Raw genomic sequence first — 71,028 nt, 5'->3', positions numbered from 1 at the left:
TACCGTCTTCCTGGGAGCTGGCAAGAAAATACAGCCCCTTGCCTAGGTCCGCAGAAGAGCCAAGCTGGGTGGAAGGCAAGCACCAGATTCAGCAAAAGTCTGAGCAAGAGATCAGGTGGCCCATTTGTACACATTGTGGCTCCTTGAAGTTTTATGAATCCAGGTATACACTCATCTTGGGAGGACTAGGTCTGTTTTGTGGGCCAGAAGTAGAGGTTACACCCAGATCTTGCTTGAACTTGTCTGGCGTGCTGATAACAGCTGACCTGGCATCTGGGGCCACCTCCTCTTCAGCTTTTGGTGATGGTTTGAGCTAATTCCTGCCACTTCCACCAAGGGAAGTCTTGAGGTGTGCACAGTGTTTCTTACCTACATGGCAAGGGTGGGAGTAGCAAGCCCTGCTCCTGAAGCTCTCCCCTTACTCTCCAGCCCTTCCCTCTCCCATCTGCCTGCCTGGCCTGGTTCTCCCAGCCCTGGCCCTTCACCCAGGGCTGCTCATGCTCCTCTTCAGCACTGCAGAGGAGCCTTGAGCTGATCCTGGCCAGTGGAACGATTCTGGTGCTGCAGAATGTGGAGGGGGTATGGGGTGTCAGGGGCTGCAGGAGTTGCTGATCGTTTCCTAGCTCTGCCACAGCAGAGGAGAAATCCTTTCTATCTCCCTGTGCATTGTTTCCATCTGCATAAACCAGAGACAGTGATCCTTTTCTCACCTCGTTGAATTGATGCCAAAGGGGAGAGACTGGCTCCTCCTTGCTGTTTTTCCCCCAGCATGCATAATAGTCTCTTTGGAGTTGGCGTGCTTGTGCCTGAGCTCTCCAGTCCACCAAGAGACCTTGAACCCTGGCTTTACAGGAGCGTGGCAGCAGGGGTGAGCTGGCTGCCTCCCAGCCTCTCCATGCACTCAAGGCCGTGTGAGAGCTTGCACTCGTCTCCAGCCTACGCAGGCGCTTTCTCTGCCTGTCCTGCACCTGCAGCCCTGGGAAGACGGCTACAGTCATGATGCAGTGGGCATGGACAATTGATTATAAGCGCTCGTAGATTACCTGGAGCAATGCTATTAAATTTAATACAGTTCTCCACTGGCTCTTGGGGCACAGCCTTGGGTTGTGTAACTGACATCTTGTTGCAAAGCGTTTTGGGGACATTGCTAGGGGCGTGAGGCAAAGAGTTTCAGCTGCAAAGCGGGAGAAGAAGATGAGTTTCTGTTGAGATTTATTTCCTGCCCAATAATTGCCCTGAAAAGCTGTGTAAACCTTCTCTGTTTGTGGAACAAATACTGCAAGAGTTACTGCTCTGACCTTTTTTTTCTTTTCCACTGGACAATTGCCTGTGCCCTTGCTATTCAGAAGCCTTGATATGCTGCTGGCAGATTTATGCCATGTTGAAACCCACCTCTTATTGCTTCTGAGTTGATTGGAAGAATGGAAACTTGTTTGCTGAAAAATAAACCCACTGCCACACGCCCTGCATGCCAAGCTAAGGTTGAAGTTTAAAAGAACAGTTGGGAGCACTGACCTTTTCTCCTTGTCATCTCCTTGTCTTCTGTCACTGTGTCATCTGTGAAAGGTGGGTGACCAGCTCCCAGCAGGATCACCATTAGATTTAGGCCAGAGTGAGATACCTTATGGGCAACACATGCTGTGACGGAGCGAGGCCACTGCTTGCTGTGGGCTTGATGCCTCTCGACGGAAGCGCTGTTCAGTGTGAAAGTCCTGCCCTGTCTTAACAAAAGCTTGTGGCAAATACCCATGTGAACACTCTCACAATGATTTTGTGCCTGCTAAATTTGGAAGTAAATCCACCTTCCTTGGCAGCAATAGTAAATCAGATGAGGCATGTCCAGCGAGGGTTTGGAGTCCATTGCAAAATGCACTTAGTTTGTGTGTGGTTCAGGGTTTGCCCATGCTGAAGAGGAGCTCTCTGGAACAAACCTCCGAGTTGAAATCCTGCCCTGGGTGAGATCCCAGCAGTTTGTTAGTGCTTTTTGGGGTCTTAATCACTCTGTGAGCCTCTGATAGTGGTGCTAAGTGGCCCTCTTTCCTCTGTATCAACACAGAACTGGTAAGCCAAGAGGGTTGTGTGGTAGCCAGACAGCCTGGAGAGGCTGTATGTGGAAGGCCACTTAGAGTCATTGATCCTCCCCTTGGATGCCGCACAAGAGCAGATGCCACTTGCAAAATCAGCCTCAGCTCCTCATATGTGTTGGGTGGTTCTGCGGTCCCTATGTTTTCTGCATGCCATCGCTACTGGGACCCTTAGGAGCCTGTGCCCACCTCCACCCTGCCGGCTTACTGCCAGAAAACAACCCTGTCCAAGCAGAGATGGTTCTGCCTGTTTTATTCTGCAAGTTTTATTCTTGGTAATGTAGGATCTGTGGTAGCTGGTAAATGTCAGCCCTCATTAGGAAATATATCTCGTGGGTGTGTTTCTCCTCACGTCCAAACCTGTTGGAGCTGCTGGTATTGCACCAAGTGTCTGAGTGGGGAATCAGGCCCATACATATGTATATACGTATGTATGTAGGTATGCGTGCACTTCCTCCTGCAGGTGACAGGAGAGTGGAGGGTGTGGGTTTTAATCTGTGTGTGTGTGGGCAGCTCTGCTGATGCTGTTTGTCAGCTGGAATCCCAGCACAGGGCTCTGCGGCATCAGCCACGGCTTCCTTTTTGCCTTCTGTCACATTTGGAGGGAGGGAAGATGTAGCTGAGTCTTGCAATAGTAGGTCAAAACATACTGCAGCACTAAAGATCAGAGCAAAAGCTTTCTTGTACAAACACATGGTTTTATTCATCCTCTTATTTTCTTTATCAAATGCTTACTTGCCTTTACAGAGCAGCTTTCAGCCTCAGGGAAAGCAAGCGACTTGTTAGAAGGGAGGCTGGGCTAGTGACTGGAGTGGGTCACAGTTATGGAAGACAGGCGATCTGGACTTTTATTCCTGGCTCTGCTCTGGCCCCTTGCACTCCAGATCTCTGTGAAGACCTTAAGAAATGAAAGCAGGACTGTTGCTGCATGTGTATGCGGCACATAGCGTGGTGGCATACTCAGAGCATCCCTGGCACAGCAAGAAATGCTGGTCGTGACAATCACACTATGAACAAGGATTGTTATGCTACTTGAAGTGCTGCTGTTTCTGGGTGGGTAGCAGGCTGGTTAGGGTACAACCTGGTTAGGGTGCTGAAGCAAGCTCTCTTACCCAGACAGAGCTCTGCCTGGGATTCTTCAATGTCCAGGCATGCAGACAGCTTATTTTTAAGGTCTCTTTTGAAAGATGTCAGCTCCCCCTCCCTACTCTTCCCCAGGCGGCGAGAGCAGAAAACTAAATTTATCTGCATTGGGACAGAGAGAGCTGGAGTAAACCAGCCAGGAGCTGCTGGGTAGAACAACTAGCACAGAGCTGTCTGTCCATGTCTGGGATGCTCGGGTACTGTTGATGCTGGGGTGGCAGTGACAACTACATAGCATTTCCATTTCAGCCCCTGTGTTTCAGAATTTACTGGAAAGTTTGCCTTGTGGGTGTGAGGTTTTGTCTGACTCAGTCCCTGGGTTGATTTATGTTTTTATACGTGAGGCAAAGCTGTCCCTCTGCTTTCTGGGAGAAAGGTGAGGAGCTGCATTCCTTGACTTCCTTCCTAAGACTTTGTGAGAACCCTAGTGTGGAAACGGTGCTAGACAAGAGGTTGAAGCACAGCCTGCGAATAGCCCTTCTTGCTCAGGGGCTTTTGAATATCCTGTAGGTAGTGCATAGGAATGGGAATTGCGAAGGACTCAATATTTTCAATTTGAACCTAGCTGCCCACAGCTCCCTTTTTGGGGTTGTTATTGACTGATGCAGACTGGTGGAGGGGAACACAGGGCAGATGTTTGAATGACTCTGTGCTACACTGGCTACTGTGTGCCTGGATTGAAGAGGAGACTCTTCAATGTAAGTCCCTTCCTGGGGCTATCTGGGGGATGCTCTGTGCCTGGGGGCAGGAGCAGGTGGGGATGGGGTGGGATCTATTGTTCCTTTTCACCTCCTTCTAAAACTGGAATATCCATCTCTGTCAGACTGCTGCTAATGAATAAGTTAAACAGCATCTCCTTACTGGAAACTCTTTTCAGTCCAATTAAGATCTTGCAACATGTCAGTTGTGACAATAAAAGTGAATTAAGTCTCATTTCTCCTTTTTTACGATGTTTATTAGAAGATGGAAATGCTCATTTAGAGAAGCTAATAGTGGTTATTTATTTGTCAGTGGTACCAAGAAGCCCCTGCCCAGGCTAGGGACCTGTTGTGCCAGATGCTGTGTGTTCCTGCAGAAGAAAAGGGAGCCAGCCCCGGGGAAAGGACTGACCACAGGAGGAGAGCCCAGGTGAGGTAGGCAGACCCCAAGGCTGTTCAGCCCCAGCTGCAGGACTTGCTGCTGCTTGGAGACGTTTGAGAGCCATTGAAGCCAGTGGAGATCTATCTGCACCCTACTGCTCAGCAAAGATTACTCTGAGCGGCAGAATCTCTCCTCTGACCACTTGTCCTCCTTGTTGCAATACCTCTGTCTTCACCAGCCAGTCCCAGAATTGCTAGGGAGGATGTGTTGGGGAAGCAGGTGGATAGGCATATTGCACAGCTGTATAAACCTCTCTTCCTGAGGAAGCCAGGGTAGAAGTGAAAACTAAAAGCTTTAACTCCGGAGTACAGCTTGATGGGAAGAGTAGATCATGGCAAAGAGGAGCATCTGACAGTCCTGTGGGTCCCTTCTGTTTCAGATGGCTCTGTCCCTCACCCTCAGGCCTTTGTCTGCCGGCAAAGAGGAGAATGCTTAATTCACCTCCCCTGTCGAACTGTTTTGATTCTGTGGCTTGGCCAAGACTTAAAGCAAGCTCTTCCAGGGGCTTGGGCTGCTAGTCAAGATGTTTTCCAGCACATCTAATGGGGAAAGAGAGTTATTATTTTATTGCCTTGAGGAACCCAGGCAAGAGGATGCAATAGAAAAGGCCTGTAGGAAAGTTCAGTGCAGCAGCTTGTTTTCAAGGGGAGTTTGGTTTGTGCTTCTCAAAACCAGTTAACTCCATCCTTAACTGTTACACTTAAAGGATCCAGCAACGAGGAGCAGCAAATCCAAGGATATGGAGGCACAGGGACTGAAAAGCAGGCCAGGAAGGAGAAAGCCATGTGCCAAATTGCTGATCTTCCCCTTCTGTCTGTCCTGCAGAAAGCCAAGTCCAGAGTCAACCCTCAATGCCTGTCCCTGCAAGGGAGACCCCACAGCATTGGTGGAGGAATGGGTAGGGGTCTGCCCCTCCTCGCCCTGAGGTTTGACAGGGTCTCGTGGGTAGGAATGTGCCACAAGCAGACTTTACTAAAGGTAAATTTAGGGGGAAGCATTCAGGACAGTGAGACAAATCATCCTATGGGTCGCTGCAGACCCGTGACTAAGCTGTTGGCTGCTGGGCTCTGCTCCTAGCCTGTGTTTTAGACTTCCAGATGTCTGACTTCCAGCCTGGCCCTGCCTGCGCTCCTGCAAGTCTGGTAGACTTGGCAGTGTTAGGTTAATGGTTGGACTCAATGAGCTTAAAGGTCTTTTCCAACCTAAATGATTCTATGATTCCTGTCTGACTCCTGGGCTTCTTTGTCAGGACTTTTTGCTTTGTGCTGTTGATGCTCGTGGTTGTTGTCCAGACTCAGGATCCATCCTTGGCTCTAGCCTCACGTAAACACGGGTTTGGGTTGCCTGTGAAGGTCATCACATGGAGGACAGAAGCAAGGGCCTTTGAAGATCATATTGGAGGTGAGAACAGGGAGAGTTGGGAGAGGCAAGGCCGCAGCAGGGTGTGCTGGCTGGCTTCCCCAACTCCCACAGCGGGATCTCCAGGCTGGGGTGAACTGGCAGCAGCCATACCACAGGCTGGGCTCCTGCTTACTGCCATGTGAGTACAACACACCGGGGCTCTGCTCTGTCCACCAGCCAGCCTTGCAGCGTTGCGGTGGGCTGAATCTCCATCTGTATGGGAGGCGAAAGCATCCTTCTTGTTTCTGTCCCACAGCTGTTGATGTTTTGAAGTTAAGACAACATTTAAATGATTAAAAAAAAAACCAAAACAACACACCCAGACTTGGTTTATCAAGGGAGCTCCTAATGAGCAGAAAGGGAGGGGAAACAGACACAGGAAGGGCAGCAGAGACTAACAGCCTGGCAGAGCACTTGTCATCTTGACAACACAGTAAGTTTCAAACTGGGCTCACTCTTGACGTTTGCCTGAAGGTATATTTAACTAGTGCGGGAGACACTGGAGCAGAAGTGTGCACCTTTGAGCCTAAGGAAGCCTCAGTGGGGGTTAGCCAGGTTTTGGAAGGTGGGAGATGCACTCCAAATGTAAAATGTGCATCCTTCCCTCCCTCTTTGTCTGTGTGTAGTCAGACTGAAAGGCTGTGCTTGCAGCTCAGTGAGAGAGGATGCTAATGAAGCGTGAACCGGCTGCGCTCAGTGTCGGCTCCTGTGCTTTCTGCCACCAGCCTGCCTGCCTGCCCACTTCTTTCTTTCATTCTTTCTGTATTTGCATGTTGGGTTTGACGAACGGAAATGTGGGATTCTCTTTGAAGCAAGAGGGATGGCAAACAAGCAGATAGAGTGGGAGCTCAAATACTCCTTTCCCTGGGCGAGGCTAAACGTTGGAGGATGTACAAGGCATCTGGGGGTGGTTTACAGTCTTTAGGACCTTGAGGCTGATTGGAGAAGACCCTGGGTTTTGCAGGTTGTGGGGTGCAAAGAAGGGGTTTTTGAGTAGCTCCTAACTGCCTTACTGCTTTTTTTTTCAGTCCCTGATCATTGGCCCTGACTTGGGGTGCTCCAGGGCTTCTGCTGCTCTGTACACTGTCCTGAGCTCCCAATCCTTCTCACCCCAGATCTTCCAAAATGCACCTCCCACTTCACAGTATCACAGTATCACAGTATCACAGTATGCTAGGGATTGGAAGGGACCTCAAAAGATCATCTAGTCCAATCCCCCTGTCGGAGCAGGAACACCTAGACGAGGTTGCACAGGAAGGTGTCCAGGCGAGTTTTGAATGTCTCCAGAGAAGGAGACTCCACAACCTCCCTGGGCAGCCTGTTCCAGTGCTCTGTCACCCTCACTGAGAAGAAGTTTCTTCTCAAATTTAAGTGGAACCTCTTGTGTTCCAGCTTGAATCCATTACCCCTTGTCCTATCACTGGTCGCCACTGAGAAGAGCCTGGCTCCATCCTCATGACATTCCCCCTTTATATATTTATAAACGCTAATAAGATCACCCCTCAGTCTCCTCTTCTCCAAACTAAAGAGACCCAGCTCCCTCAGTCTTTCCTCATAAGGGAGATGCTCCACTCCCTTAATCATCTTAGTTGCCCTACGCTGGACTCTCTCCAGCAGCTCTCTGTCCTTCTTGAGCTGAGGGGCCCAGAACTGGACACAATATTCCAGATGCGGTCTCACCAGGGCAGAGTAGAGGGGAAGGAGGACCTCTCTCGATCTGCTAACCACCCCCCTTCTAATACAGCCCAGGATGCCATTGGCCTTCTTGGCCACAAGGGCACAGTGCTGGCTCATGGTCATCCTGCTGTCCACCAGGACCCCCAGGTCCCTTTCCTCTACACTGCTCTCTAACAGGTAGCTCCCCATCCTATACTGGAACCTGGGGTTGTTTCTGCCCAGATGTAGGACCCTACACTTTCCCTTGTTGTATTTCATTAAGTTATTCCCTGCCCAAATCTCCAGCCTGTCCAAGTCTCTCTGGATGGCAGCACAGCCCTCTGGCGTGTCAGCCACTCCTCCTAGCTTAGTGTCATCAGCAAACTTGCTGATAGTACACTCAATTCCCTCATCTAAATCATTAATGAATATATTGAATAATATGGGCCCCAGTACCGACCCTTGAGGCACTCCGCTGGTTACCGGCCTCCAACTGGACTCTGCCCCATTGACTACGACTCTCTGGCTTCTCTCCTTCAGCCAGTTCGCAGTCCACCTAATTATCCGGTCATCCAGTCCACACTTCCTCAGTTTAGCCATGAGGATGCTGTGGGAGACCGTGTCAAATGCTTTACTGAAGTCAAGGTAGACCACATCCACCGCTCTGCCATCATCCAACCACCTCGTTATTTCCTCATAAAAGGCTATGAGGTTGGTCAAGCATGACTTCCCCTTGGAAAAGCCATGCTGACTGCCCCTAATAACCCTCTTATCCTTGATATGCCTTGAGAGGGCACCAAGGATAAGCTGCTCCATCAGTTTCCCAGGGATGGAGGTGAGGCTGACCGGTCTATAGTTACCCGGGTCCTCCTTCTTGCCCTTTTTGAAGACTGGAGTGACATTTGCTTTCCTCCAGTCCTCAGGCACCTCGCCCGTTTCCCAAGACTTGGTAAAGATGGTGGAGAGTGGTCCAGCAATGACTTCAGACAGCTCCTTCAGCACCCGCGGGTGCATCCCATCCGGACCCATGGATTTATGGATGTCCAGGTTGCTTAACTGGTCTCTCCAGGTTGCTTAACTTCCCTCAACCCCCCTGCAGCTCTCCTTGCTGGAGCAAGACCTCCTTCTCTATTAGCCCAGGTACCCCTGCTCTTCTCCCACACAGCCCCTGGCACTTACCTCTCTTTCTTCTCCCAACATTCAATGGTTCAGTCAGGCCCTTGCTCACTTTCTGTCACCATACCCTGTGCTGTGGGATTTCAGAAACCAAGATACAAACTCTGTTTCCATAAATCCTGGCCGCAGGCTTCTGTGTTGCATCCGCATTAAATACATACAGGAGTGAAAGACATCCTCTCCCCAAACTTGCCTGCTACCAAAATAGGCCAGGCAGTCACAGGAGAGCAGCATGCTTTATGTCTGGTCCTGTGTTACGAGAAGTTTCTGTGGCAGAGTGTAAGGCTGATGCGTTGACATTGAATGCTGCTGAAAAAGAACTTTTTTTTTTTTTTTTTTTTTTTTTTATAGTGAGTGACTTTTTGGCATTTTTGAGAAGCAAACCCCCAACTAGGATGCAGAATAAGAGATGGGGGTTGTGCAATGAATCACAGCATCTGCTGCCTTGGAGGGGTCTGAATAGTCTTTCATCACATCCCTAGGCATCTCGTGGCACGTCACCTGTGTGCAAAGGAACATCTGGAAGGGTGCAAGTGCAAATCTGCATTTGTATTGGCACTGCAGAACAAAGCCAGCCGCCTTCCAAATTCAGTTATAGCAGGAGGAAGTTGAAATGTGTTAGAAATTTGAGTGGGGCCCTGTGCAGGAGTCTTGCCTGGGAACAGGTGTCTGCAGCGGTACAGGGAATGGGCTAAAATCAGGGATGTTAGTCCATGCTCGTCTCTTGCGGCTATATGGTTTTATCTTCCTTTGCAGATTGGCTTTAAGATATGGGAAAGCATTGACGTTCTTCCCACAGGAGCGATTTGCTGAGGTCCTTAGCTGGTACAAATCAATCAAGCTTTAACTCACAAAGCACCCTATGGGGACACAACTTCGATAGGAACCTTCCCTCTGAAGTCTGATGTGATTTCCTTTTCTTCCAGCCACATATTTGCCTCTTTTCATCATGAAAATAAAAGCTGTGACAAAGCCTGGTGTAGCTCAGGAGCTGGTCCCCACCTCCTTTGTCCCAGCCTTCGTGCCCTCCATCAGAAAACCATGAGTCATCACCTCTTGGCTCCACCAGCCTTGTAATTTTTTTTTCTCCTCCTCACCCCCCGCACCCCACCCCAGCTGGGGTGAAGAAGCAAGAAAGCAAATAGGAATAAATACCTCCAGCCATAAAAGTGAAATAAATCAATACCTCTTCTCTGAAGCCAGAGATGCTTAATAGGCAAGGATCACTGCCAGATTGTAAAAAATGTGTTTAGTGTGCGGCTGGGGCAAGTTTAACCCTTGGACATAAACAGCTGAGCAGCTTCTCTCACCTCTGAATTAAATAACTTTAACTGCGGAGGGCTGTGATTAATAGAGGTGCCTCTAGTTGGGATGCATCAGGTACTTTGTGCCTGTGGATCATCTGAGCAATTGCCTGGAAGGGAGAAGTTGTTGCCAGGTCCCTTCTGCAGGCACAGCGATGCTTTTTTTCCTGGAGGGACAGCTCTATTTGCGGGTAAGGTAGCTCCTGGGCACTGGGCTGAGCTGGTGGGACTTCAGCTGTCCTTCCAGCTCTCCACCCTGCCTTTCTGTGGTGGGAATGCAAAGGAGTAAAACTAGGGTGAGGGAAACCTATCTAAACAAACTTGGTATTGCCCACGCTGGGGAAGAGCTGAGGGAAGTTCATGCCCCAGATGCCTGGGGCTTTTTCAGCATGCAGGTGAGAGTGCCTGAGTGTCACCATGTTGAGGGAATGAGAAGAACTGCCCTGGAGTGATAATATGTTTCAGGTGGATATGACAAGTTTAGTTTGTTTTCTTTGCAGGGCCACTTCAAGGTTCTGCTCTGGAAAGGGTTTGGTTATCCTGCACAGCTCTCCAGCATGCGTTTTCTCTCTTTGCTTGGCTAACAGAGCTGGAGGACAGAGTAAATCTCCTGTGTCTCAAAGCTGTGGTGGGCTGTTACTCCAGTCCCGATCTCTAGGATTTTTATTTTTATTTTTGTTTTCCTTCAAGGAGAGCCCATCCCAGGACTTTCATCATTTTCTGATCAGTCTTTTCCCTAAAAAGTATGGGGTATCAGGATGATGCGATGCAGCCATGCTTGGAGTAAATGGAATTGTAGGAAGCCTTAGTGAGGTGTTCCTGATGGGCTGGGGAAAGTGTTAGCACTGCTGTCAGCTAGTTTGGTGAAACTCCATCAGGAATGGTGGGGTTGTTCTGGCCACTCTTTCTGAAGACCAATGAAGTCAAATGGGAGCAGGTATGAAGAGGCCGACAGAGAAATCCAGGGACACAAAGATCACATCATACTTAGAGTTTGGCTTCACAAAAAGCAAGTCTGAGAGGTGATGTGCTGCCTGTATATTGGGGCAGAAATAGTTGTTAGGGAGAAGAACTATTTAGAATAAGCAGATGTTGGCACAAGGACAACTAGTTACGTGTTGGCCATAAACCCAGGAGGCTGGTGACAAGCAGAAGGCTCCTGCATGTTAGGTACCGGTCCCACTTCCAGTGGTCGTGGAGTGGGATGCAACAGGGCTGGTTTAAAGCGAAGCTGAGCAGGAATAATTGCTTGATGTGACTCCAGCACTGTTTAGAGGCGGGATGTGGGGTTTCTTGCTAGTCTTATTTATGATGGTCCATGTGCCTTTTGTTGGGGCTGGGAGTGCAAAGATAGCCAAGATGTTCCAAAGAGGATTAGGGTCAGTTTACGGCAAAGCCTTCCTGCACCTCTAAAGCTATTTGTTTTCCTAGCACACAGACACACACAGTTAAGTGCTGCCTGAATGTTTTCCTGAACTGTCAGAAGCCTTTTGCTGAGAAAAGCTGCATGATGGAAGTTAACTTTGTATTTAGGAGCTGGTGGTATCTGGCACAGCTCTGATAAAGCCAGCTAGTTTCTGTGTGAAAGGAAGGTAGGGTGTACAGGAAAAGGTGATCCTGGAAACACTTGCACTTGTATTTGTTTTGTTTTTTTCCTCACATGTAGAGGAAATTACGTCTCTTGCTAACATATTTATGGCAAGCAGAGGTTATGGGAGTTATTAAAGTAGCAATGGAAAAGGCTATTTCAAACGGGCATGATTTTGCATTCCTCCCATGGACAGTATTGCCCTTAGTTGGGACAGTACAAACAAGTTTAGGTCATGGGCAGGATCTGTCCCATCACTTGCACAAGGCATTCGTTATGGGCAATAGGGGAAAAAGCCCCTCAAGAAGAGGTTTTTCCGACTTTTGACACCTTGCCTCTACCTTGATCTGCTGTCTGTCAAGGCTTGGTTTGATTGGCAGTTCCTACTTCTCTCTGCCAGACTCCAGGCTTTCCAGTTTAGACCTGAAGATCCTTGTAGCTCAAGCAGGTGCAGTCACTGGTAGTTCTCCATGCTTAAATCTTCTTGTTCTCAGCCCCTCAACCCTATCGAATAGGTGCAAAAGATGGACAATATCACCTGACTGAGATCTGTAAGAGCCTACTGCCTCCAAGACCCCAGTTTTTTGGGTGAGGTGCTGTCCTGTGGACATCAAACATCTTCTGCATGTCTTTGTGTTTGTCATGCCTTCCTTGCGCCCTCCTCCACCTCCAAACTTGGGAGAAAATACTCTTGGTGATGCCTGGAGAGCTGTCTGTAAAAGTCAGGCCACGGAAGAGTTGGTGAATTGCTTTTCTGCCCAAGGCAAGCAAAGTGCTCCCGGTAGGGTAATCAATCTCCCTGAGAGTTCCCCCAGCTGAAGGCAATCACCCTGACTTTATGGAGTGTGTAGTGTCTCCCCTGTAATGGCCATGAAACCCCCTCCCAGCCAGCAGCATGCAGCAGCTCACCCGTGGGATGGAGAGTGTGTGTGTGTTTAAAGGTAGTAAAATGCTTTGTGGAGGAAAGCTCTGGCCATTACACGTGCCAACAGGAGAGCTCCCAGCACTTCAACTTCTTTGGCATAAAATCACAGTGGTGGGTAGATCCTGGAGAAATAAAATGAACCCAATCAAATTAGCCCAGGACCATGCGGGTACCAAATAATTGCGGCTAATTTTTCAGCTTGCTGCAGTTCAAATCAGCAAGAGGTCCTTGTTGATTAATCCTAATGAGGGAGAGAGGCCAGCTCTTTGATGGTCCAACAGTAGCATGTTACTCTTGTGTTTCCTGATATAGTAAGAAGAGGCACCAGCTGTTTTTCTTGGAGTGTCCTTTTGCTTCCTCTCCAGACTTTCTGGTGCTGTGTCTGAAGGCTCATAGGTTTGGGGGGAAGGATGTTCCCTAGTGTCAGGTGGCATTGGGTTGGGTAAGCTCTGGCTTGACATCTCCCCCAGGGCAGGAGCCATCACCCGGGCTGGGATTTCTCCAGAGGCTGGGAAGTAGCTGCCAGGCAGAATCTGGGATGGGGGAAGGGAAAGACAGTTTCTTTGAGCATTTGAGGGTGGATTAAGTGGAGCGTTCCTTGTTAGCTAATTGAAACAGTCAAAATGTCAAATGAGGCATTTCAATAATAGTGATGTTAGGAGCTTTACGTTTTTATTTCTTTCCCTCTCTCTTGTATTGTGCCTTCAAGACACAGGGACCTAAGTCCCTGCCTCTCCAGAAACCCTCTTAAACAGGGGCTTCAGGGGGGATGGGGCAAGGACAGAAGCCGTTTTAATCTTCTCCAATTCCAACATTATTGTGTTTCAGCAAATATTTTGCAAAAGGATTTTCAGGCTGAACTTCAAACAGGCAAATGCCTCACTCCAGTGACTTGGGAGCTTTGCAAATTTAGAAAAGAAAATGAAGATTGTTTTAGCTGACATTTAAACCTCTTCTCTTCTCTTTTCCCAGCCTGTCAGGAAGCTTCATACACTTCGGGTCAGACGTTCTTTCCCTGAAGAAGAAAAGGATATTTATAACCAGATAAGACCATAACAGGGAAATCTCCAGGCTGCAGTACCTGTCAGATGAGGTTACTTATGGCCCCAATAGTAACAGCCAATGTGGAACCCACTGCAGGGAAGTAAAAAGGTGAGGGTCCAGCCCTGGGACGCATAGGGAGGTCTAGCCCAGCCTATTTCCTCGAGGGCTAAGGTAGACTTGGCCAGAGCGTGGTGTTTTCTGGGCAAATGTTTCCTTATGTCTCACTATGATTTGTTGTCCTTCTGAAACTTGGGGTGTTCCAGGGGGAATTGATACAGAGAGATCTTGAAGAGTGGTCTGGATCATTCCTGTCCCCTGGGGATGCAAGGAAGGGGTTAACTAGAGATGCTGAACTCAAAGAAAACTAGCTTATCGAACAGGGCGGCTGTGACTTGCTTGCCCTGGGTGGTTAGGAGTTCTTGAGGGGCTGACGGAGCATCTGGTTGCAGGTCTTGGTTCCTCCTTGCTCCCTCTCAGCCAGGACTGAAGCCAAGCCAGCAACGCTGAGTAGTGAGCAGCTGTCTGGGCTGTGGTTGGAGCAATTTGCTCCCAGGGATTAGAGTGATTGGGGTTTTTTAAGGTAAAGACATCTTACAAAGAAAAAGCAATGTGTCTGGGGACAGCAGAGCTCTGCTGCAGCCTGTTCTTTGTGTTGAACAAGCTGTGGGTAAGAGTTTTTGTCTGTACATCACCTCTGATCCACCACCAGTCTGGAAGAAGGGAAAGGGGCTGGGCGGCTCTGCCACAGCCTGGTGGGAGCTCACTGTATGGAGCGGGGGAGTGGGATTATGGTTGTCTTGTGTGACTGATGGGGCTGCACAGGAGCTTTTGGCATAAGCATTTCTGCAACCCGAGGCCTGGGGCTTGCTCTAAGGCCCCAGATGTGACAATGAGGATATTTTGATGTAGCACAAGGTAGCTGGAAGCTGGATGAAGGTTGGCATCAGGCTAATGTAGTCCCGGGGCTGTTATTTCTGTGTGATGTTGGCTCATTGGACTATAGTGTGGAAATCTCTGATGAGCTTAAACTAGACCTGGGAGCATCTCCCATGGCATAGGTCCATGCCTTCTCCTTTTGGCCGGCATGGGACAATCTCTTTCTGTATTTTCCCATGTCTCCCTAGACTTTAAGGGAAAAAAATCCAGATGCAGTGCCTGGAGAGGTAGCCATGAGGTCGTGTTCTGGTTCCAGCAGGGATAGCGTTGATTTTCATAAGAAACTGGGATAGGACACAGCTGGCACATCTGACCAAAACTAGCTGAAGGGGTATTAGATACCATCTGACTTCATGCTTAGTATACAGCTGGGGGAGCTGGAGGAATCGCTGCTGGAGAGTGGGCTTGGCATTTCAGGTTCCGGACAGTGAGCCGTTAAATTGTGTATTAATCGGTTTTGTATATTCCTTTCAGTATTATTGTTGTTTTGCTCTTCCTTTGCTATTCTGTTAAACTGTTAAAACCCACAAGTTTTGCCTTTTTCTTCTGATTCTCCTCCCATCCCAGCCTGGGGGGAGGAGTGAGAGAGCGGCCATGTGGTTCTTTATTGCTGGCTGGGGCTAAACCACAACAGTCCTTTTTGGCACCCAATGTGGGGCTTGAAGGGTTGAGATAATGACAGATCTGACCCCAGAGCATGTTAAAACAAATTTGTTATATGCATTTATTATATTAGTTAAATAGGCATTTGTCACAATGGTGCTTTGTTTGTCCACATGGTTGTGTTATGTAAATTCTTATATGCACTAGGTACTCCCCGGGGTGCTGTTTATCACCTCTGGGAGAGGGATCAGGATTATCATTTTTCTGTCCTGTATAATATCAACTTCTGATATGATCACATCACTGTTTATGAGGATAAGTTGGTATGTTTATGCGGCATTGCTCTCTTGCCTGTACCTCGGGCGTCATCTCTTGGAATTTATTAATAATCACACGCAATCTAGAGGGGAAACACGGGGGACACTTTCCCGCACTCCTTCACTTCTCTCTTCTCCGCTGGGATAGGTACAACAGCTTTTGAGAATTTTGAATAGCCTTGGGATGTTCAAACCAGCATGTTCCTATTGCTGTGTCTCCTGAATGCGTTTCAGGTCTTGTTTAAGACTACCACCCAGAGATATGCCCCGAGGCTGGATAGTCGTGGGTGGCATGGCATGTGGGAGAATATGGGCAGATATCTAGAGAACTTTTCACCTCCAATCATTTGGAACTTCACCCTCGAACAACTACAGGACCCTGAAAAAGTGATAGAATATTTGAAAGGAAAATGCTGTGGGTATTCCAGAGAGGCATAATTGCCACACTGTGTTGGGCCCTGGTTAGTGTCTGCCAAACATTGCTTGATATTATGCAGCACCCTCAGGGGAAAGAGAGGGAGAACAGACCAACAGGTGCTGTGGTGGCTCCAACCCCTGTGACAGGTGCTGCAGCTGAACCAGAAAACCAACTCGTGCCAGTATCAGTTGCCCCAATACAGAATCAAAAATACACAAAAAAGTCAGTTTGCTCAGTAAGGGATGACGATGGACCAAGGCTATCGTGAGAACAGGAGGAAGAGGCAGAATCAGAGATAAACACCCAATCCCTATCCCTGAGTGAGCTGCAAGATATGCACAAAGATTTTAGCCGACATCTGGGTGATCTTATTGTCACCTGGCTGCTCCAATGCTGGGATAATGGGGCCAGTAGCTTGGAATTAGAGGGTAGGGGAGCCAAGCAGCTGGGATCCCTGTCTAGGGAAGGGGCCATTGACAAGGCAATTAGGAAAAAGACACAAGCCCTCAGCCTCTGAAGGTGACTCCTGTCAGGTGTGAGGGAAATGTGTCTCATCAGTGAAGATGTTGTATATCATCCAGGCAAGTGGACCACCATGGAGAGAGGTATCTAGTATCTGAGGGAGTTAGCTGTGCAGGAGCTGGTTTGTTATGACAATGCACAGTTGCCCACAGATCCTGATGAAGTCCACTGCACATGGTGCGTGTGGCAGAAGATTGTATGGAGGGCACCATTGTCATATAGCAACTCATTGGCATATGCCAACTCATTGGCAGTGATGCACTGGAAAGTCAAAGAGGGGCCAACAGTGGATGAAGTGGCTGGCTGACTCTAGCAATATGAAGAAAATCTCTCTTCCTCCCTCGTCTCAGCTGTGGAGAAACTGTCCTGGAAGGTCTGGTAAGTGGAAGAGAATATGTCCTACTCCCCACCTGTATGTGCCAGTATCTCAGCTATTAGAAGTAAGCGTTTCTTTGCTTAAGAGAGAGAATAAAGAGAGTACACACCACAAGGCACTCTGTGGTTCTGCCTGCGTGACCATGGAGGGGACATGAGGAAGTGGGATGAACAACTTACCTTGACCCCAGAGGCATGAGTACGTGACTTGCAAGGAAGAACAATCACAAAAGGGGATCCTTCCAGGAAAAGTGCCACTCTGGTTTCCGGCGGGCAGTTCCCCAGACAGAGTAGGTGGCCTGATCTTACCTCTGATCCTCTTGAAGGGACTTCTAAGTCATTTTTGCAAGAAGCGAGTAACAAATATTATGACCAGGATTAAAGGGACCATGCCTTCAGTCAGGTGGAGGAAAGGGACAATGGGGTTTACTAGACTGTGTGGTTACGATGGCCTGGCACATCACATTCAGAAGACTGCTGGATCAAACACTGTATGGATGCCAGGACCCAGAGAGTGGTGATGAACGGAGTTAAATCCAGTTGGTGGCTGGTCACTAGTGGTGTTCCACAGGGCTCAGTATTGGGGCCACTCCTGTTTAATATCTTTATTAATGATCTCAATGAGGGGATTGAGAGCACCCTCAGTAAGTTGCAGATGACACCAAATTAGGTAGAAGTGTTGATCTGCCTGAAGGTAGGAGTTGTCTTCAGAGGGACCTGGCTAGGCTGGATCGATGGGCTGAGGCCCACAATATGAGCTTCAACAAGGCCAAGTGCCAAGTCCTGCACTTGGGTCACAACAACCCCATGCAACGCCACAGGCTTGAGGAGGGGTGGCTGAAAAGCTGCCCGGCAGAAAAGGACATGGGAAACTACCTGAAAAAAGGTTGTAGAGAGGTGGGCATTGGTCTCTTCTCTCAAGTAACAAGTGATAGGACAAGAGGAAATGGTGTCAAGTTGCACCAAGGGAGGTTTAGGTTAGACATTAGGAAAAACTTCTACACTGAAAGGGTTATCAAAGACTGGAACAGGCTGCCCAGGGAAGTGGTTGAAACGCCATCCATGGATGTATTTAAAAGCTGTCTAGATATGGTGCTCAGGGACATGGTTTAGAACTGGGCCCGGTAGGATTAGATAATGGTTGGACTTGATGATCTTAAAGGTCTTTTCCAGCCATAACAATGCTATGATAAGGCTGTGTTGGACACAGGTGCACAGTGTGCCCTAATACCATCAAGGTATAAAGAGGCAGAACCCATTGGTATTTCTGGAGTGACAAGGTGATCCCAACAGTTGACTGTATTGGAAGCTGAAGTGAGCCTAACAGGGAATGAGTGGCAAAAGCATCCCTTTGTGACTGGCCCAGAGGCTCTGTGCATCCTTGGCATAGACTACCTCAGGAGAGGGTACTTCAAGGACCCAAAAGGATACTGGTGGGCTTTTGGTATAACTGCCTTGGAGATAGAGGAAATGAAACACTTGTTTCTTAGAGGACCCAAAATCTAATGGAGAGTGGAGGCTAACAGTAGACTATCATGGCCTGAATGAAGTCACGCCGCTGCTGAGTGCTGCTGTGCTGGACATGTTAGAACTTCAATACAAACTGGAGTCAAAGGCAGCCAAGTGGTGTGCCACGACTGATATCACTAATGCGTTTTCTCAATTCCTTTGGCCGCTTTCACTTGGAGGGGCGTCCAGTACATCTGGAATCGACTGACCCAGAGGTGGAAGCACAGACCTACCATTTGCCATGGACTGATCCAGACTGCACTGGAACAGGGTGAAGCTTCAGAACACCTGCAATACATTGATGACATCATCATATGGGACAACACAGCAGACATTTTTGAGAAAGGGTATAAAATAGTTCAAATCTTTCTGAAAACCAGTTTTGCCATAAAATGAAGTAAGGTGAAGGGACCTGCACAGGAGATCCAGTTTTTAGGGATAAAATGGCAAGATGGACGCCATCAGCTCCCAGTGTAGCTGATCGCATCCCAATGGATGTGATCAACAAAATACCAGCTATGTTTCCACCAACTAGCAAGAAGGAAACACAGCTTTCTTAGGCGTTGTTGGTTTTTGGAGGATGCATATTCCAAATTACAGTCTGATTATAAGTCCTCTTTATCAAGTGACCCGGAAGAAGAACAATTTTAAATGGGGCCCTGAGCAATGACAAGCCTTTGAACAAATTAAGCAGGAAATAGTTCATGCAGTAGTGCTGGTGCCAGTCCAGGCAGGGCAAGATGATAAAAATGTCCTCTACCCTGCAGCTGGGGAGTATGGCCCTACTAGGAATCTCTGGCAGAAAGCACCGGGGGAGGCTTGAGGTCAACCTCTAGGTCTTTGGAGTCAGGGGTATAGAGGATCTGAAGCCCGCTATACTCAAACTGAAAAAGAGATATTGGCAGCATCTGAAGGGGTTTGAGCTGCTTCAGAAGTGGTTGGTTCTGAAGCACAGTTCCTCTTAGCACCTTGACTGCCGGTGCTGGGCTGGATGTTCAAAGGGAGGGTCCCCTCTTTACATCATACAACTGATGCTACATGGAGTAAGTGGGTCATAGTGATCACATAGTGGGCTCAAATAGGAAACCCCAGTCGTCCAAGAATTCTGGAAGTGATCATGGACTGGTCAGAAGGCAAAGATTTCGGAATATCACCAGAGGAGGAGGTGACACGTGCTGATGTGGCCCCGCTCTATAATAAACTACCAGAAAATGAGTTGCAACATGTCTGGTTCACTGATGGGTCCTTTCGCATTGTAGGAAAACATCGAAGGGTGGAAGGGTGCTGTGTGGAGTCCTACAAGATGAGTTGCAGAAACCGCTGAAGGAGAAACTGTGTTGAGCCAGTTCATGGAAGTGAAAGCCATCCAGCTAGCTTTAGATGTTGCAGGTCGAGAAAAGTGGCCAGCGCTCTTATCTCTATACTGACTCACGGATGGTGGGGGTGCTACAGCAATAGAAGCAGTGCAGAGGCAAACCCATCTGGGCTGCCCCATTGTGGCAAGATACTGCTGCCCAGCTGGAGAAGCTGTTTGTAAAAGCACCCCACATAGATGCCCACATACCTAATAGTTCTGGGGGACATCAGGCTTGCTCTGGCTGCCCTGCAGGCTCTGCTCCCCTGTCCCTTCTGATACCAGCACCAGCAGTGTGGTCCTAGAGCCAAGCTGCCCAGTTTTCATGATCGCCGGAAAAGAAAGCAACAAATCCTCTACGCGCTGAGCTCTCCACCATGATTTTCCTGCCATCTGCCCACCTTGGTGGTTGTTAACAAGCTAGTAGATCTAGACCTGCTGTGCCTTGATAGAAAGATTTATTTTTAGGACCTTGATATTTAAAATGATCTGTTATAATTTCATGCTTAAATAACACTAAATAATGTTCCCTGTTTGCACAGTGTAATTGGACAAGGCAAGTAAACCAAACAAACCAGCTATGACTGAACTTCCTTAGTATTTTCAAACTGAAACAAACAGTAAAAAACAAGGGTTTGGCCAATTTAACACTTTGGGGGTATTTTCTAGTTGGCATTCCACTTTATCTTTTTCACAGGCCAAGAAACACAAGAGCTTTAAAAAGCCAGTGGCTTCTTGCCAGAGAAAACTCAGTTGGTCTTAGATTGAGGAGGAAAAAAAAAAAGAAAAAAAGGAAAAAAAATTTAAAAGTGAACTTATTTGTGTTCTAGAAACTGGCAGGGCTAATGATTCTGGAAGTGCCATGGGATTTTATGTGAGTTCAGAAAAGACTTAGAAAATATTCAGCGAGTTCATTTAGGCTCCTTTTGTGCTTCTCAAATCCTGAGGCTTCTTTATTGCTGCTTTATGTCAATTTGACACTGCTTGATTTCACTGTCGCTCTTGATTTTACTGCGATGGCATTGCCATGCTCAATGCAGAGTGGGTCCTGCACTGATCACATCTGTAACATCCCAAGTAATCTGCGTGGGTTTTTAGGTGATTGAATTAAAGCGTCTGGATTTGGGTGACCCTTTTTGGGGATCAGAAGTTGAGGCCATGCTTATGTTACCTGTGTGCAAAGCCACAGGCATATCATTTAAGTGAAGAGACTTTGTGATTAGTCATGAATGTTATATTCCTTTCTAGAAAACTGACATCAGAGAGGGAATATAGCCTGGGCTTTTGAAGCTGCTGCACGTCAGCTCATCAGTGTGTCTTTAGCTGGAAGGATCCTTCCTGTTAGAAGGGTGAGAGTAACTTTTCCCTCTGTCCCTATGCTTAGATGCCCAATAGAGCAATGTTCCTGCAGGTTCAGGCTGTTACAGTGATGGTGCTGAGACCCCTTAGCAGCCCTGCGTCCTGGTCTCGGTTCTTTCCTTTTCTTCCAGTGCCCTGTCCTCCCTCCATCCCACCTGTCCTGGGGGCAGCTGGCTTCACCCTCAGTGCTGCCTGTCCTTCCTGGCTGGAGAAGTCCTCCGTCTTCCCCTCCCTCTGCTCCCCCCACCCCTCTGTTCCACACAAGCCTCCGCTCTGTTTGTGCCCACATTAGCATTTCTGCTGACTGCAAGGATTGGTTTAATTTCATGGGTGTCATTTCCTTCAAGAAATCTCTCTCTGAGCAGCAGCCCGACGAATGCCTGATAAAACATATTTTCCTACGGTAATGATTTTATGGACCCATAAGTCATGAATTTATTATGATCTCAGCCCCTGCTGCTGATTGCTGTAAAATGCAAAGTAATTAACAGCAAGCGGTAGCAGCTATTCCCACCTGGTAGCGTGTTCTTGGGTACGCTGATGGGTTTGATTAAAGTAATGGCTAAAGTGTACAGCCTGGCTGTAAAATATTAGCATGATTAATGCAGTATCCTAAATAAGAAACAAAACTAATGGGCACGGTTTAAGGAATTAAAAATATATATATATTCCTCTCCCTCCCTCTAGCTATTGTTCTGGCTCATTTATGCTTTCTTTTCTGTTAAATAATGTATGGGCTTGAGGACCAGGGGGCAGGCTAGAGATGCATATTGCAGTTTCATAACATCTTAAGTGCTTGTGTTAATTTTTCACTCCTCCTTTCTCTTTCTCTTCAACCTTCCGTCTCCCATCGGATGGGGGAGAAAGATAATCAAGTTTCCTGAACTTGGCCTGAAGTCAGATGTGATTTGATTTGGGTTGCAGACAGCCCGGGGAAGTGGCTCGGAGGCAACTTGGAGAGTTGGACTCTGTTTCTGGCCTCACAGAAGAGAAACCCTGACGCTGTGTTCGCATTCTCATGGCTGGGGGTGATCTCCGGTCTGTCTCGGCAGCCTGGAGCCCGTAAGTTTTTTGCACATGAAGAATAACCACATCTGTCCAGAAGCTGCAGTACTTCCACTGAGAAAAGAATGCTTTTTCTTTTCTTTTTCTGAAGAGCTTAAAAGTCAAACAGTGACTGGGGTTGAGTGAAAAATTAGAAAAATAATGCTTGAGATACAATAACCCGTGTCAGATTTCTCCTGCCCTCCCAAAACCATGATAAATTTGATTTCTGGCATTTTCCAATGGGAAAGATCAGAAATTACTTGGTTTGGGGGATTAGAATAAAATATAAAATAGGCATTTTTTTTTTGTGTCAAGCACCTAGAGAAAATTATTTGGAAACGGAGAAAATACCTGATTGAAAAAAAAAAAAAAGGCTTTTTTGACCTACACGTTTTGATCAGCTCTTCTCTTCTGATTTTTAAAGATGCATACACCCATGTCATCTAATTCCCTCTGATCTGCCTCTAACTTTTCAGGTGTATTGATCTGCTCTAGTTTATGAAGGTACCAACTATTGGAAAGAAGAGTTTATAAATAACCACAAAGAAATGGGCTTCCGTATCACAGGAGTTCCAGCAGTGGTGCTTTTGTTTATCGCACAACACACATTTTTTGGAGCTTTTCTTAATCAGGAGGTTGCAAAAGGGAGCTCAGTGTGCCAATGTCACTGAGAATTGTTGTGTTGTATTGTACTGTGCAAATGGTGTTTTCTCCCTCTTGGGATGGAGATGTTTCTGGGTTTGTTTTTGTAGATAAGATATAAACTCAGTAGTGGTTCTGCTAGTAAATACAAGTAACCCTGAGCTCCAGAATATGTCTTGTTGGTTCCTCCAGTAATTTGACAAAATATTCTTGCAGCAGCCTCCTGAAAGTACAGCATGAACAATTTTGTTGATCCCTCAGTATCTGGAATAGTTATTGTCAAGGTTTAGGTTGGGCTGGCCACTAAATGAACGACAGAGTGTCCCTCCCCCTTCTGGGGTGAGAATAAGGGAGAGGGAGACTTATGGGTTGAAACCCCCCCTAAAACAGCTTAATGAAATATTTATAATAAAAAGAAAAGATAATAGTAAGAACATAATGAAATACATACAAATATATACAAAACCAATATCGAGCTCCCAGGATGACGGTGACGTCACTGGCCAGCACTGGGACTGGACTCAGCGACAGACGGGAACAGGATTCAAGTACTGGATTCAGGAACACACAGATCGGGATCATAGGCAGAACAGAGTACTCCTCAGATGCCAGCCATTGAATAAGAAGAGCTGACCCCCTTGATCACTCAGTTTTATACTGAGCATGATGCATATGGGATGGAATACCCAATTGGTCAGTTTTGGGTCACCTGTCCTGTCCGCTTCTCCCCATGTGTGCGACCCCTTCACGCTCTTCTGCTTCCAACCCTCCAACTTGGTAAATAAGAAAGGTAGCTGACTTTGGTGGTTATGGGAATAAGTATAAACAAGAGCCTCTCCGCATACCATTCCTTAGTATTAACTATATAAACATCAGACCTTATCACTGCTAGAAGCAGACACTGGCTGAAAAACATACCATTAATTTCAGAGAGTACAGTCAGTTAGAAGAGACTTAACTGAAAAGAAAAATTACTGAAATGAAAATTGGTTTTGTTCTACCTCAAACCAGGACAGTTGTGGCAAGGGGATGCTGGGCTCCATCAAGTCTGCATGGAGGCCAGCGCTCTGCCAGCATTGGCACGGGATTTAGGTGTCTCATCCATGTTCAGTGGTGGTCAAAACAGGAATAGATATGTTACCGGGAGGGTGAGAATTATGTTCTCTCTATATAATTGCCACCACTGGAGTTGTGACCTCCTTCTCTTGGGAAGGATATAGGAAACCTCAAAAAGATACAGACCGTAATCAAAGGTACAGGGGAGCTTCTATGCAAGGAGAAATTTAAGCAGATTGGGAAGTGTTGATTGAGTAAAGAGGCAGCTGAGAGCCATTTACAGTCCAGAGTGGAGTAGAAGTGAAACAGATAATTGTTTGCAGTGTCTTGTGATTCAAGTTCTGAGGGTTACCTGGTGAACTCATTAAGCAGAAGGTTTCGGGCAAACGAAGGGAAGTCCATTTTTCTGAAGTGTTTCCTCACCGTGTGCTGCGTTGAAGCCCAGAAGAAGAGAATAGATGTGAAGTGGGACTAGATCATCAAGGAAGGCAGATCCCAGGGGGATGCTGAATATAACCAAAGTGTTTGCAGCAAGAAGAGAGCCATTTGCTCATTTGCTTCTTCCCTCCTCCCCTTGGCAAGGCTGTGGACATATTCTTCTGCCCGCTATGTCCTCTTGTCTTGAAATGGGCTCAGGGGCTGAGCACCAGAGGCTGTAGTGGCTGTGGTTCGACTGACAGTGCTTTCTCTCCTTAGGGATGGATCTCCTCGGAGTCTTTTCCTGCCATGCAAGACCTTGTGGATGAGGAAGCACAGGGCAGGTGATGAAATAAGGGCCATGATGCTGCTGGGCTACATTGTGGTCCTGAACAGAAACATCCAGGCTTGGTCAGGTGGAAGACACCACAAGTCCATGAGGCTGAGGCCTGGCAGAGGTAAGAACTGAATGTATGGCTCAAGAGGTAAGAACCGAATGTATGAATCTCATCCCACTTATAAGACATGATAGTGCTGCGGCAAACACTGGTGGGTGAGTATGGTGTATGATGGCTGGGCAGGGGAAGACAGATCCTTTTCATCTGTCATTTAGGTACTGTTGGACTCGGCTGCCGCAGTCAGGCAGCATGGCTACAGGGTCATATTTGGAAGGCTTTCTCAGCAGTGCACACATGTTAATGATGTTTGAGGAGTAGTTTCTGTGGGAGACCTGGGAGCCAGGCAGCTCTGCAAATCAGCCCATTAGTATTTTTAAAAGAAAACCTCCATCCTGTAGGAACTGCTTTGGCCTCTGGAGACATGCCAGAACTGTATCCCAGACTGCACTGCATCCGCTTCTCCTATTAGATCTTCCCCTCTCTCTTTATCCACTCCTTTTCCTTTCCTCCTGGCTAGAGCTTTCTATTGCTATTTTATCCAAAACACAGTTTAGCTATTGCCTTCTGTTCTTCTTTTGCCTGGAAGTTTGCACAAGGATAGGTTGGCGTTTGTTTTTGGTTTTTTTGTTTTTTTTTTTTCCTCTTTTCTCCTTTTGGAGCTAATCACCCTGGTGAAATTGAGCTGTAATACAGTTGGCAGTGGTCAGATTGAGCTGAACGTGTGTGCTCCAGCACATACTCAGATTCTTGCATCAATAAAAATGAACACAGACAGCTGCAAAACGAAAGAGATATCGCATGGCCTTGTTTAAAACACACTCGCGCAAAAGCATGAGCAACCTGAACAAAAGCTGCCTGTCTCCTCTTTTGAGGTGGGTTAAAGAAGAAGTTACTGGGCTTGATGTGCGCAGTGAGAGGAGGAGACCGCGTTTCCCCACCTCCTCCCTCTGCCATCCACAGCTGTGCAGCAGGTAGAGGAGATTGTGTTTGGTGGGGAGGATTTATAGCTGTTGTGAGTCAATCAGAGTGTCAGGGTGAATCAAGCCTGACGTTTTTAACATCTTCCCCACACAAAGGAGGGGCAAGGGGGAACGGAGGAAGCAATTGTAATTTTATGTCTATATCCTGTTCAACTAATCAAGGTGAGCAAGAGACATGCCAGCCAGCAGAGATTTTCCTCTTGTTAGCTTGATCGTTTCTTTGCTTTGGCTTTTCCTTTCCTTTCCGGGACTACTGTAGCAATCTCCTCTGTGAGGGGAGAAAGATGCAGCTGATCAGTGCTGGAGGCTGTAGACAAATGGTTCTTGCTTCTCCAGACTGTCTCTTGTAGTATGTCTCTAATCAGGTAAGTGAGAACTCATGGAAAAACGCATTTTGGCAGAGGTTTAGCCCTGGCTGCCGTCTCCTCACTCCTATTCAGACCCTAAATCTACTGCTAGTCCTGAGGTGGCAGTGCTGTGGTGTACCATATCCTCTCCTGGTCCCCTCCTACCCCTCTCAGCAGCACCCTGCTTGGGTTGGGCAAGCCTAAAGGTGAACTATGGAGGGAAGGAATACCTGCATCACGAGGGGAGACTAATTCCAGGGGATTTCCAGCAGCAGCATGGCTTAGGAGTTGTGCTTGGTATGCCTCTTGTCTTGCCTGAGGCACATGCAGCTGCAAAGCATCCCCATGCCTCTTGCCTTGCTGCCAGCACAGGCTGCCTCCTTTCATCCCAGTTAGGCTAATTCCCTCTTTTGAGTTAGGAGAGGCACGGAGGCAAAATAAATACATAAATAGGTGCCTGTTCCTCGCCCTTCTGATGCTTTCCAGAGTGTTGGTGTAACACATTGAGAGCATCCTGGTTTGACTACTGGGATTAGCAGGGTGCTCTACCTTTTGCTAGAAGTGAAGATCCAGTAGACTGGGATACCTTGTGGCAGTGGAAAGGCTTGTGCCCCAGGAGAGGACTCTGACAGCTTCAATGCAGACTTCTAGCCCCTGGCATGGGGTGTCCTGAAGGTGAATGACAGGGAGCCCACACAGTCCTGAGCTGGAGCTGTTAAGCAGCATTAAAAGCTGCATGCTGGGTCCGTGTGCCGTCAACGCAGGGCAGCATCATTAGAATTCCTTGTGTGCACAAAAGTGGGCTAAGTCATCAGCAGAGGGCAGGGAGCCTCAGAGCTCAGTGGACTCCTGCTGATTTACACCAGCTGGGGAACTGGGCCAAATCTGTCTCATTCAATGAGTGATCATTCAATTTTTGTCTCTGCTATCAAGCCCTTAAACAAAAGCCAATTGAAATCAATGGGAGACTTTCACTGTTTTCAGGGTTATAGGCCTAAAAAATTGGATGCTTGGGGAAAAAGCAGGCAGGGAAAGAGAAAGGGAAGAGAAGAAGAAATAAATGCTGCTATAACATTATGGCTTACAATGTAAACAGATGTGAGTGAGAAATGCTTTAGTTACGATTCTCCAGCAGCCACAATTCAGTGAAGCTGTACATGGAAATGTATACATTGAAGAGCATTCTTCCTTATGTAAACCACTCTGCAGGTGCAAAGGGAGCTCATCCCTCTGTGAATCCTCTGTGAATTTCTCTGCATGTCCTATTTCTATATGTGATTAAGTTCTCTGCTCTTCCATTGCAGTTAGCGTTCTTATTAGTGGTAAGCACATGCTCCATGGGATGGCTGTTACACACAGAAATGCAGGAAGAAGCGCTGCCTTCTGCTCCCAGAAACCAGCAGGATTTTTTTTTCAGTAGCTGGAAGAGGGGGAGGTGAATATTTTGTCCAGCCTCTGGCTGTATTTTGATAAAATCCTTTGTCCAATGACTGCAAAGTATTTTGCAAGTACAGCAGGGTAAATCCCCTTCAGACAGGTATTATCTGGCCTATTTTTACAGCTGAGAATTTGCAGCCTTCGGAGCCATCTAGGCGATGGTGCTGTCTTCACCTTGTGATCTCCTCGGCTGAATGAATATGTCAGGATCGGTCCTTTCAAATCCAGCCCCAGTTCAAACACAGCCCTCTAGTACGTCTGGGTACAGTTAGATCCTTCCTACCTCAGCCTCCCCATCCGTATAACAGGTATGACAATCATTCTTTCCCCTGGGTAAACATTTCATTATGCGATGCTGCTGAAGTACCTCGGAGGGGAGAAGACCTACAGATAAGTCTGCATTCTCATTTTGGCTATATTTGTGTGCGTGTTTTCTGCTTTAACTGCCGTTCTCTTGCTTTGCCTGCTCATTAGTTCTGCCTGAGTGCAGGACCTCTCCAAAAAATGCAGTGTTGGCAGCGGGCATGAATTCTTAACGACTCCTGTCTCTAATGACAGAAACCGGGGCCAGGCAGTCAGTTTGCTTGCTGAGAGCAGGAGAGGCAGACTAGACCGTGGCTCCGTGCGGCTTTCTCTTGTCATGGGGGTGAGTTTGCAAAATCACAGGAGGATCTGCAAAAATATGCTCAGGTGTTGGCCTGCTTCTCATGCTGCAAGGAGAATTGCTTGGGATGACAGACGGAAAGAGATGCCTCTCAGTCTGTGGAAGGTGTTGAATTTGTTTTTAAAGCTCACTCTGGCCTCTCTCTGCTGTTCTACCCAGGAGATCAACAACAGATTTTGACTTTTGAGCCAAAGCTGGAAATCCTGAGCCGGACTTGCCCAGTGCCCTGTTATGCTCTCCAACTTAATGCAGAAGGAAAATATTAAATGGGTAAACAACCCCAAACAAAACAACACAGCAATCAGTGTAAATTAAAAAATGCCAAGGGTTCCATTCTACCAAACAGGAGAAGGACTTGTCTTACTTATTTTTAGTGATGTTTTTGTTGTCTTTCGTTTCTATTCTGTACTTGCATTCAAAGATTCCTTGACTTTTTGAAAATTTTTAACATAAGCTATCTTTTCCTTTTGCAAACTCTTTATATTTTGTTTAAAAAATAAGTCTTGGTAAGTTAGAATAGGTGGGAAGGGAAAAGCAGGTGAATCCTGCCTGGGTGCTATTAATTCTGTTTCATTTAATTCTAGGGGTAAGAAGAAATAAAGAAAGAAAGAAGAAAAAAGCATTCAAAATCTTGACAATTCTTTTATTTTGTCTCTTAAAAGCCAAATCAGAGAAAATTACAATTTTTGATCATGGTGGTGAAATCCTGAATTTTCATTTTGGTGGATTCCTGCTGAAATGTCATTTGGAATTGTTTTGTTTCTGATGAAATCTCAGTATGCATTGAGAAAATTTCAAGTTGATTCTGGGCTGTCCACTCCCTCTTAGAGCTTTGGTTATTTCTTTGGATTTGTCTTTCTTTCTTCTTTCCACCTCCATCCTGATCGATGCCGTTCTTCTACTCCCATTTCACTAAAATTGCCACCACCAAGACAGTTAAAATGGCCATGAGGTGTTTCCTTCCTGGACGGACAAATTGGGGTTGAGATCTTTGTGATTCCGAGATCTGTTGTCTTGGGCTGACCAAGTTGCCTTCATTTCACACATTGTTGCTGGCAAGTTTTCTTTGTTCAGCTCAGAGTACCTTCCTCTGCTTCTTATATATGGAAAGGCAGATTTTGGCGGAGGGATATTCCACATGGACCATGGAGGTTGGTCAGGTAGGCTGGATCTCTACTTGTGTTGACTGGGGAGTCATTCTGGCTTTGCAATAACTGAAGTTCAGCTTCCTTCCTAGCTTTCTGTTCCTCTGTAGCTTAGATCAGCTAAATAAATAAGTAAATAAATAAAAATGGTGGAAGCCATTTGGAGAATCTTTGAAATCACAGGTTGATCTTTGATTTGGAGGAAAAGAAAGAGAAAGCTGGGAGGTGTCCTGGCCATAGGTGTACATTTTGGGCTCTGCTTTCTGTCTCAGTCCCTTCTATGTCCATGGCCCCAGGGAAATGAACTGGTGTTCAGCCTAGTTCTGATAGACAGGGGCATGCATTTTGCGCCTCTGTTGGTGGTCTTGGCAAAGTAGTCTGAAAATCAAATGGTCTCTGGATTCTGGAGCTTCCTCTACAGGAAGCCAGTGACATGACCTTGGAGACGTGGCCTGGCCATCCCTGGACCAGAACTGTCTGCAAAATGTGGAGCCACCACCTTTGGTGGCACCCTGATGCTCTAGACTATGGCTGAGGAATGTGACGCCTGGTGGTGCTCTTCTGCTGTGTTTGACCATGACCTTCCTTTTGCTTGGTGGGTCTGAGCCACTGATGAAGTACCTGGCTGTGTCTGTTCCTGGAGCTGGAGATTGGCTTTGGAAGTGTGCCACCCAAATGTGTCAGGTGTGGCTGTAGCTCTCAGTGGGGCTTCCAGAGCTACTTCAGCCCATAAAACTCCTGGCTCCTTTAGGCACAGGCTGAAGTTCACTTTGACCAACTCCAATGTGTGTCTAGTAAGTGTCAGGCTGCCCTCTCCATTGAGAAGCAAAAAGGACACCTGCTGGGAGGACAACAAGAAGACAGAAGGCTTAGACAAGATGCTCAGCTACCCCTGGCTGAAATGCTCGGGATCATCCTGAAAGTGGCTGGGGTCTGGCAAAGGTGCAGTGCATCCCTGGGATGAAATATCCAATATCTATTTGTAATGAGGTCTTTGGGGCTCTCTGTTCTGCCTCTCACTGGCAGGCAGTTCCCTTCTTTTCTGTGTACTTCCAGCCTCACGAGAAGGCATCTTGATTCCACATTCCACTTGTTCTTGAGGACAGCTTTTGAAATCCTGTCGTAATTATTCACGAGCCGTGATTGGAGCCCACGCTCAGAAACACTATTTGCATCCAGGGAGGATCTGATTATAATTGTCACAGGGAAGTTTGTTTGAAACAGATTCTGTGTCAGCTTGAAATTTCTTGATGATGCTCCTTGGGCAGGAGAACTGTGCAGGAACAAGGTCCAGAGAAGGATAATGAAAGGGACTGAAGGTGTCAGGCTTGGATATGGAAATTGCTTTTTCTTCAGGGAAGATGAATGCGGTAGGACTGCTTAGCTGGAGAAAAAGCAGAGCTGTAGAAGCTAGAATTACCTGACTGATCTTCAGGGTACCACTGTCTTCTCCACCCTGAAGACTTGAGAAAGATGCATGTTTTGTTCAGGGTGGTTGATTTAAATCACCCATTTTAATCATGATTTAAATCAACAAGCAGGAAATCTTGATTTAAAAAACACATTTTAATCTTGTATTTTAAAGTTCATTTCCTAATGAAACATAGTTTCTCATTGGTTGGCATAATTTGGTACTATTTTTGGCAAAGCAGAAGGGGATGCGACACCCATACATATTTATTGGTGCAACTGTATAGCTTAACATATATCTATTCTGATTTGGAGCTTTTACATCTTTTTATTACATTGGAGACATGGAAAACATGTAATTTCTGATTTATTAGACATAGCATCTTTTTTTACACTTGTCTCAAGCTATGCGAGAACAAAAATTAAAATGCAATTAAAAATGCATGAAGAAAGCATTTTGAAAGTTTGTTGTTGGTATCACGGAGCAGAGGGCTGGAACGAGCCTCTGCAGATAATCTACTCCGTATGCTGGCATTGAGGCAAGATCAATTACACCTTTCCCCTCTGCACAGGTGTTTGTTTAACCTTTCCATACATGTCTCTGGTGAAAAATTCTGCAGCTTCCCTGGTTTCTGTTCTAGTGAGAAAGCTTTTTTTAATGTCTAAACTTAAGCTTTCTTTGCTCCAAGTTAAATTCTTTCTTCTTTTCCTGCCACTCTGAACACAGAGAACAACCGACTGCTGTCTTAATAACTTGCTAGCTACTGGAAGATTGTTATGCCTCTGTGCCTTAGTCTTCTCTTTTATTTTATTTTATTTTTTTTTTCTCTAGGCTGAATGAACCAAGTTCATTTAACCTTTCCTTGCCAGTTCTTCTTCCTAAAGCCGTGACAGTTTTATTTCTTCTCCTTTGGACTGCCTTCTGCTTTTTTGTCTCATTCTGCATCTGCAGTGAAATGACTTTGTGGATGCTTCAAAAGGGGAAATTGCTTGCTGCGGCATGTAGGCAAACTGCGGAACTCATTGCTACGGGATACTGTGGATGCTAAAGATTAAATGGGTTTGAAAGTGTTTAAACAAAGTAGTGAAAGATGTTCCTGAGCTGTGTGTTGCTGGAAGGCTTTGTAAGATTGGGATAAGCAAGATGAAGAGGGAGGTGTGGTAAAATGCTGCTGCTCAGTCGCATGGTTTCATTGCTGGTTTTGGGGTGCTGCTGGGTCTGTTGGGGTCATACTACCACCACTGCACTGCTCTGAGTCCGTGGTGTTGTGATGTACAGGAGCCCATCCCACTGCTCTGTTTCAGCAAAGTGCGGGACATGTCTGTGTTTTCCCCCCCCTCCCCCCAAGCTCCTCTTTACAGTCTTTCCAGCTTCTGCCCTCCAACTAGCTGTAAAACTGGGGGCTGGCTCTGACTCAAGCACATTGGGAGTCAGAGCCTCAGAAAACCTGGATGGTAGCAGGGGGTGTATGAGTTTGATGGGATTTGCATGTTAACCAGAGGCTGTTGAAGTAATGTTCTGTTCTTTCCTATGGCAAATACAAGTGTGGGGTGGTGGTGGTAACTTTGCCGGAGCACGATGGTGGTTAATGCTATACCAGCCAGGCTGTGCTAGCGCTGTAAACAGCCGTCGGGAAGCAAAATCTCTCTCTTCCCCAGAATGTACTGGATTCGACAGCTCTCCTTTTATCTGTTCAGAAAGTGCTGAAGTGTTTCTAGCTGCTCTTCAAAAGCAATTCTGCACTGCCCAGAGGGGGCTGTAATTCACGTGGGGAGCCAGGAGAAAATGATCCTACTCATCTCAGCAGAAGTGTGTAAACCACTTAACTTCTGGCTTCAGCTCCTGAGTGAGATTTAAACGTAAAGATGGGAATGTGGTTACAAGGACTCTGTGGGTCACCAGCAAGGTAAAGGTACACTGGAAAGCCACCACTTTTGGAAAGGCAAGCTTAGAGGAGAGCAATGCTTAGTCCTGCGGCATCTTCAAGGGTGTTCAAAAAGGTAATTGCAGTCTGGCTTTCCTGTTTGCCGAGACCTCATGGTGCTCTGTGGTTTTCATGAGAATATCCTGTTATTGAAGGTCTTTAGAGAGCAGTCCCTCTTTGCTCCCAACTGTTCTTAGGGTTCTAAATCCCTTTTTCCTTTTCAGTTCACCTTGTGGAGGGGAGCACTCTCTAGAAAGACCCTGCCTGGGTTTAACTCCGCAGAGGCCACTGGAGCGCAGTGTAGGTGTAGCGATGGTGTAGGTCCACTGTTCCTTGGGTGAGAATGAGGCCGCTTCAACTTCTGTGGGGAAAGCTGGGATGTGGCTGCTGGTGGACTGAGGATGGGCAAAGCAAAAAGTTGCTCATCATCTCCTAAATGATGCTCCCAAGAGGAAGATGGGTCTGGAAGGGACTCATCACAGGTATGGCATCCCTTGCGCCTCTTGAAAAATATTTGCACTAAATGACGTCTTTGTTTCAAGAAATAATAAAACTGGGCAGCTTGCAAGCCGTGGGCTTGTGCTTGCCTTCTCCTTGGTGTTCATGTGTTTGGCAGTGTCTTTGTTTTTGCTGAAGGAGCGTGGATTTCTTTTTAACTCTTGCTGCTCTGTGCAAGTAGAGAGCAAGCAGAGAAATAATCAGTTTGCATTTTGCAGGTAGGCAGAGGGTGGGGCACCAAAACCCGCTCCTCTTCTTTAATCTTGGGTGCTGAAGGTGATCAGAGCTTTTTATATAGACCTTTATCTGTTGGCAGCTTAATTAACTACTGATCCCAGAAAGCTCTTACAGAACAATTGATTTTATCCACTTCAGTATCATTACCTCTGTCCTATTGGCACCCAGGCTGTTGCACAGCCAGTTCTTGGGTGGTGAAAGCTGGACATGGTTTCCTTTCCTATGGATATATCCATATTTCCTATGGGTATATGGATAAAGCCCCATGAGTTCATCCATAGGTTTTTTGGATTAGAGATTTAGATTTAGAGAGAAAATAAAATCCTCTCTGTCTGTAGCTGTGTGTGGAACACATGGCTGCAGCTGTAACAGCCTTAGAGTATGAATGGCACAGGGCAAGGAAAACATGATCAGCGTTGTTTCATTGCTGCCTTGCCTCACTGTTTCTGCTCCACACCTGACCTGAGGACACACGTGAGAGCAATACAAGATGTTCAGCCCCTTGTCATGTTTCCTTGCCTCTGGCCTGAACCTAGGTCTTTTGGTTGCTAGTTCTTGCAATTTTACTGGTAGCCCTCCTGGTGATACATGTCATGTTGAACTCCCGTGTCATGGGAGCATGTGACAGAGAGAATCACAGCCCTTATTTTAATAAAACTTAATTCCCCTGCCTCCATAAAAATATATATGTAAAAAGACACAGCTGAGCCCTCAGGTCTAGATATGAGAAGGTAGAGGGAAGATCTCCCCCCGGTGTGTGTGTGTGTGTGTGTGTGTATTTAAGCACTTTTCTAGTGCAGGGATGTTGGATTCGCTGAGGCCAGTGCAATGGGGATTGCTGGGGTGAACTCGGGTTTGAAGAGATTTGAAGCTGGCTGTGAAAAAAGTAAATGACCTGAGTCCTCCAAGGGTAGAAGAAATTCATAATGGCAACTAGAGCCAGAGCAAACAGCTTTAAAAGTTGATGCAGGTCCTCCCCCTCTCCCATCCCTTTGGCATTCCCAGACACCTGCTTGCTCCCCTTCCACCCACCCAGCACAGAGCCCACCATTAACTCAGCAGCTCATCACCTGGCCAGTTAAGCACATCCACCTCTGGTGCCTCTGTCTGTCCCTGTGCCCTTCCTACAGCATCCATGACCCTATATGCGTCGTGGCAGACTCCTTTCTGGAGCTAAGGGCAGTTGGGTTGGCCCCCCCCTGCATGTGGTCCTCTATAGTGCTGTAGCGGAGGGAATTACTTCTCTTTTTATTAAAGAGTGATAAAATACACCAGCACACATGGTGACATCTCCATACAGATGAGCTGATGGTCCCTCAGGCCTGGAAGTGAGCTGAACCCTCCCCTCTGCCTCCACAGACCCTGGGACAGTCAAAGTTGACTTTGTCCCATGTTTTACACTGGCTTAGTACCTTGCTGGGTCTTTCTGGGTTGCTGGTTGTTAGGGGGCTGATGTTTTCTGTTTGAAACCCAGAAAGGGTCACTAAGTCAACCCGTTTGGTGTCCTGCATGTCTAAGTGAGAGAGCCCCAGAAATGTAATGGGCTGCTCTTGGGTGCAACAGCTCATGCTTGATATTTATAGAGAAATAGTACTTTGAAAAGACCCCATTTTTTAGCCTCTCCTGCTGTTCTCTAGTTAGAACTGAGCCTTGCTATTAATAAGGGAAATGCAGACATCTCTTCACAGTAAAGGCAAAAAAACCCACCACCTTTGCTTTCGACCTTGTCTTGTCAGGAGCACCCTGCTGTTCCCCTCCACTTTCTTCCCATCTCACAAAGGGGGTGGATTCTCTCTCTCAGTTGTGTTCCTCACTAGAGGACTGGTTGCTGAGCGTGGCTATGCAGCCATACTGTATCCCTTCTGTTGGGTTTTAATGGCAAGCAGAAAGAAATGTGCAGTGGTTTGGGAAAGGGGGAGTTTGGAAGACCTGGGGGTTAAGTCTCTGTTGTGCTTTGGAGTTACTGTATAGCCTTGGAAAAGTCACTTCTGTGCATCTGCTGTCTACCTGTAAGCGTAGCCTCTGTCTTGCGTCAATGTGGTCTTGTCTACTTCTTTAGCATTAAATGGTAGTCATGCGTCACTTTTAACCATATTCCATCCACGGAGGAAAATATGCGGGTGTTGAAACAAGGGTCACTTTGAAGCTGAGCCTCAGACGTTTGTGATTCTCAGGTGCTTTCAGTAACATGACCCATGCTTTATGTTACAGGCTGGAAATACTGCAAAAGGCTATTTTGAGCCCTGCTAGCTTTAATTGAGATCCAGGCTCCTACCAGTCCTTGCAAAATGAGCCTGACACTCTGCGCTGTGTTGTTCTAGTGAAAATGTGTGTCTTAAGCTTTTTGACTGTACTTTGGATAGACATTTGTGGTCTGAGGTGTGTGTAAGCTCCGTCAACAAAAGAATGGGAGCTCTGTCTCTGCAGGACTTGTTGGATGTGTGTCGGGATTCTGCTTTCATTTTCTGCTCTGGAAAATCACTGGCTGTGCAAGGATCTCCAATGAGAAAATGCTTGGTTAAAAACTTAGAGGGATGCTCCATGGTGAATCTATGAGGGAATCCTTTTCCCAAGTCTCCTCCAGTCTTCAGGGGCTATTAGGAGATTTATTCATTTATTTTGCTCAAAGCCTGCAGGTTTATAAATAGGGGTTCTTTTCTTCAGCTGAGTTGAAAGGACCAACTTCTATATGATTTCCTTTGGGACTGGAGCTGGCTGTCTCTATTCCTCAGTTCAGGACTGTAGCAGTGGGGAGAAGAGGGGAGTGGGGAAAGCCAGGAGAGCATCAAGAGGGTCTTGGTTTGTGCTGAACTAGAAAAACCTGCATCATGGCAAGGATGGATAGCAAATCTTGTGATTACGTGCCCAGTAAAACTTGTGCTGCTGCAGCGGCTGTTGCCTGCCAGAAGGATTAGCCCTGTAGAACTGCAGCATCCCTGCTTTAGGTGAGTGTATGAGGAAGGGGCTGAGGATGTGATTTGGCTCTTAGGCTTAGGCCTAAGAACTGCTTGACTTTAGAAGGTGTGGGGGCAAGGGGCAGCTTTCCCTGGGCTGGTGCAACACTCAGAAGAACATGCTGGCATTTCTGGGGCCTCTGAATGTCACCAGTATGTTGAAGATGGCTTTGGGCTCATGACTGAGAGATGCTGTCACAAGGAAACTCACAATGTCTGAGAGTTTGCACAGCTCATTGCAGGACTGAGATTGGAGAAAATGGGTGGTCTGGCTTCTCTTTCCATTTTCTTTTTCCTATGTCATAGTTGTGAAGATTCAAATACTCCTGGGACCTGTTCAAGTCTGAGGCTTCTTGATCACTCGGTGGCTGGTGGGGTCACTTTCACCTTGCAGAATGGATTGAAAAGCTTTTCACTGGAGCTCCTCACCCTCCTGCACAGGGATCGAAGGGTTATGCTCCTTGACTTGTGAGACAGAATGACTGCGGGTACTGCAAGAGAGCAGGAAATCATCTCTGTAAAGCTGTCCAGAAAGCCTTGAATTCAGGTACAAGCCTCATGTTTATAGGAACATAAAAGGAACCATGGAAACTAAATATGGGTCAGAGCACCTGCAAGTAGAAAAAATGGAGGGATTGCAGAGTTACCCTAATTTCTCTGCCTTTGGATTTGCTCTGCTGGTTTCAAACCTGCCTGGGATCCTAGGCTCTGAAGGTGTCTTTGGGATCCACACGAGGAAGGAATTTTCTGGGGAAGGCAGCAGGCAAAAGACCTCATCTAAATGTCTGTTCCACAAGGGTCACACGCTGCTCAGCCATACGTGAGATGTTGCTGTCTGTGGTGTTCCTGTTGAGCCCCGAGGGAGGTCAGGTACCTGGAGAGGAGTGAAGAGCTTTACATGTGTTTTTGACCTGGAACTTCAACTTTGCTTCCCTTCGCTCCCTTATCCAGAGGATTATCCCGTGCAGCTCTGTATGCCCTCCTGGGTCCTTAGCAAGGATTCAGCTGCTTTCCAGTCCCCAGCTTCATCACGGGGAAGCTTTTTCACCTAGCTGCTGCCTGCATGCTTTTGGTGACCCTGGGTGTCCCGTCAGCTGTTATAGGCCATTAAAGGATTTGTTTCTTGGTGTATGAAAAGGCTTAATTCAATTCTCATTCTCTCCTGGCATTCCTCGGAGGTGAGTGTGTCCCCTTGGCATGAATCCTCTGATGCCGCTAATTGACTTGAAAGTAGCTCATGTCTCCTTGGAAATGTCACCCAGCCCTTTTCAAGTGCAATTCCATGCAATCAGGATCAATATGTTTCTTTAGCTAAGGGTATTAGCACTTGACTGACAGCCCCGTGGCATTAGCTTATTCATATGGACTTCCAGATGCTCATTTTTCTTCCCTGTCTCAGCTCTGGTCCCAGTAAGGGGAGACAGAGCTTGGAGTGGAGTCATCCACTGGGCTGTAATTGTTCAGAGTGCTGGTGGGTACGGTGCTGGTTCTCCCATGCCTACCCCAAATCTATAGGGTGCTCTCATCCCCCATTTCCCAGGTGAAATCAAACTGCATTGCCCCATCCCCTTGTTCATCATGTCATGGCCTGGAGATGTTTTGGAAAGGCAGGGGCTGAATTTTGCTGCTCATTTTAATCAGTGCAGTGCTTCGTTTGATATAAGAAAAGGTGTCAGCATATTTTTGCAGTACCTTTACACAGAGAATATTGTCAGTGTAATTATCTCTCCTCAGATCCCTACCCCCTCATGCTCCTGGGGAGGCTGTGGTCCACAGCAGAGGACTTCCCTTGCTTTCTTCATCGTGTGGTGATGCTGGGGTGGTCTTGGTGCTGTCCTGGGCCAACGTTTGGGGTTTTGGTTACCATCTTTCCCTCCTGCTTTCTTGCTACAGGAATGTTTTCAAGTTTGTCTTCCCAGCAGCCCTGTGTGAAAGGGAAGTACTGCTCTCTTTACTTAGAGGCAGGGGGGTGAAAGCACTGGGAAATGAATTTAGAGCTTACAAAAGCACTTGAGGCAGTGCTTCTGTGAGTGAATTTGATCTGGGCCCAGGTGCCCTCTGCTTTTCTCGCCTCTCTCTCTAATAAGGCTGCCGCAGCTGATGCACCTGCACTGCTCCTCTGGAGAGACCTCACATCCCTTCTGCACCCCAACTGTGCCTCTTTCCTTGGGAAACAGGGGGGACTTTGCCCCCTAGTTTGAGAAACACTGACTCAGGGGACTTAGAGCAACAATTCAGAAGTAGATCAAAGAATATTTCAGCTTTTCAAAGGAAGAAACTGAGATGCTGAGAGACCAAAACCCAAGTCCTAAGCAAGATGTTTCTCAGACACAATTCTTCTGGGTGCCCATCACCCTGCCTTGCAGCTAGCAGTGCTCCCAGCTCTTGAGAAAAGCTGCTCCCTGGCATTGGTACACGTTGGAGCCGCAAGGAAAAAACCTGAAGTTAGCTCCCAAGTGGCAAACATCAACATACAGAGGAATGAGGTGTGCTGCACTGTGGTACTGGGAAAACTTTGAGGGCTTCTCTGCCATGCTGTGAATTTGAGCCTCTCTCTTGCAGGGCTGGTGAAGGAACATCATTTGCTGCCATCTGGGATTTGTAGCTGCTACAGAGGCAGAGGTGGGGAATCTGTGTCAGGGAGCTGCTGAGAGCACATTCCTGAAAGGCACATAAAGAGATAAACAAGAAAGCCTGGAACTTTTAATCTGTGAGGCTGCCCGGATACCTGCAGGTGCCTCTGACTGAATTTTGTGTCCTGAAATTAGTCAGGAAGGAGTTAACGTGCATGCCCTATGAGACAGCCAGAACGAGTGCATCCGAAACTCCAGCAATCAGAGGCAAGCAACAATTATTAACGCCTCGGCATTTAATGTGGCAGATCGCTTACGCCCCCAGTTATATTGTGTGTTCAATTCCAGAGCACTCGGAGTTGTCAGTCAGCAGGTCCATAGATCATGGCGACCTTAGCATCATGTCAAGGGGCTTCACTCCATCAGGGATAATGAACATCTCCCACCGGTTTCTTCCCATCATTCATTTGAGATCCAGAAGTTCATCATGCAAATGACAAACAATGTTAATTTTCTGCAAATAATTCCTCCAGATGTCCACGGGATTCCAGCACTCCTTGCCCAGAACAGTAAAATATGTTTGTCTTCCTCCCAATAATTCATCACCAGGCCCACAAATCTCCTCAAACTCTCTTTAAACAAAGCAGGAGACAGAGTGCAGAGGATAATAGTTCACTGCAGATGTGTCTTGTGGTCTCTCTGTGATGCATGTGGGGAAAAGAGTGCTGGGAGACGTCAAGAAGTTTCTTCTTGGGTGACCTGAGTTTGGCTGCACTTAGTCTTGCAAATATAGTGAGTGTGATCATCTGATCCAAGCCTCACACAAACACAAATCAACGTGGGAGGAGAAACTCAGGAGGAATATTTCTGGGCTTAAAATTTAGGTCTGGCATGCAGGAATGGTTAGATCTGGAGTGAAACCTGCTGCAAACCTTGTCTGCGTCACTAGGGGACTCTCCATCGGTTAGGCTTTATCATGGATCTGTATCAGGCTGTGTTTTCCTATGAGTACCGAGTCAAATAGGCAGTGTTTGGTTTCTCCAAGCATCTCTCAGCTCCCAGAACTCCAAATCCAGCCAAAAATATATGAAGAAGTCAAATCCAGGGAGGTTTAGGCCAAGGAGCACAAGAAGAAGTTTTGGCTTGGACGGATTTGAAGATATGATGCAGGAATATAGCTCCAGCCAATGTATCAGGAATAGGACAGGCCCGTGATACAAAATGGCTGTATTTTTCACTCGCAGCCAGGACAAAAATCCAAGGAGGATGGTGCAAATTCTGGGCTCCTGCCCATGTTCTAAGGAAAGTAAAGTTCAGGAGAGTTTGGGGGCACCCAGCTTTGCCTCAGGCTTGACGATTTTCTGTACTTGTGGTTTATTTGGTTGGTTATATAAAATTATGTATTTAGTTTGATTGGATATGTATAAATATATGTATTGTTTTATTTGGTTGGACGTGAACAAAAACATGCACATCCCAAAACTTTCACCTCTGGCTGCTGAGAGCGCCCAACTGCATGCTCCTGCCTTGCGTTGGCACCCATGAAGAGTTTGAGTCAGCCTGGGGGCTCAGTCCCAAGTTACAGCATGGAAATGGCCTCACCTGGAGACAGGACTGTCTCAGCACAAGTGAACAATGGAGCCACCAACTAAGAGCAAGGCTTGCATGTGCCGGAGGAGAGAGCACCCGAGACTCCATGGGAAGTCCTACAAAAGCATGAGGCCCTTCTTGCCGATAGCACAGCTGAATAGTGTGTGGTGCATTTGCTTTGACAGGTGGCTATTGGTGATCTGCTCTTCTCGATCTGTTTGCCACAACCCTAGCAGGCCCAGCTTTGCAGTGGCTTTTTCCTCTTCATTCCCCCCCACTTCTCCCAGTCCTCAAAGCATGCACCTGCTCGCTCCCCTGCTGGCCTTTTCACACTGGAAGGGTTTCTAAAAGTCCCTCTAAGCAGCAGCTGCTGTATGGCTTTTGTTTGGGTTTTTTTTGGTGTTCTTTATGATGAGCTGGAAATTCATTTCTTTTTCACTGGAGTTGGACTATCCATTCCTCACGTCACAGTGCAGAATGAGCTTGTAACTCTCTTGACTGCCTCATGGCTGAGTTATATGAGTCTTCTGTAGCGTAGCCCAAAGGGTTCGATTTAACTGCGGATGTTTTGAAGAAAGCAGTGGAGATCTAACAACTGTCTAGTGCTTTTGCTGTCCATACACTTGGAAAGTTTTTCTTAATGTTTGACTGAAAGGTTTCTCATTTTAAATTAAGCTTAGGATTTCTCATCCTTTCCACAGGTTTTTTTCCCCCCTTTCCTTTTTGCTTGTCTGAAGACTGTAACCATGTCTCCGTCTTCTCTAGACTAAGCATCACAAATGCTTTCCGTCTCTCCTTGCCAGCCATCTCCTATAGATTTCCAGTCACTGTAGTCTGTCTCCCTTGGACTGTCTCCAATTGTTCATACCATCTTGGAGATCAGCATCCCAAACTGGACAACATGTTCCAGCTGAGATCTTAGCAGTGCAGAAGGCATGTGAGGATAATTTGTGCGGCTTATGCGTGACATCTTTTTCTGCTTTGATCCTGGTTGCCCTTGGCATGATCTTGAACCTGTTTTGGGGTAAATGGGGTGAAGTGTTTCAGTTACTGTCTAGGCCACCTGTTGTTGTCTTCTTGTCACTATACACGGACACTAATAAGACCATCTGTTGTAGGAACCTGTGTCTCAAATCAGGGATGCTTGGGTGAACTGATATGAAAGGACAAAAGATGCAGTCTGCTTGCAGGAACTGAAGCTTGTTAACCCCCCTGCAGATGCTCTCCATATAGGGTCCTTCATGAGACTATTTACAGGGTGGTGTAATATGCATGCGATGCCTATTAATATGCAACCTGTGTTGAGTTCCACCTTAGCTGATTTGCCGTATCTTTCCCACATGTCTGCTTGCAGCAGGATCAATGCCATGCAGGTTGCTTGTCTGGCAAGTCTAGAGACTAGAGAAGCCACTAGTGGCTTGAATTTAAACCCCCTGCAGATGACACTGGGGCTTTGCTGCCTGTTTAGTGTTCCTTCCATATGGGAAGAAATTGGTGGGGTTGTCTACTGGAACGCTCTTCTACTCATAGAGCTGTGGAAGACCTATGGGGAAAGAAACAGTCTCCTCACTCTTTCCTCATCCCTAGCTCTTTGCCTTTTCATAATTTCTCTTTACAGCCGTCACCTGCTTCATTTTTTTTTATGCCCAGCTCCTCTTTGGTCCACTTAATGAGTGATAATGTCATAATGACACTGTCCCATGGCTTTGTCCCTAGCAGGGCAGCATCTAATACTGTAGTATTTGCTCAGTTGAATGGGTCACTGGTTTTACTGGACTTGTTTGAAGGACTTGATATGGATCCAAGTGCTGTTCAGGGGCTGGGCTATGTCTTGGGCTCTTGCAAGGGGGTGATTATATTTCTTCCAACTTTGAAACACCTTGACTTTGGGGTGTGGAGAGCAAAACCAAGACATATAGTTGTGGAGCAGGGTGGCAATAACAGTCATTAACAGGAGAGGATTTGATCCCAGCCAGCCTGCTTGTTGGCTCATTAGCTAAGCTGGCTGGAGGTAGAAGGGAGGGCAGGTCCAGCCAACCGCTGGAAAAGGTGAGTAGGAAACCTCCTGAGAGGAGGAGGGACTGAGGTCCTACAGTTGTTCTCCTGCTCCTGTTCAGGACTAGGCCTAAACTAGAGTGTGGTTCTGACAAACCCTGAAGACCTTATGACTTCCTAGCATTAGGGATGGAAATGCAGATTTACTGCGATGCGCTGGTGTAACTCCTCAGGTGATACTTGTGTAAGTACAAGACATGCTGCCTTTTGTTTAGCCTCTGTCTCTGTGGAAATGGCCAAAGAGAACCTACAAAATCCCTGGTTTTTCTCAGGAGTTTACCCCCAAATGTGGAAGTAAATCAGTGCAACTTGCTTGTCTTGCCTTTACCAGAGTCTTGCAGGCAATCATCTATTTCTGGCTTCACTTGGATGCTGTTTGCAGTCCAAATACTGACAATTCTGTAGGAGAGCCCCCTTCTCCACCTCAAACTTGTCTCCTGGAGTCAGGCGATTAGATAAGACTCTCTTTCATCTAAGTGCTTTTTCTTATCTTTCTGATCTGTGGAGGGAAGCCGGCAGATGTCATCTTTAAAGGTAAGGAAAATGGAGCCAGCATTTTGTATTCCAGAAATCTCATTATTTTCCAACAAATATGCTGATTTTGGATGCTGAGGTTTGGCAGTGACACAAGGGTCATTGTTGAACAAAGTAGAAGCAGGTTAATCCTGGAGAAGCCTGTATGGGTAAAATACACATTTTCTATACGCGTAAAAAACGTGAATTCTCTGGGTCATGTCAAAGAGTGAGGCATTGTGGGTAGTTTCCCTTTGACTCCAACTTGATGGTAGCTTTCACAAGAGGAAAAAGTGTGTTTTAAGAAGTTACTTGATACTGATCTGTCCGGAGTACTTTTCCCAGGCTGGATTTGGGGAGGGATTATCTCAGATTCTCATTTAGTTCTGAAATCCTGGGTATTGGTTTTATAAACTAAAACCCCTTCACAGCAGGTTGCTTGTTCTGTCTTGTTGTTTTAGCCTGATGCATAGGAAGGAATTTAAATTTTCTGAAAGGATGGGGCCAGAGCCTCACCGGGGTGAATCGGCATCGTTCAAATATTTAAAGGCAGTTGCATCAATACTGGCAGCTGAGGATCTGGCTTACTTTGATTAAAATCTGATCAAGATTACTCAGCCTTACCAAGGGACTTGGATTACCAGTCTATAAAAAGAAGAGTAGGAGAGGAGAGGACATTAAATACAAAAATAATCCAATGAAGGATGTGAAGCTAAAATCATTGCAAATTGAACAATAATGAAACCATCCTCCTTAAACAGGTGGATGGCAGCAGGGCTTGCAGGTAAACACTGGGCTTGGGGCTAGGTCTGAGGCAGAAATGTTGCTCTTGGGTTTCTCATGGCCATGGCCCAGTCTTTTAAAGGCAGATTTTTTTTCAAAGGAGAGCCTTGCTCATTAGAAAATCACCAAGGGAGTGTTGCGGGAGGAGATGTGGGTGACAAATCCTTTGGAAAATCCTTGCCTCTGCTTCCTCAGGAGACCTGGGCTGGTGCCAAATCTCACTAGCAAAGAGGTGATTGAAGCTGAAGAACAGAAAATCAACTCTCTTACAGATTTCAAAATACAAAATGTGCGTTTGTCTTTAGGGTTTCTAACAATGGTTGAACTTTCCCTCTCCCCTTCCATTGAAGCATTTTTTCTTCCCCTGTTTTTTCATTCCCTTTTAAATGTAAAACATATTTAGGGAATATTATTATGCTGTGTGATTAGGCTTGATGGACAGTGACTGATAGGGATGCCGCACCAAGCCCTTCACTCACTGGGCAGTCAGCAGAGGTGGCCTTTTTCATGAGTCTGTCAAACCACTCAGCACGTGTCTAGCTTTTTCAAGATTTCTTATGCGTATGGTCGCTAAACTCAATATAATCTGGTCTTGCCTGTGTTCCTGTGAAGCAGTGGTGTGGCTACTGGTAGGGCAGGCATACTTGGGTCCTAGGCTGGATGACTTTTGAAGCCCCCAAACCCTATTGGGGGCAGCAGATTTATCTATCCTCTTAATGGAGCACACCAGCTTGCCCAATAGGCTTGCTTGAATGGGAAGAACATCCCTTGGTGATCTTTTTTAAAGACATGTGGAAGGAGATCTTCTATGGGGGTTGCAGGACTTGTGATTAGGGTGTCCTTTTGTATCCAAGACAGGCAACAATGAACAAGATGCACAGTGAGCCAGCTGTCTAGAGTTTGTCTCGAGCGATTAGAAGATGCTTTGACTACATCAGAGGACTCTGGCAGCCTGGAGAGTGGGGCTGAGTGGCCTTAAAAATACCGGTGATTTAAACCAACACATCTAAGGCTGTCAGAAAGGCAAGGGGGTCATTGTGGGACCTCCTGGGCAATTATATACATGGATGGTCAGTGCTATCGCCTGAATGCCCCAGCAGCTATGCCAGTCTGTCCAGTTTTCTTTAATTGGAATTAGGGTCAGATGAGGATAAGATTGTGTTTTAATAAGTATTTGTTAGCAAGTGCTTTCCCTCCTCCTCCCCCCCCCCCCCCAATATTGTTAATTTTCCTTGCAGTGACACGTGCATCGTTCAGCTTCTGTTGCTCCATGTGTCATGCTCTGTTACTCCATCTCGCTCGGAGCCAAAGAGCAGAGGGAGGACTGCCAAGGCTTTTTCTGGGAATTTGCTCTGGTCCTGCTACTTCCTTGGGAGTGTGCAACTGATGTGTTTTGTTTGCATGGGGGGAATAAAATGCTCAAATGTCAGGTTCTGAGCAGACTATCAGAGACCAAGGCAAGGACCAACTGCTCCTTCGTCTCTGTGCGTGGGTGCCCACATACACATAGCCATGGTAAGTTTTGGGTGATGACTTTTTGAGAGAGAGAAGTTGCTAAGCAGTAAATGGTACCTCCTTGCCCTATTTTAAAAAATGTGAGACGTTGCTTAAGGCAGCCTTAAAATAAAGGTGCTTCTCCCTGCCAATCCTTTCCCAGGTGCAAAAAACAGGGGCTACAAGTGGCTGTGATACCCCGTAGAAGGGCACTCCTCTCTATCTGAGGTGCAATTATATTTTCACTTGCGTTCTGTGTGAAATGGCGTTTAAAAACATCGTTAATTGAAATGCATTGCTGAACACATTTTAAAAACACCTGCTTCCTTGTTGGAGACACGATTATACTTACCCAGACTAAACCGCTGCAGGGAAGGCAGAGGTGCGGTGCTCTCTGCAGCTGGCTGGGCCACTCATTTGTTAGCACGGAGTTGGATTTTCAATGACTCAGAAGGGAGCTCGGCTGCCCCTCAGCTATTTGCAGATCTGAGGATCAGTGCTACTGTGGTTATGAACCAGGACTCTGAGTATTGCATTGAGCAGAGCTGGGACCAAAAGCCGTCTCAGTCTCAAAGTGCATATAAAAGCAAGCAGCTGAGGGTTCCCAATTACCAGGTTTGCACAGGGCACTCGCAGGCAAGTCCCAGAAAAATAATAAGGTAGATGGTAGGTATGGGATTCTTGCTGCTTGCCTCAGTTTCTTTCAGGCCATGGGAGGGCGCAGAGGGAATTAAAAATTTCAAGGCTTTGTTTGAACCACCTGAAGTAGGTTAGGAATGAGAGATGAATGTTGTGCAAAATCAGGGGCTTTACTACTGCAGGAGCTGGTAATGCTGAGTATCTTATACTTTCTGATTTATAATTCCTTCCTGATTCGGAGTCTACTATCAAATATCTTTGTATGCAAAGCCTGAGGAATATTTGTTGGTGTCCTGGTTTGAGCGACAGGGGACTAAATTCTCTTCTAATACTTGGGAAGACTGCACTTTTAGATAACTTTAGTGTCTGAATTTGTGAAAATATTTACTTTCTAGCCAACTATGATGTGTGGGTTTCAAGGTCACAGTGTTTTCAAGCTCGCCAGGTGCAGGGATGAGGAGGAGCCAGACCCGGGCACTTGACCCAAGCTGGCCAACAGGATTATTTCATACCATCAACGTCACATTCACTATAAATTAGAAAGTTTGCCATAAAGTTCTCTCTCTCCCTTGGTGGCTGCTATCCTGAGAACGTCATGCCCTGGTGCTGGACTCCTGAGGTCTTCCCTTCCTCCTGAAGCCGTAGCGCTCACAGTGTCCAACATTTGCTGTCCACTGCTGGGAGTGCACAGCTTCCTGCTGATAGAATTGACTGAGTATAATCTTTGCATATTCTGTATTGGTATTGGGATCAATATTGGTTCTTTAGTGCTATTAATGTTAATTATCTAATCTTACTCTATTAAATCTGTTTATACTTCAACTCCCGGGTTTCCTTGTTCTTCCTAATTCCCGTTCTTGGGTGGGGAGGGGTCATCGGGTGATAGAATGATTGTCTAAATGACAACAGATTGTTATGGGTCTCTCGAACCATAACAGTTGGGAAAGCCCATTTTCTTGAGGGACATGCATGCGAGCCTTCTCTACCTGGTAACAGCAACTGCAGAGCTCTTGGCCACCAGAGTGGGCCAGAATTACACAGGCACAGGACTGGTAAGCAGTAGTCACTAGTTTGTGTAGCTCCATGACCCACACCTATGCCTGCAGCAGCCTGGGTTGCAGAGCCTGTGTGCTCACTCAGTGTATTTAACCTCAGCTCCTGGTGCAGTAGGTAGCTTCGTGCCATGCTCTGAGCTGTGTTTGACTCTCTGTCCTACCTGGGTTTCCTTCTTCTGAGGCCTCTAAGAGTTGGGCAGGTCAGCTGCCCACAGCCAGTTGTAACACCCTTCCTTCTTGCTTTTCGTTTGCTTCCCTGAGAAAATATGGTTAATGTGGTTTTGGCTCCTTTTTGCCCACTCCTAATGACTTTCCACCCTGATGGCTGATCTCAGCTGTTTGTGCCAGAGATCTTAAAGATAATGAGTTCCTACCAGCTTAATATAAATAGATGGCCAGGGAGAAGACTTTATCTTTGCCCCTCTTTGCCAAGGGAGTTCAATCCTTATCAGTCTAAGAGTATCTGTGTATGAGAGAATGAGGAAGAGAGAGGTGTTATGAATACCTATGGGGAAAACTGCGCTTGGAGCCAATATCCTACTGCATCCTGGAGAATCCCCCCATGGTGTGTAACTCCATGGAAAATGGAAGTATTGCTGGCTCTGCTACTGGATGAGCAGTATGTGAGGCTTTCTGTGGCTTTCTTTCACCACAGCCTTTCATCAGAGGCTGGAAACAGCGATGTGTGTGGTGGTGGTGGCCTGACTGGGAGCAGAGAGCTCAGGGACAGGAGCCTGGCACTGGAGCGGAGGGTTGCAGCCTGCTTCCCAGGGGGATGAGGCTGTTTTAGCCTCTGGCTGGTTGACAGGACACTTTTTCCCTGCAGCAGTACTTGCTTTCCCTGGGCGATAGCCACTTTTTTTTAGGATTGTCCTCTGGCTTGTCACCCAGCTCCTTTCCTGCCCGCTTTCCCTTCTGCAGGAAGCTGGCTAATCAAGAGTGTATCAAAATCCATCTGTCTACGCTGGTGTCAACAAACTCAGCTTCAGGGATATTTTAAACAATTTTCTTTCCACACTCTGTAATGGATTTCATTACCAAGGGTATGGAGAGCAGGGCTGCAAAGGTATTTTAATTACATCTGATTGTAGCATCTTGCAGGCTTGCCCTGTCAGTTGTTCTGGCACAGCACCATTTAGAGCCCACTTTTGCCAGCACAGGCATGCTAGCTAGGGGTTTACTGATCACAGAGGAAAATACTTCATATAATATAATATTTCACTCCTGACATCATTTTGGAGCTGTGTCTTCTTTCCCTGCCTTGCTTTTGTGGGAACAGTTTCTTCTGCACTAGAGGATTCTAGTCCTTCCATATCATGTCACTTAGAAGCAGTAAAAAACACAGTCACCTGTCCTATTGCGTGGGCATCATATCTGGGCAGAGCAGAGGTACTTTGCTTGCTCTTAAGAGAACCTGCCTTACTGCAAGGGAAATGTCCCTTTGAACCCTTTCCCCAGCTCGCATCTTGGTTTCACAGCCTGTCAACATAAAAAGGGCTTCCCTTTTTCTCAGTCAAGCAGGGGAAGATTGAAATGCTGTCTCCAGCAAGACTATTTGGGGGAAGAAGGAGGGAATGAGACACGGAAAGCTGCTGGTCTTGCTGTGCTGTAACACCCTGATCAGACCCATGGGGCTGGATCAGTGACTGGAGACAGGCAGAAGTGCTGCAGGTGCGATAAAGCACATTTTTGGAAGTGCCTGCGCACCAAACAAGAGGAACTCTAGCTGGGTGCATGCTGAAATGCTAATAACTATTGTAACTTTACATGGCGTTAGGTGTGTTTTCACTAGTGCTCATGGCTAGTGGTATCTGCAATGCTGCCTGCGTGTTTTCTGGAGCATTCAGCAGGTAGCAACTCCCAGTGCCCATACTTTGACCTGCCTTTTCAAAGTGTTTAGCACGTAAAAGGCAGAAACTGTTTGAATCTAATCTGGGGTTTGGAGGAAGGAGAGTCCAAGGAGGAGGAGGGCAGAGTTAAGGTCATTTTTCTGTGTGTGACTGCTAATATGCGTTTCCATTTTTGCTAGAGTTTTTGGTTGTGATTTAATAGGAAACTTAATCCTCAATATCCTCAGTTTTTCAATGTTGGGATGTGTTTGTGTTCCTAACAACGCTCATCTGTGTCATTTCCTCCTCTTAATAGATATAACCTCAGCTGCAGATTAGAGAAGTGTTTTGTTTGTGATTCCTAGGTGCTCAACACTTGATGCATTTTCTTCCTGCCGACGCAGGGCAAACTCTGCTCCTCCCTTCTGGCCTGGGTTGCAATGATGGATTAAGTAGGTAAGTAATAGAGTGGTAATGAGATAACCACTGACATCGAGCATTAACGTGGGAATAAATGAAGTTACCATCCAGAACTAATGGCCTGAACTATCACTGGGTTGTAATTAATGAATGTGGTGGCTGAGATTTACAAGGATATTTTAGGATGCTGCTTGCATGCAGCTTTGGGTTTTATGGCTTGGTTGGAGAGAAATCAATTAATGCCAAGAACTTAATGAATGGGCAGAAGCTGTTCTTGTCAGTTTGTAGTGCCCCTTTTGTGAAAAAGGCTAGACTGGCATGTGGAGTATCTGCCTTTTCTTTACTTTGCGGGTGGAAGAAGGTAGGATGCTGTGGCCTCTGACTCTAGGTCACTCTTTAGTGCCTAGTAGAGATGTTGCGAGGTAACCTGGACGTCTTGTTTCTTCTGTTTTATCAGGGCAGAGTAGCAGGAGTCTTTGTGGAAACAGTACATCTGAAGTGAACCCATGCACCAGTCTGACAAATTTGCTTGTAGAAGGGATTGATGGTGATGGGGATTCTCCAGCCGGGACCTCTGACCTGAGCAAAGACAAGCTGCCCTGGTTTGCCCTATGAAGGTAGGACATCTTGTTCCTTCTTCAGGTCTTCTCCTCCCTGCAGCTGTGGCTCTGCCCCCTGCATGTCACCCCCTCCCTCACTCTGCGGTCTCGCTCTGGTGTCCCATGTGATCTGATGACTGCCTGCACCTAGTGCGTGATCCTCCTGGAGCAGGAGTTGAGGCGTCCAAGCTGCATACATGCAGTGTGCCCAGGCTCAAGGGGCCTTGTCTGGAGAGCTATCCTTCCCTGCTCACATAGCTTACTAGGCATGTGACCCTGCTAAACACTTCTGAGATGTGTGAATAACACTTTTGAGGTGGTTGCTAGGCTCTTGCAGAAAACACAGCAGAGCAGTCAAAATTCTTCACGTTAATTGGTAGGAATACTCCAGCCATCTAACTGCTGCCTTCCTCATCTTTCCATGGCAACACTCTCTCTACAGCAGCCCAGGTGCTTGTGGTTGGATATAGTGGGATTTTTTGAGCCCTCTGTCTTCCAAATCACCCCTTGGAGCATGGAGGGAACATCTGTACTTTTAAAGTATGGGCATCATGTGATACATCAAATAGCTTCCCTTGGTGTAACCATATTCCTTTTTTGTGCTGTCAGAGACAGAAAACTTTGGAAATGTGCCTGAATTGAACCCTTGCATTTCTTTGGTGGAAAGAGCTGTTGCCCTGATTTTTTAGCAGGGAGAGAAAGGTGCTGAGAGAGTCCTGAGTGTTTCTCTTCCTTCCCATGGCCTGAGCCGTCACACCTTTCTGTGAGCTGGAGAAAGGAGAGGGACCACAGCTCACAGCATCAGGTGAGCAAAGGGAAGAACAACCTTCTCCTCTACTGCAGAGCCTGGCTTGAATGGAGCTGCGATGTCTCCTTTAGGAAGCCGGGATGGTGGCTGGAAAGAGCTGGAGAGAAGAGGGAGAGTGGACAGGACAGAGATGAGTGGCTCAGGCATTGCATCATCCTCACTTCTGCTCCCTGTGGTGAATAAAGGTGTGTGGGACACATGAGACAGCACAACTAGGGATACTGCCTGTTGGGTGATGTGCAGCTCTGCCAGTGTGGCCAGAGTTGGGCATCGCAGAACAGAGGGCTGGTGCAGAGGACAAGGTGTCCTCTCTTCCTGCTCCCCTCTGAAACATTATCCATGCATATTGTAGCACCATTATCTCTTCCAGGACTCGTTTTACAGGCATTTTTAATGATTCCAGGGGAAAATGAGACTCAGATGGCCAGTGACGAACCCAGCCCAAAGCTGCCTAGACTTGGAGAGGTTGCCACTTTGCCTGGAAGTATTACATTTCCTTGGTGCAGGCTCAGTAGTTCCCTTCCATGCTGAACAGGAGGAAGAAATTTCCACCTGCTGGACCAGCACAAGCAAAGACCCAAACTGAACAAAGAACGGACAGTGTATTCAGGGATATGTAAATCCTTCTCCCCCAGCCTTGGGAAGTTTATTGCCCTCAACAAAGTACACAGTGTGGCTGTCATTCCTGAGGAGCCCAAGCGGGCTGTTACGTGACAAGGGAAAATTACCCAGGCTGTTCTCCAGAAGGCAAGTGAGCAGGAATTTTTCTCTGATCAGTTCAGGACAAAGTTAATGTAGGGAAAGCTATTAAAATTAATGCTGGTAAACAAGGATAAAAACCAGCAGGGTTGTAACAAAATTTGGACCAGATTGGGTTTTGCAGCTGTCACGCTGCACGCTGTCTTAAAGGCAGCAAGTGAAGGGAGGGGGTAAGTTGAGCTCAGAAAGCTCTTGTTGGAGCAGGCTGTGAGCTTGGGGTTGGGGGCATCTGGGGTCCAGTGGCACCTGCTTCGTGGTCCAGGACTTTAATTCACCCAGGCCCACTGTCTTTTTCTGGGAAGCAGTGATGCTCTTTTGTCTGATGGTCGTGACATCTTTTATCTATTCATGTAATGGTTATCTGCTCTCCTCCAGAGGCTGCCCTCAAAATTCAAGCCCTGCTCTAGGGCTCTGGGAACATGCCCACATGTGGTTGCTGTCTGCAGGTGTTTTGTGTGAGCATGTTTGGGAGCAGATATTGGGCTGTTGGGGCAGTGACTCGCTCCAAGAAGCTGATCCTGAGTTCAGCTGGGAAAAGTGCAAAGGGGCACGGTGATTCCCCTCTCTGTTTTGTCTGCTGCAATGAGAATGGGAGCATGCTCAGGCTGGGCAGAGTGAGGGTTTTTGGGGACATGGGTCCACTGTACTGGATGAAGGCTCGGGTTTGTCTCATGGTGGTGCGTATGGGCTAAACGGGGCTCAGAGCATCCCAGGGAAAATACCAGGGCACAGGAGCTGTGTGTTAAAGTGGTCTTCTAGGTAAATGTCTTTTTCCAACCCCACAGCGCACTAATATAAGCCAGTCAACTTCTCCAAAACTTCTGGCACCAGATATTCAACTGACTTGTTGCTTTGGAATAGGTCAAACTTTTCTCCAGTCAAACTGCCAGCAGGTTGCTGTCTCAGAGGTATTGTCAGTGAGGTGGGCAGAGGTGGAGAGCTTTCTTTTGTTTTTCATGAGACATCACCAAAGAATCAGGGTGACAGAATTATTTTTGTGGAAGTGACTATGTGAAATATTTCTTTATTTTGGTTATTTGAAAATCAAAACTGTTCATGGATTTTAAAATTCATGTCCCCTCCAGGTTGCTTTGTTTTGTTTTGTTTCTTATTCCCTCTCCCTTATTCCTCAGAGGGACCCATCCCAACCTACACAGTGTGTTATTTCTTGAGGAAATGCAATCGTTTTCCAGTCAAACCTAGGCTGGAAATGCTTCCGGTGATTCATTTGGCTAAGAAATTTAAAAAAGCTTGGGTGGAACAGAAACTAGGCTGGTTCAGGGAGAGCTTTCTTGTGTTTGAAGACCCACTTGAGCGGGGGAGTTGTTTCAAAAGCTTTTTACTGGAAAAATTAAAATTTATAGGCTTTGTTTGGGAAACTTGGGCTCCAGCCATTCTTCTGTTGCACCTTCTTGTATGGTACCAAGATCTGGAGCCTGGCCATCTTGGTCCCAGCTTCCCATGCCTGCTTTGTTGCAGAGCTGTGCCACCGCTCACAGAGTCCTACATCTTGAGCCCGTTGCTCTCTAGGGGCACCACTTCTGCAGGGTGGGATGGAGGTGGTGCCATCTTTGCTTGAACTATACTTTGTACCAAAAGTTTTTCCCAAGAACGAGGATCATATGGGTGCAGAGCTGTGTCTTGAGTGCAGCAGCGACCTTCTGCTATCGCACAGTGAGGGGTCCAGATCCTACCTTCATCGTTATAGTCTGCTCAAGCTCCTCACCACCAAGAACCTCTTTCTGAGGTTTCCCAACATCCATTGAGGTTCAGAGCCAGGCACCAGAAAGGCAGATTCAGTGGTAATAACCCCCACAAAGTCCCCTGCAGAATCTCTCTTTCACCTTCAGTTTCCTCACCTATAAAACATGCTTGTTTTAATGGTGTGCTCTTTGAGACATGGCTTTCTTTTCCCTCATACAACAAGGAGTTGGGGAAAACCACCAAGCAATGGCTGAAATCAGATGAGCTGATCTGTCACATCCCAAGAGTAATCCTGGGTTTTGGGGGCTGTTCTTACCATCTCCATGGGATGTCCAAGAGCTAGCTTGATAGGAGGCAAGGTGCATCATAGAAACAGGACTGTGCTGGAGATGCTTGGGCAATGGGGATGCTTCACATGGGACAAGAGCAGCGGGAAGTGTCTGTGTGTCTGGAAATACAGCAAGAAGTGGGCTAGATAGAGGAGACCACCTACTCCTGTTGCTGACTGCTCTGCGAGCTGCCAGCTCTGTTGTCTAGTGCTGGCCAGATCCACAGTATAACTGCTCATCTCCAGTCCTTGCCTTCTCTGTGCCCCACATGCTGCTTCTCCTATAAATAGCCCGGTGGGAAGCAGAGCACAGAGTCACCGCAAATGGCCCCCAGTTCCACGTGCAGTCGTGTGTGAGATCCAAGATAGGGGCTGTCAATTCCTTGCCTCGAGCCACCTGTGAAACCTCATTAAAAATGGTGTCCTCTTCCTTAACCCCCATCACCCCCTCCCTTCCCACTTCAACTTGCCTGCATTCAAGCACCCTTATTAAACATGCACTTCTAAGCAAGGAGCACTGACTTCCCCTTAATTGAGGCATAATAATTAGAGCATTAACACATTAGGAGGGTGAGACAGCATGTTTAGCTTTTGTGATTAATTATCTGAGGATTGTAATAAGTTGTTAAGACATTAATTACTCTGGCATGTTTATTGCTCTTTATTGCAGAACAGACACTTGGTAGCAGCAAGTGCTGGTGCGTCTGGAAATACAGCAAGAAGTGGGCTGGAGGGAGACCACCTACTCATCCACAAAACAGTGAGCTGCTGGTGGTGGGGACAGGGTGGGGACATCCTCCTGGGTGGACCTTCATAACCAAATAAGTTTATTTCTCTTCCATCTCCAGGAGGCCACAGATGGATAGAAATAGTATCTGAGTCTCTTAGGACAATCTAGGACCTGGAAAGTCCTGTATCATCTTTTCATCCGTTTTTTTCTCATCTTTCAAATGAAGTGTTTCCTTCCTTATGGTTTGAGCTCCGCCTTATTTGGATCTTTGTGTTTCCAAGTCTGGTCAGTGTGGCGTAGTCTCTGTCTGGATCTTACCTGAAAGCTTGTCTGTATTAAAGACAGGCTAAAGTTCAGTGTGAGCAGTGGTCAAGGAATGAACCAGGACTCCAGTGCCCTCCCTCACCGCTCCAGTGGATGAATTTTCTTCTGGAGAATTGGGAAGTATGTTAGTGAAGGGTGTTGCTCCAGCAGCAGGAGAGCCTTCCATAGCCTGTTCTTTACACAACAACCTGCTGACCCCTAAACAACTCCATGCTGTTTGGTCAGATTGAGTCTAATGGCAAAGTTCAGGCCTGGAGGATGAGTAGTTTTGTATGCTCCTGAAACTCTGACAAAGAGAAAAGGCAGCCAAATCAGCAGGAAGTCATGGTGGGCCTTTTCCCAGCCTTCTGCTCTTCCCATGAAATATGCATAGTGTGAGACCCTCCCCACCCCAACCTCCCTCCACAGTTATCTGGGCTGGGGAGAACGCGGGAGACACGGTGGCAGCCCCAACCACTGTCATGGATAAAGAAATTTGGGGAAGATTATGAAAGACAAGAAGGTGGGGAAGCTATGGGTGTGCTGTGTTAATAAAGGTTTCCTTTGGGACCCCTGGACCTGGTGTTTCTGGTTTCTAGGCTGTTGCTGTGTCCTCATGTTATTGCAACACACACTTGTGTCTTGGGACAGCCACTGGTGGAAGGGGCGGGAAAGGGGCCTTCCTCTGTTGCCTCTTGTTAGAGTTAAAACACGTGACAATCCTGATCAGTTTTTGTCCTCACAGGACTGACCTAGTGGTCTCTTTCCTTGCGGCTTCCACCAGCTCGAGCTGGTGTCAGTGTCATTGAGTTGTCTTGGTGGCTGGGGAGGAAAAATCCCTTCCCTGTGTACAAGCTGGGATCTGTCTTGTGTCAGCTGAATGAATTCTGCTACCTTCAGCCCCTTGGAGCCCCTGCCTGCCTCTCACTAGCCCAGCCTGGATTTGGCATTCACTGTCAGGTGCCTGCTTTCTGTATTCAGGGTATAGAAAGTGTCAGCCTGGCAGTTCCTGCTCCTAGGGACAAAGCAGGTCATGACTTATGCGTTTTATCATTAAAAAGATAATTTCCTCTAGATGTGTGCAATAAGACAATGGCACTGACCTGCGATCCTGGCATTGTGCAGCATTAATGGTTTCCCTTTGCAAGTAATAAGCAGCAAATGTACACATTTTGGGGAGATCTGATTTTTTTTTTCCTTTTAAGACTGCTGTCTTCCTAGGCCAGACTTAATTAGCAGACCTCATTATTTCCTCATATGTAACTTGACTTCCATTGAATGAGAATTGTTCAGTGGATGGGGAGCAGCAGAGCAGTGCTGCAATATTCATATTGTTTTAATTGCAACATTAACATTTCATGCCGCTCTTGGCATACTTTCAGGTGCGGCCCTTTAGCTCAATGCAACGGTATGAAAGGTTGGATCAGAACAATTAGGATAGAGTGACTGGATTTCTGGATTTTCTTTTTTTTTTAACGAATGGAAGCCTGGATTCAATCCCCATCACTCCTTTTGTTGGGCAGAACAGGGAGTCAAGCACCCCTGAAGTGTAAATCCTTTTTTGGAATAAAGGATGTGCTGTAGCGCATGTTTAAATTCTCTTTTTCCAGAGCTGAAGCCCCGCTGGTACATGTGATATGTGATCCACCGGGCTGACGGCACGTCCTGGGACTTGACCTTTATGAGGTGAATCAGAGAAGTCTCAAAATACGTCTCACCAGCTGGGCCATGGTCATGGATGTGCTGGAGGGAAAAAGGCTGTTTCCCACTTCTCAATTACTTCTGGGGATGCCTGAGGTTGGAAGTGACCCTGTGAAGACATTATGACTGGGTCAGTGCAGATCCCAAATGAGCACAGGGATTACCGCATTCTGTCCCCAGATTGCTTATAGGGTTTGGCTTTCTTGCAGAGGGGTCAGGCAGCACTGAAATGCTGGGCTCAGCCTTAGCAAGCTCTGGTCACCTCCGCTGCCTTGCCGTGCAACATACGCTTGCTGTTAATTGTTCCCATGCTGGGCAGCGGTGATGAGTGATGGGAGTTCCCGGCAAAAGTGACTCCAGGTTCCACTCTGGAACAGCCTAATGAGGGTCTCCTAATTGAAAGGAGGTGAGCAAGGAAGGCCAGCCAGCAACTCTAGTAAACGGCTTCTTGGTGTTGCTCTCCAAAGGCTGCATCGCGCTGCGTGACATGCAAACTGTTTAGTTGACCTTAAAAGGAGAACCATGATGTCGTTGTGTCCCCTTCAGTCTTTAGGAAAAAGAGGAATGGTGGCTGGGCTCCCTCTGTCCTGCCAGGGGAAGGCTGAGCTTTGCACCCACGCTGCTGCCTACCAGCTCTGTGCTGGCACCAGCTTGCAGATCTGTACTGAGGCTGGTGAGTGGGTCTGGTCTGCAGCAAGGAACTGTGTGTAGGATAGGCTCCCTCTCACTTACAATAACAAGTGCCACTAATAAGTCAACCTGCTAATGGGTAACTTGATGTGTAAGCAATACTGTTGAGAGCTCCTCGGGCGGCTGCTCGGACTCTGGGCTGCCTCTGGCATTTGCTGGCAGCAGCCTGTGGATGCAACATTTTGCTGGAAGGTGAAATCTTCCAGCGGAGAACCGTGTCGGAGGGGCAATAGGAGGGTTGCGGGGGCAAGGAAACTGCTCTGCCCATCAGTGCTCCTCCTTGGAACTGGGAATGTCTCTTCCATTTCAGGGAGCACCTGCATTCATCCATAAGTCTGGGATGGCAATTCAAAATGGAAGTGCAGTGGGACCTTGGCTTGGTCACTGGAAGAACAGCAAGAGAAGAGCTCACAGCACATTTCCAGAAGCTTTCCAAATGCTGAAGTGACATCTTAGTTGGGTGGCTCGCCTATCAGCCAAGCATGCTCAAAACCTTCTCCCATTAGTACTGTGAGCAGAAGGATCCAGGAAGCCTCATCTCCTGTGGATATATAGCTTGGGTTTGGATTCTCTGGTGTCTGGTAAGCTGCTTGTGCTGAATGGAGCATCTCCCCTTACCAGGATATTTATAGCATCTCTCTCTCTCCCACACAGATTGTCTGATGTCTAATAAGGGATGATACACTACAGTTTGGAAGGTGCTAATAATGTGTCTCCTCTGTTTGACAGTCTGTTCCCATGAAATTTATAGACTCTGACTGTCTCCGAGACCTCTGTCTCTCTGTCAGATCAGGTTGAAATCTGTTCGCAGTGTCAGAAGTTGCTGGGGAGTGGGCAGAGGACAGACTGATGCAGCAGGATTGCATATGCTTTGCACTTAGGAAATTAGGCTGAAAATATGCCCAGCTCTGTTTCCTGCAGATCTGGGGGGGGGGGGCAGCTGTGGCTCAGTTCACCAAATTGTGAGTTTGGGAAAGCAAGCTGGTTGTGTGGGAGGAAAGCGATGAGCTCAGAGACTACCCAGGAGAAGAACTGCTCTGCCCCCAGCCGTCTTGCGCGGGCTGCCATGCTGCGGGCTCTTCAGGCATGTTTGAGCTGCCTGGGGCGATAAGCGCAAGTGCAGAGTGTGGCCTCTTGTGGAAAACGGCCCCTGAGGACAATAAACGAGCAAGACCAGAGCTCCTGGCTGGTGTGAAGAATTGCCTGGCTAAAGGATAATGAATGCCGCAGCAGGAGACAGAGCATTTCTGTGAGGCCATTCATCCCCTTTATCACCCTGCTAACAAGCCCCAGAGCGACTTCAGAGAGACTTCTCTGGAGCAGCGCTATCCCTCAGCTGTGCAGATGGCTGGGTGCTGAGGGTCAGGGACACATCTCATGGCAGGAGCACTCAGAGGGAAACCACAGACCACCCTCCCAGCCCTCCCCCGAAATAACAGCCCCGAGTTTGGGTGTCAGCAGTAGGGACTGTGCAGTGGCTCTGGCTTTGCTGGTGTCGAGAGTGTGCCCTCCTTCAGATCTGGATGTGCCCACCTCACAGATCTGGATGTAAAAGCCAAGCATTCATCTTTTTTAAAGTACTTTTGGGCAGTGAAGGCCCTGCAGCACCCTTAGGAGGATTGCTCTATCCTAACTCCCACCTTGTATAAGATTTAAGATTTATAAGATTTATACAACACCCAATAGGCGTTTGGGGCCGCTGGCACGGAGGTAAGTTGGTTCTGCTTCACTTGCAGCACAGCTGAGTCTGTGCATGAGCCTTGTGTGAGGAGGAGAGGGCAGGAGTGATGTGCTCTTCGTAAGAGCTAATAAAAGCTAATTCATCCCTTTGCTCCAAGACAGTAGGAAGCATTAGCGGCTGCCTGAGTGCCTCCTCCACTGCGGCAGCATGCTGGGTGCCTCTGCCTTCCCCCTAGCCGGGAGCAAAGCATGTCCTCCTGTGGAGGGGAAGGCGTCTCTGTCAGCAAGAGCTGCGCTGTCTGCGACTGCGTCAACAGGCAGCCTGTGGTGCTGTCTGTAGCTGGCATCCCTCCTGGGAAGAAAAAACAGCCAGATAACCCAGGCAGGTGGGTCTGGGAATGAGGATGGACATCCCTTGGGCAATTTCCCATGTTGGGCTTCAGCTCCGACCAAGCGCCTCTGCCCCAGGGCTCGGGTCACAGCTCTTAAGAGCAGAGAAGAGCACCGTCCCTGATTTAACTAGGCTACAGGAGGCCCCCAAAAGGCCTGTGGACATTTGTGCCCAAATATGTGACCAAATAGGTTGAAATACCTTCAACAAGTAGAGCTAATTGCCAGTAACTGGAAGGTTTTTCTTTTTCCTCCTGTCTGTTTTGTTAATTTCTCCTTCTTCTCCTCTAGGTTTAGCTGTTGGAGGATGTATTTTGTGTGGTCCATGGTAAGCACCCCATATCCAGTACCAGTGGCAGGCAGGACTGGGAGAAGACAGGGAGAGGGGGAGGAGAAGGGAAAGCAAACAGGAGCCGTGTTGTATTTGGGTGTCCTCAACAGCGTTGGTGGTTTTGTAGGAGCAAAAAAGGAGGACAAAAGTTGCAAAGCCTTGCAGGTGGAGGGTGCAGAGAGTGACATGATGGGTAATTGGTTTGTTCCAGCAAGGGCAGAAACAGCAGGAGAGCAACAGTTGGTGGGGATGGTCTGGAGCGTGTTCGCAGAGCTGTGGCTTTGGAGCCAGAGGAGAAAGATTGGTGTGTCATGGAGACCGTTTCCTTGAGTGTGAGCAGCATACCAGCAAGAGGATTGTAATCCTAATTTTTTTCTCTCCTTTCTTTATCTGTAGATCTGAAAGCATTTTAAAATTAAGCTAACAGTGCAGATTGGAAAACTTCACATCTTCAGGCTTCAGAGACTAGTTCAAAGCCAGCCAGAGGAGCCAAGGCCATGACCTGTGAGTGCCCATCCCCTGTCATATGCTGTCCTTCCTGGCCCCAAATATTCTGCACTTCAGACCTTGGCCTTTCTCCTAGGCCTCTGCGCTGGCCAGACTGATGATGATGAGTTCATTGGAGGCCAGTCATATCCCACAGGGTGGCTGCAGGACATGTTGCCTTCTGTGGCCACAATGTGATCAGCTGGACTGCCACTCAGAGGAAGGCAGGCACACTGGCATGTGAAATGACCCTTCAAAGAGGGCTTGAATTTATAGGGGTATGCTCTGGTCCCAGTCTGTGAGGCCCCTGTTCCTTGCCCTGACCTCTTTCTGTGTTACGGGAGGAGTTCACTTAAAATCTGGAAACATTTGGCGCTTTTTATTCTTTTGCCAGCACCATTAAATGTCGTGTTGAAGGGAAACACAATACATCACCTTCCTCATGGGCTGCCATTCAGCCAAGAGTAACAGAGATTAGCCTTCAATCACATGGGGGCTGGAGCTGAAGGAAACCTTCCTGAGGACATGCTGGAGAAACATTTTCATTAGCGGAGGAGAACCTGACAGAGATGAAGTGCCCCTTCACCTTGCCTGCCGGACCTCTCCCCTGTCTGGCGTTAACAGGATGAGGAGATGCTAACCAAGGAGCTTGTGCCAGCTGCAACACTGTAAGTTCTGTCTGCATCCAGATGTGAGAAACAGCTGTGACAGCGAAGCAGTGCTTTTATAGCCTGGTGGGGGTGGCTTTGTTTTTTCTCCTGCCTATCAACAAGCCCTCACTGCTGGAAGCAAACTGGCTTTCTCCATTGCCATCAATTGAATGGAGGAAATGGGTGCTAGGTTGAGAGACATGTACCTGAATGGGTATCCTAGCACGGGCCAGAAAAAGATGTCCTTGGGTGATAAGGTCCATAGGTCCAGGAGGTATCATGGGCTCTGCCCCCTGTAACACATTTTTTATTTATAAACACAAATTTAACAGGACTGCCTTTGTGGTAGTGGAGGCTTTCTCTGCTCCATGGAAAGCTGTTCTGCAGCCCACTGTTGCAGGCATCTGCTCTTAGTCTGCATCCCCCCAGGACAGTCAAGATGCCCAAGATTCACTTCTGCTATTGATGTCTGTTGTGTTGGAGAAATACACCCTGCACCCCAGCTGGGTGCCTGACACAGACCTGTCTGTCCTGGTTACTGGGAATTAGCCAGCAGGATTCTTGCAGTCAGTGTCTGCCATCCCCCACCTCGCCTCCCTGGGGCTGGCTTGCTCCTGACAAAGCCAGGCTCCGTCTCTTTCACTCACAGCTGAAGGATGCCTTGCCTGGTCCTATCTTGCAGGTTGGAGGGAAATCGTTTTAATTTGTGTGGCACATTCCTTTGTGGAGGGAAAAAAGAAAAAAAAAAAAAAAAAAAAAAACAAAGGAAAAAGAAAACCCAGACAGAAACTGGCAATTCTGGGTATTTTTAGCTCTTTGCAAAGGACCATCTCTTTCTCTTTTTTTTTTTTCTTTTAACTCCTTGAAGACTGTTCTCTCTTTGGAACTGCCTGTGATACTGCATTAACATCACATCTCTGTGGTGAAGGTAAGCTGGTGCTCAGCACTCCCCAAGACTCCAACTCGCAGGGAGCCTCACCTCCTCTCCTTGCTCTGGGTGCCCACCACATGCACAGCCCTCTGAGAAGAGGTGCCCTGGCTGGGACGGCGACAGGCTCACAGATTTTCATTATTTTCATGTCTTCTGGGATGGGTTTTATCAGGAATGTGAGTTGAGTGGGAGGTGACACAGTCTGGCGGGTAGGGAATTGGTTTGGGACACAAAATCAGGTGGTTTCTGGTTTTGGAGCATTCTTACGTTAAGATACCTCTCACTTCCTTCTCTCTTTCAGAACTGAGAGCAGCCAACATCAGAGGAAAACTCGGCTCCTGAGCGTTTTTCCCTGTGATCCCTTCACCTGGCTTGTTTTCCTTTTTCTCCTACAATCTCAGCTGGCTCAGTTTCAGTGCCAGCCTATTGAAAGGAAAGGCACGTGCCTGCTTGTGGAGGGAGAGAGACCTGAGACAGGATAAATCTGGAGGCAATAAGATTGGGGGGGAGGCAAGTCAGCTGCTCTGACACTTTTATTATGGAGCCAGGCTGCTTGGGAATGAATCTTTCTTGAAGCATATGTTGCTGGATGACATTTCTACCAGGTCCCAGCAGTAACCTTCGCCAAGCCTCACTGCCCAGCCCTGCACTTGCCTGTTCTGGGGGCAAGGGGAGCGAATGTCAGCTGGAAATGCCACAGGCAGCAGGGCTCGATGGTGCTTGATGCACCTCCGATGAGTCTGAAAGCACCTGGACTTTTGCACAAGAAACTCTTCAGGCTTTGGTGACTTCAGCTAACAGATGAATGTGTTGTTTTGCAAGGAAGGTGTTGGCTTCTGCTTGTGTTTCTCATTTCAGAAATGAAGAGGATACAACAGAGATCAAAATGAAACTCTCCTTGGAGTTGCCCAGAAGGATGGATAACTGCAAGGAAAGAATACTCGATGGCTCTGGAAAAGGAAGATCTACTTGCTTAGTAACCTCATGGCGAGGTACTCGCTCTGTTTCGTGCAGAGGCTGGAAGCCAGGGGACATTTTGGATTACAAAGAGGGCTGGGCAGAGTTTGCTGCCCTCTCCGCTCCTTTCCTGTATCACTGTCAACTTAGATTTCACATTAAGAGAGTGATGTTATAGCTGGCGGTGACAACAGCAGCCTGTCACTGGCAGAGGTGAAATCTTTCCCTCCATGAGGGTACTTCTTCCTTTCCCTTCCCCTTGGCTTACATCAAGAACTGCTGGCTCCCAGTGCCAAGTGGGGCATGGATACGTGCTGCCCAAGGGACGATGTATACTGTGCTGAGCATCACTTTTCCTTGCTGTGTCGGTAAGCAGCTCTGTGTCACTGATGCCTCTTTGCTGCGTGGTGACCTGGGACAGAGGCTGAACCCTTGTCACTGTCAGACAAATTGGGACCATTGGGAGCTGCTGTGTTTGCGATCATGGGGAGCATTGCACGGAGTGGTCCCTTGCCATGCTGGCACCCTCATACCACCAAGGCATCTGCCAGGGGTGTCCCTTCAGAGCCCTGGGGACCATCCGTATTCTTGGGGGTCAGGCCCAAACTAAGTCAGGGTCTGAGGGGCAGACCAACGTGTGTTATTGGTTAATGTTCTCTGCAGGCTGTCTCTCACCTCCTCTAAACGGGAGCTAATCTTGTAGAAGAGTGCCTGTGCCCACACTGCTCCAGCAGCCTCTCTGCCAGCCATCTGTCCTCGAGGGCCAGTTCAGCAAAGCCTAAGTGCTGTTCTGGGTCCAGCTTTCGTTTTCCAGCTGGTTATGGAGGAGAGAATGAAGGTAGCTGCTGCTGCCAGGCCACGCTAGAAAACAGAGGCAGGGGACAGGCCTCTTTGTGCACTTAAAGATCCAAGAGTTTAATCTGATTCTGGTTCTCTATTAGCCCTGATCCTGTCTTGCATCTTTTCCAGCTGGTGCCTGAGCTTGTCTTTGTTTAGTTTTGGTTTTGTTTGTTTTTTTTTTTTCCCTTTTTCCCTCACCTTATGAAAAATGGCTTTGCCATCTGCATCTGTCAGGAGTCCACCGAGCTGGATGTACGGCTCAGTGAATATACAAATGTGCGGTTGGATTGTGGCCCCCTCTGACAGGCCGGCGATGAATACCAAACGTGCAGGGAGAAGAGTGCGTTCCCTTCCTTCGTTTCTGCTGCCTCTGATGGTTGTTTTTCTTATCCCAAGGAGGTGTGAGAATCGCCTTTGGGAGCAGTGCTTCCTTCTGTTCCTCTTCTGCCTTGCCAAGGTTCAGTTCTCTGCCATCCATCATCAGACGAGTCCTCTCCTCGCTCCCACATCTCAGCTGCTGATGGGAATGTTGGGGAAGGGGTAACCGTTTTACCCTGATTTTTGCTACCAACCTTTTCCCTCTCCCTTTTGTATTTCACCTCCCAGGCCCATTACAAGCCAATTGCCAGGCTGAGGCTTGAGGACACTTGCCTTCCCTTGCTGGTCCAGGTACTTTTTGAGAGAGGTAAGGATGAGGGAAAGGGGAGAGGATGGTCTGACCTTACCTGAGTGGCTTAAAATGTAATTTTGAATGGGAGTTTTCAGCAGTGTTGTGCAGGACTCCACATACAAAGTGCTGAAAGCGCCCAAGCGCTCCTACATGTCTCAGCCTCACTGCATCCCCTTTCCTTGCTGTAGGTGACCAGAGCTATGGGGGTCTGCAAGGAGGAACGCACCAGCTATGAGATGCTCAGATGCCGTAACTCTGCAAGGTCACCCAGGTACCCAAAGGGAAATGACAACCTGCCTTGACACCCACAGATTTGCTCATCTGCTTCTGCCTTTTGATTTCCTGCAGTCTGGTACACGAGATGCTTCCCTGGCCTCAATGTACTAAGAAGCTTTTCAGCCAGGTGGGCTCAGAGGAGCAGACAGGCAGAAAATGAAATGATGCTCTCCATGTTCTTGCCACAGCTATTTGGTCAAGGAAGGGAAGTTTCTGGGAGGGTGGACCCCCGCTTTGGCAGGAGGAGAGAGCAGGCAGCTTGAGCTGAGCTGTTTTTTTGACAAGCAGATGGATGTTCAGCGGGGGCCCAAGAAAACCCTCTCGCTTCAGGCTAGCTGCGAGCCTTCCAAACCAACGCATTGTGCTGATGCAAAAAAAGCATCACTCCATTGATGCTTGGCCTGAATTACCTCTTTCAGGCGCCTGATTCGGGGAGCAGCGACCATCCCCTCCTGCCACCAGCTCCTGGGGGGAAGTAGCTGTATGCTTGCAACTGGGCAAGGATGCAGCAGGAGCCATTGAGCAGTGAGGAGGGAGGAAGACAAGTGATGGCAGATTCCTCTGGTGTCTCCACACCGCGGGGCTCTTGGCGAGCGAGTGCTTGTCTGCTTTGAAAGCTCTTACTGCTCCTGCAGGTGGGAGCCAATTTGTCTGCTTTCCTGTGCAGGTGCCATCTGTTTGTAGGATTGCCTGTGTGGTGGATGAGCACGATGGGGATGGTGAAGAGAAGGAGCTGCTGGGGTGGGAGAGATGAGCCTAAAACTTTTCTTGGGTAACTTCAGTGCTTCTGGCTGCTGTTACTACTCCCTCTCTCCTGCATCGCGGCAGGGAAATCACAGCCTGTCATTTGCTGTTCCTAGAGCGTGATAGGGAGCCGAGGCACCGCTAATAGCAAGCTATCATTTTAATGCTAATTTCCAACCGTTATCTCAGGCTGGGGGAGGCTCAGCCTGGGTGGCGGGAAGCCATTAGCAGATGGAGAAAGGGATTGTTCTGTACCTCGAGAAGGGACTTCCAGAGGGCAGATGATTAACCACCACTGGGAAAACTGGTAGCAGGCACTGGGGTCAGTCTCTGGTAGATGTGGGAGGGAGAAGGACATTTTGTTCCAAGTCATCTTCCTGTAGGGACTTCTCGAGTGCTTCAGGCTTTGGCTTGAACTTGATGTTTGCTGCTTCTTGCCAGCCCTCAGTGCGTTGTGACCCAGGGGATTCTCAGACCACCGCCAGGACTGCATCTGGTGGCACGGTCATCCTTTTAACAAAGGAGCCAAGTAAGGTTCAGTTTAGCTGCTATATTTTTGTGAGGAGCTCCCCAATTCACGAGCCTGGATATCCATGTTGGGCTATGGGCTTCAAAGCAGGGAAGTTTTGAAGCCATTCTCAAGAGCAAAAAAAGGAAGTTGCCCTTTTGCCATGGGAACAAGCACAACTGCCCCAAGCTGGAGAGCTGACAGGAGAAACCAGTGGCTGTGTTTGGAGTCATGAAGGAAGCTGAGCCATCTCCCTGCCCTTTCCAGAGGTGGAACCTCTTGGTCTGTCTCCTGTAGCCACGCTTACCAAGTGGAAGAGCCTTTGCTGGTCCCCAGGCTGGTGTAGTTGCTTGGGAGCTCCTGGGGAGTTTGAGCGGAGATGACTGGTTGTAGTGCGAGTGTAAGGCCTGTTTGGGATTGTGTTGGCACCAGTCAGAGAGGTTCTTCTACCATTTCTAGATCTGCTTGGAAACCTTTAGATTAAAGGAACATGAGCCTTGGAACATGTGCCTGGCAGGGAAGAAACTGGCTTTTTACTACAGAGGGATGGCATTGTTTTAAGGCAAGGGCCCAGTAGTTTCCTGGTCCTTGGTGTGAACACCTCCTGTGGAGCATGACTCACTGTTTTTTAGGGAGCTATTTCCATCTGAAAAACCGGCTCCTATCTTTTCTAGAGCCTCTTTCCCACCTTGGGTGAGAAGAGAAAGAAAACAGTCAAGGGCTACTTTTTTCCTAGCTGAGGAGAATCAAACAAACTTTCCCTCAAGTAGCTGAACGAGGAAATCAGTGCCTTATGCATTTCCAAGAATAATACAACCAAGTAGTTGGGGGGGTGGGGTGTATAAAAATAAAATAGCGTTGCTTTTCCCAGTTCAGCACTCTGAATAATGAGCCTACAAGCCAGAGGGAGAGCTCCTGGGAGAGGAGCCTGTGTACAGGAGATGGACACAAGTGTCTCGGATGGGCCGATATCTGAAGCGATCTCTCTCTAATTTTCTACATCAGTGAGAACACAGCGCGGTACCATCAATCATAGTCAACCTCCACTCGGAAAGCCACCTCCTGCCTCTCTGTACTGTGGCATCCCCCCTCTGCTTCTGCCCCCAGCAGGGGACTGCAGGTGTCCCGGCCAGCAGAGCCCACAAGCACGTTCTCTCCCATGGGGTTTCTTCTTCATCGTGTTTGAGCCTGCTTGTGTTCCTGCCTTTCTCCTTCCTCCACCCCTGGCACCTGTTCCTCACTGGTGCTTTATTTCCAGACTGCGTCTCCCCTTCCTGGAGTCCAAAAAGGCCAAATACTCCTTTTATCCCCAATGAGGAGAAGGTGTGGAGCCTCCTGTCCTGGGACAACAGCCCTTGCCTGCTGCCTGCAGGAGGGATGGGGGTGGTTTTGGTGTCTGCTTATCTGGGGATGGGAGGTTGGACTTTACACCTCCCCTGAGGCTGCTCCTGCAGTAATGGTCATCAGGGCATGTTCTGGGGATTGCTGGTTCCTTCACAGCCCCAACTCTGGGCACGGAGCCGCTAAGAAAGCCTTTCATGCTGCACTAGTGGTGCAGTGCAGCAGCTCTCGGTCTCTTGGTTTCTCCTTTTGTGAAGTGCTCTGCTCCTTCCAGGCCTGGCTGTGTTTCCACCAGACACAGGGGCATCTCTTTGGCAGGAGCACTGGTGGTGGGTGTCCTCTTGAGCAGGCCCATGCCAGATGCACTCCTAAGCTGGCCAGAAGTCTGTGCTTGTGGCTGTTTCTTCAACTGCAGCGTGAACACAGCTGGTGGGTTTCATGGCTCTTGCTTCTTCATCTCTCTCATGCTAGATCGGGTGCTCTTGCTCGATTGTGGTGGCTCTTGGACCTGGCAAAGCCTGGCTAACTGATGGCAGCTGTCAGGACACAAAAGTGGTTTGCAGTCCCATTTCTGCCTCCATGGGCTCAAGCACAGCCCTAGACAGAAGCATCTTCTGAATAAACCTGTGCAATTGCTGTCTGCCTCTCCGCCTCTTATACTGGCTTCTCATTGCTGCCGCTGCCAAGGATCCTTGACCTCTCTTTCAGGCATGGTTTCCTGAATGTGTCAACCCTGCTCCAGTGTTGTGGAGCTATTGCTGGCTTCCGTAATAGCTGCTTTGTTTACTTCCCAAATGCCTGCCCTTTCTGTAATGAGCTATAATTCATCCTGGTTTATACAGTGCTCAGAGATACCTGGAGCAAGAAAGGTGTGCCATTAAACCACCTTCTAGGCTGCTCTCTGGAGCAGGGTTGCTGATCTCCTGGAGATGTAAAACAGGGAGGACAAGAGGGATGAGATTGAAATGGGGAATAATTACCTAGCAGGGTAAAAGGGGCTGACTGGGTTGGAAACTGCTGGGAGCTGACACGCAAGTGCAGATGAACGGCTACGACAGGCAGGCAGGGCGCAAGGATGAAAGATGGTTTTTTAAAGCATCTGCTTTCCTCTCTTCCTCTGCTTTATAACCTGTTTTTATAGAGACTGCATGAGGAACACATTTTTTTTATTAGCAGCTTGGGAGTGGAGAGTAATAAAGATTAATTTTTTTAAATAATTCCTTGCATTATCTTTTAATTTCCTGTGGCAGGGTTTGACTTTTAAATCCTCAGAGTTAACTGCTAACGTGCTCATCAGTTTGGAAGCGGCAGGTGAAGGAGCTGCGGGACTCTGAGAAGGTGGGAGAGGCCCTAAAGTTGAGCCTGGAGTCCTGACCTCTCCTGGTCTGGCAACAGCCACATCTGTTCCCTGGCCATAACGAACAGGTCTGCAGTATTGGGCTGTATCTCTGTCCCAGGAGATCTAATCCATACTGCAGCTCATAGTGTCCACTTTGCTTCCTTCATTTGATGTTAATGATGAAGCTCCCTGAGGAGGGAGGGAAACCTGATGGCCATGCTTTGCTGCTGTGGACGATGCATCCTTGCTGACCTCCACCCAAGACAGCATGTGCTGCTGGGACTGGGACTGAGATGCGCGGATGATGGGCATGTGGGTTGTCCAGACCAACTGGGGTCCTCAATGGTCTTGCTGGAGCTAAGAGGGGGAGGTGGTTACAGGACTGAGAGGAGATATTAGGAAGAAATAACAAGGGAGCAGTTCAAGAAGGAGGTGACATAAGAGAGAGAAGTGACAACACTGGGGTTGTGATAGAGAAAGGCTCTCCCTGTCCCCTCCATCCCAGCCTCCATGGTGCTCTGGTAGGCTTTAACCTGCTAGGAGACTGGCTTACAATGCAGCTGGGCTACCTTCACTGGGCTGGGTGAGCTCACATGCCCTGAAGGGTACCCACAGCAAGGGGGGGCACTCAGGCTGGGCAGAAGTGATGCCCAACATGCAGAGACCCCAGCCTCAGCTTTACTTTGACCACTGACCTTCTTTTCATAGCTTGTTCTTCATCATACAGCCATGCTGGCTGCTCGAGTTTGCTCTGGACTTCGGATCTCTCTATAGAGCAAGAGGTGGAGGCAGAGAGCAGCCGTTATAGAGAACAGTCAGTGTGGACAGAAGCATTTTGACTCATGCAGGTATGAAAGCAGCTCAAGTGCCTGATGTGGGCTTTGGGAAGACAGAGGGGAAGCTGAGCGAAGCGGGGAGCACAGTGGGAGTGTTGACCATGTCCTGAAAAGGCATTTTACTGGACTCCATCACTCCTGTGTTGGAACCAGGACCAGGATGAGGGGTTTGGGAGGTGTTTGGGGATGGGGAAGAGCCAAATCGTGCATGGGGAGCACTCTGACCCAGACAGCTCCTGGCTCCCTCTGACAGATGCCATCTGGAGCAGACTTTGTGCACGCCTGGGTGTCTGTACTTTGGCAGCCCTCTGATGGCCAGCTCTGTTGACCCAGCATGGGAGGACTGCTCTTTCCCTCCTCAGAGTTCTTCTCAGCATGGTTGGAAGATTGGCTCTGCATCACAGCAGAGGCGCTCCAGGCTTGATCCAGCCTCATGGCTGTTCCCACATCTCCCCTTGCTCCTGGGAAGAGAAGCACACTTCAGCCCATCCCAAAGTGTGAAGGTTGGTTGCCCCATGCCAGGTCATCTGCATTTGTTGGCACTTTGCCAGGCAAAGCTGTCCTTGATGAGGTCTGGGTTTGCAGGCACAGTGCAGGGGGATGTGGGCAGGTCTCCTTTTGGAGGCTGTGCGACTGCCTGGCACCAGCCATCCCGCTCGCAGCAATAAATGTGGTTTGGGTTCTGGTTTTGTACTTTGGCAGCGGGCCGAGGTCTTATCCTGCTGGCCAGGCTTCATCTGACCTGGTCCTCTGGTGTCCAAGGGAGCAACAAAAAACTTTGGTGCATGTGGCTTGTGCATGTTTTGAGTGGGAAAACACATTCCTCAGCTCTCTTTTTAGATTATCCATGTATTCAAGTCTTGGACAAAAAAAAAAAAAAAGACCCTGCCCTTTGCCAGCAGAATAAGACAGAAGTGCCTTATGGCTGCTCCTGATCTCAGGGGGGAAACTGAGGCATAGAGAGGTGGCTTGATGCCTGTGCCACTAGCACCTCGGTCACACATGCATCCATCCCTCTGTGTACAGCTGCCAACCCCAGTGTTCCAACGTGCTATGAATAACCTTTGAATAGCTTTGAGTTGTGCTTTTCAGCCAAAAGAAGCATAATTTCATAAAGCTTCCAGGTGTCAGGAAAACTGGGGGGCAGTTCCCAATTGTCAATATCTGTCTAAAAGCAGAAACCTCTCCTGTTGCAGTGGGTTCTTCTTTTTTTCTCTTCTGAAGTCACAGAGAGAAAAATGGAAATAAAGAGCAGCAAGGAGAGAGCTGTTAAAAAGCTTAAAGCTGTCACAAGGCATTGGTTAGTTTATGTGCAGTGAAGTATACAAACAAGTTTTCAGCTTGTTGGTTGGAGCCAAGGAGCAGGGGTTTTTGTGTGATAAATATGTTTTATGGGTCTTTTATGGGATTTTTTAAAATGGCTGTCCCAATAAATTATTTACCAGGGTAATAAAAGATCAAGGAAATTGGTCCAACCATATCGCTGAGCATCTAAATCCCAAACCTTTACTGGGGTAGAAGGACCCTCTGAATTCCCGTGGCCTTATAAAACATGGTCCAGGCATGCTGTTTGTCTACGATGTTCTTCCAGAGGCCAGGTCCCCAGCCAGCCCCAGCACTCAGCATATCTTCAGGAGGTCCTGGGCACCTGACACCAGTTTTCAGCCCCTCAGCATCTACTCCTGGAGATGGACAGCATTTCCCTCCACCACTGGGTCTCACAGCTGCGAATCTCTTGATAGTCTCTGACTCTTTAAGTTTCCAAAAGGTCTCAGAAGCATAATGGTCTTTCCTGGTGTGAAATGAGAGGTAGAAATCACTTAGGAAGTGGCAAGTTTGAAGAACAGCCTTAGCCCTTGCCATACAGGCTGGAAAAGCTGCCACGTAGTCCTGCAGATAATGGGGACCTCCTCTCACCCCAGATGTCTGGATGTTTCTCCTTGCTTGTTATCAATCGCTGTGCAAGAGAAGGGCCAGGTTCTGCTTGCTGTTGGTCTGATTTCCATGGCAGATGAGCCCAAAATAGCCTTTGCGGATGTGAAATAAAAATTTATGGCGTTCCAGCCACAGAGTCTATAAATACATCTTTTGGGGCATTGGACCAGGCTTTAAGAAGTTTGGTCACTCTCCCTCCCTGCTCCTCCCAAGGCGATGGAGGGAGGAGAGGGCTGGGGGTCCTACAAAGGGTCCTTGCATCAGGACAGGGCAAATACTTTGGCTGCATCCCAGATTTTCTGTAGTAAGTGGGATTAGACTTAACCTCCAGTAGGATTTAAAAGACATCCAGTTGTTAATGCGGTGGCTTCTGTAAAGACTCTGGTCAAGAAAGATGCATCCCTGTGTCGTAAGCTGCTCATAAATACATTTAGATGGGATTTTAGAAGCAATTTCTGAGGCTTGAAAGAGAGAACTCTGGAGTGGCCTTCAAAAGGGATGGGGAGTGGGAAGGGACAGCCATTGATTCA

General features: G+C 47.7%; 1 long non-coding RNA gene across 1 annotated transcript; it reads left to right on the top strand.

Moving 5' to 3' along the window:
* Positions 1 to 24,369: 24,369 nt before the first annotated feature.
* Positions 24,370 to 49,467, top strand: LOC309671984. Its single transcript, XR_014269207.1, has 3 exons — positions 24,370 to 24,474; positions 48,908 to 48,998; positions 49,420 to 49,467. It is a non-coding gene; the product is annotated as an uncharacterized lncRNA (long non-coding RNA).
* Positions 49,468 to 71,028: the final 21,561 nt, after the last annotated feature.

The sequence above is a fragment of the Vanellus vanellus genome (genome assembly GCF_965231255.1).
Source record: "Vanellus vanellus genome assembly, chromosome: 5".
Lineage (NCBI taxonomy): Eukaryota > Metazoa > Chordata > Aves > Charadriiformes > Charadriidae > Vanellus > Vanellus vanellus.
Note: the sequence above shows the minus strand (reverse complement) of the source record. Positions and strands in the feature narration are given on the sequence as shown.